This window comes from Populus nigra, chromosome 7 (genome assembly GCF_951802175.1).
Source record: "Populus nigra chromosome 7, ddPopNigr1.1, whole genome shotgun sequence".
NCBI classification, from domain to species: domain Eukaryota; kingdom Viridiplantae; phylum Streptophyta; class Magnoliopsida; order Malpighiales; family Salicaceae; genus Populus; species Populus nigra.
In genome coordinates, this window is record NC_084858.1 from 8,153,184 (window position 1) to 8,225,272 (window position 72,089).

At 32.9% G+C, this 72,089-nt stretch overlaps 4 protein-coding genes, 1 long non-coding RNA gene and 1 pseudogene across 6 annotated transcripts in view; 3 read left to right on the forward strand and 3 right to left on the reverse strand.

Annotated features, from left to right (window-relative positions):
• The first annotated feature begins 16,262 nt into the window (after positions 1-16,262).
• LOC133698626 (myb-related protein 308-like) lies at positions 16,263-17,836 on the forward strand. The gene is made up of 3 exons (XM_062121618.1): positions 16,263-16,564; positions 16,680-16,809; positions 17,010-17,836. Exons 1-3 carry the CDS (start codon positions 16,432-16,434, stop codon positions 17,692-17,694), a joined length of 948 nt encoding a protein of 315 aa, XP_061977602.1. The 5' UTR covers positions 16,263-16,431; the 3' UTR covers positions 17,695-17,836.
• An 8,491-nt stretch (positions 17,837-26,327) lies between these two features.
• LOC133698789 (uncharacterized) lies at positions 26,328-34,870 on the reverse strand. The gene is made up of 15 exons (XM_062121855.1): positions 34,588-34,870; positions 33,668-33,818; positions 33,018-33,115; positions 32,429-32,487; positions 32,236-32,327; positions 32,021-32,144; positions 31,209-31,295; positions 30,666-30,759; positions 29,528-29,635; positions 29,117-29,217; positions 27,662-27,727; positions 27,490-27,577; positions 27,086-27,146; positions 26,707-26,770; positions 26,328-26,603 (listed from the first exon to the last, which is right to left on the reverse strand). Exons 1-15 carry the CDS (start codon positions 34,652-34,654, stop codon positions 26,472-26,474), a joined length of 1,392 nt encoding a protein of 463 aa, XP_061977839.1. The 5' UTR covers positions 34,655-34,870; the 3' UTR covers positions 26,328-26,471.
• A 2,518-nt stretch (positions 34,871-37,388) lies between these two features.
• Positions 37,389-41,028, forward strand: LOC133699459 (uncharacterized; annotated as a pseudogene).
• Positions 41,029-52,159: 11,131 nt separating this feature from the next.
• On the reverse strand, positions 52,160-56,692 carry LOC133699899 (uncharacterized). Of its 2 annotated transcripts, XM_062123413.1 has the most exons (4): positions 56,243-56,692; positions 55,638-55,709; positions 55,036-55,107; positions 52,160-54,517 (listed from the first exon to the last, which is right to left on the reverse strand). In XM_062123413.1, exons 1-4 carry the CDS (start codon positions 56,253-56,255, stop codon positions 52,371-52,373), a joined length of 2,304 nt encoding a protein of 767 aa, XP_061979397.1. In that variant the 5' UTR covers positions 56,256-56,692; the 3' UTR covers positions 52,160-52,370. The 2 variants fall into 2 exon arrangements, with proteins under 2 accessions (XP_061979397.1, XP_061979398.1); XM_062123414.1 differs by lacking the exons at positions 55,638-55,709; positions 56,243-56,692 and having other exon boundaries at positions 52,160-54,568; positions 55,036-55,113.
• Positions 56,693-63,150: 6,458 nt separating this feature from the next.
• On the forward strand, positions 63,151-65,524 carry LOC133698970 (uncharacterized). Its single transcript, XR_009843218.1, has 2 exons — positions 63,151-64,201; positions 64,377-65,524. It is a non-coding gene; the product is annotated as an uncharacterized LOC133698970 (long non-coding RNA).
• Positions 65,525-68,259: 2,735 nt separating this feature from the next.
• The window catches only part of LOC133699216 (uncharacterized), a 4,301-nt gene continuing 471 nt past the window's right edge, over positions 68,260-72,089 (reverse strand). The window contains exons 1-4 of the mRNA XM_062122379.1: positions 71,674-72,089; positions 71,059-71,106; positions 70,758-70,830; positions 68,260-68,598 (exon numbers count right to left, since the gene is read on the reverse strand). The exon at positions 71,674-72,089 is cut by the window's right edge and continues 471 nt beyond it. Of these exons, the coding sequence (XP_061978363.1) occupies positions 68,407-68,598; positions 70,758-70,830; positions 71,059-71,106; positions 71,674-72,089 (729 nt within the window). The 3' untranslated portion in view covers positions 68,260-68,406. The remainder of the gene's footprint in view (positions 68,599-70,757; positions 70,831-71,058; positions 71,107-71,673) is intronic.

Genomic DNA, 72,089 nt, shown 5'->3' on the forward strand with positions numbered 1-72,089 from the left:
TCATCAGAACTTTCATCTGCAACAACAGCTATGGTATCAAGAGTGATATCATCCGTGAGTGAGAATAAGGATTCTACTTCATCATCGTTAGGATTGAACTTTGTATTTTGGGCTAGAAATCAATTAACTTCAATGACTGGGTCTTCTTTTGTGGACAGGTCTTTGCAAAGTGACCTTACGCTTACAAATGAAACATCTGTTGGAGCTGGGAGTGAAGTTCTTGGGGTGTCTAGTGTGGCAGTGTCTTAAGAACTTCCATTTCTTCTTGTGACCATTAAAAAAAGATTTATGAATTTTCTTGAAATGCTTCTGTTTTTTCATGGAACAATTGCAATCAGCATTGTTTGAATATTTAATCAGCAAATTTGGTCATTTGCAAGCCCGGAGCATAGTTTTATCAGGCTATAATATCTTGGTGACATATTTGTGTTGATCACATATTTTGTTGAGTGCTTCCAACACCTGATGAAATATGGTGCCAAGAGATTGGTTATCAATAACCTTTTTTTGGTTTTGAATAATCTGAAAGTTTCATTAGCCAGATCTCTAGGTATGGATGCCAATAAGGCATGCTTGAGGCTTGGATCATCGGGACCAGAGAGAATATGGTATCGATGACACATGTCTTTAAAATGTCTTTCAAGATCAGATCTCAAATAGGAACAACGCTTGATTTTAAAGTACTCATATCGTGCTATTTCTTTATCATTTAAAGCTTCTCCAAGGAATTCATAATGGAGCCAGCCCAAAGCTTTAGAAAAAGACGCACTATTCACAAATTGCATTTGATTGTAATCACCTATGGCATGGAACCAATCCCATAAGGTGCCAGAGAACTTTGTAGAGAATTGTTGTAATGCATCCCTGAGGGTTGTGCCATCTTTGAGCATATAGCTAGTTAGTCATGAATAAAATTCAAGGATTTTATCTCGCCATTTTACTCGTGGGATATCATCCAGAGTAAAATAACCACCTGTACTTGGAGAATGGATGTGGGGTTGATAATGACGAGGATTGAGATTTACTTCATCATTACTGCTAACTGGTTCATCCATACTAACTCTTATGGTAGAGGTCGGAGTAGGCTCTTGCCGAGTCCATGATGAATGACGATCTGATGTCTGTGCTGGAAGAGGATCAGCCATCAACAGTGGTGGCACAGAATAAGTGTAAAAAGAATCATCTTCAGTGAAAGATTCTTCAGAAGTTACAAGAGTTTCGTCATCAAGAGTCTCTTCTTCAGATGTATTGTCAAGAGGTTTATGGGTAAGGATTTTAGGAATAGTCTGTTGGGAGTAGGTAGTAAGAAAAGACTGGATAGGGTTGAAAGGTTGGTTTGACTAGATCATAAGTTGATAAGCATCCTGGGAGCTTGGAAGGGATCATTAGGTTCATTCTTTTTAGATTCAAAAGAATCAGTGGATGAAGAGATGATAGAGGCTGGTGATCTGGGTTTTTTGGAAGTGGGTGGTACTTGGGTTTTACCTTTATCTATTTTGGAGAGAGGTTAAAATTTTTTTTCGATGTCTGGGTTTCTAAATAGTTGAGGTGTGGTAGGTGGAGGTTATGGTTTATAGGAAAGGGAATATTTAGCCCAATAAGGGTCTGGATAATAGGAGGTCATCCTAGTCTGTGGAGATTCAATAAATGGTAAAAGCTTAGATTTGGATCTGGCTAATTCAGCCTGAAGAGACTTGAGTTGGATTTTGAGAGACTGAATCTCGTGTTCCTTCTGAGGGTCTACATATCTGCCATTAGAAGCTTGAATGAGTAAATAGTCATGGATGGTAAAGATCCTTTGTTGAATTTTAGTACATAGTTGTTCGAGATGAAGAATTCGAGAATCAACAGAGACGATAATCTTTTTCAGATTAGTCTGGACAAAGTCAACCTTAGATTTAATTATATGAAGAACATAATTTTGGGCAATGACATTTTGACTTTGCCAATTGAGAACTGCTTCGGCTTGGGTGAATTGTTTAGGGTGGCCATCAACATCTACGCCTTCAGAGCTGTGAACTTGTGGAAGAGTGTGAGCCCTATCTTTTTATGTAAAGCAGGAAAATCATCATCATAAGGTCTTGTAGGTTGATACATGGAGACTGTGGGGACTTGTTCTGGAGGTGCCCTAGAAGGGAGGAGTATTTTTGACAAGATAGTCAAATTTTCCAGAGGGTTATCCCAAAGTGTCAACTGTTCTGTCTCCTTGATTGTATTTGTCCTTCAGTTTCTTATCGAAAGATTTCCTTTTTTGCTTGGAGGAGCCATCTTCCACGTCTGGATTACGACAACTTTTATAATTACAAGTGTCCCAAAAAACATGGTTTTCCTGAGCAAAAGAGTAGATAGGGAGACCGTCCTTAGAGAAGCATTCTACAGGTACTGGGAGAGGATCTTAAGCTGGTTGCATCATCGAGATGGAGGAGGAAAAGATTCCTGGTGGAGAAGTGGAAGATTCTCCCTTATTGAAGATGATTTCAACAGTACCATCAGCTTTTTTGGTGAACTCAGGTTCTGAGGATTGTATAGGGACAGAGCTTTGAAGTAGCTTTTCATAATTGGTAATCCAAGAAGATGGGAGTAACTTTTGTAAGTCCTTTTTCGGGATTTGTAAGTACATGTGGCTCTTTGATTGATATCAACAGTAATAAGCAAAACATTATTTGTAACAGGAAGTACTAAATCAAAGGCATGATTTTGGACCCTATAAGTCATTTGATAATGAAGAGTGGCTTTGATAGGTGTCTATAACTTGATCATCACCAGTGATTTGCAATTGGACTTTCAAAAAGTGATGGAGTTGAGGGTCACCCAAAGCCATATTGAAGTTGGGATAGAAAGTAATAACTACTGTGCTATAATTGAGCGTGGTTTCAAGAGATCCAATGCATGCATATTGATACTCTAGATATCTGGTATCTAGAAGAGCTAATCTTGCTGCGACAGATAAACCTCTATAGCCATGATAAGACAAGGCTAGTCGAATAGCACCAAAAGAAATATGTGTATATCCTTGAGAATTCCATTGGCCTGGAATTTCAAGAGTAACAAATTATTTGCGAGAAGTAGCAGGAATTTTATGTTGGTCAAAAGAGGAAGCTTGAATATATTCTTTGGCCACATGAGAAGGTTGTTTGATGAGAGTTTTAATACTATGGATAACAGAAAGAGACTTTTTGGCAAAAACATGATAAGGATTGACAAGAGAAAGATCTGTTTCAGAGATTTTTTGTGTATCATCTAAGAGGCTAACCTCATAGAGATAGTCAAGTTTAGTAAACATAGATTGGCGAATGGAAGGGGAAGGGGGAAGATGAAAGGAGGAAAAAGAAGTCAAGAGAAAAGAAGGAGGAGGTGAAGATGGAGAAAAAGAGGTCATGGTCACACACAAACTAGAAGAGCTCTGATACCACAATTGTGAGACATATACTTTGACAGAGTATAAAGGAAATATAAGTCGATGGAATAAAGTGTAAAATAAAGGAAATATAAAAATAAAATAGGTGTATGCAAGTGGAGCTACGTGCCAAGTGGACCTACGTGCTTGACAAGAGGCTTTGCAGAAGTGTCAAGTCTCGTTAATATTTTTTTATAATAAAAGGCAGATGTCTTTATTGTGAAAATCAAATAGCCCAAGCAACGTGTTATATGTGTTAGTAAATGACGTGTTGCCTGAGCTAATTTATGATGGTTGTTAGGAAAATTGGATCATGAATTATTTTGATTTTCAACTTGTTATTTTATTCAAAGCTCCAAGAAAACATTGTATACCTTAATAAAACCATTCATAGCTTAAAATAACACCAAAAAGGGCCTAAAAAACCAAAATCAATCAAAAATTAAAACAATTCTTTCCATGATTAGTTCTACCACATTAGGCAATGAGAAGGAGAAACCATACCGAAGTAGAACTCTTCTCATTGAAAAGAAATCATTGACATCAAAATCAATTTTTTTCATAATCGGAATCAATATCAACCAAGACTCACTACAGCTGAAATCCAATTATTCTCCCTCCTTTCTAAAACTAGAAAATAAAAAATAAAAAAAATAAAGTTTCATACCAAAATTGATTTTTCAAAATATTAAGAGACCAAAACTTTATTTTTAAAAAGTAGGATCAAAGTGAACTTTTTATACCAATTTTGAAATTGACATCTGTTTTCTCTATCTTTTTCACTTTAGTCTTCTGACTTTGACTTTCTATCTTTTTTTTTCTTAACAAATTTATTGAAATTAGCCATCAATTTAGCTTTAAAAAGGATAAAAAAATAAAGTATTGCGGCGAATCAAAGAAAATAGTGAAATGCATCAAAGAAAAATGCACTACTACCTATTAAAAGAACTTAAAATACCTTGAGAAATCATTGCAGAAGCACACTAAAAATACTATTCACTAGAGTAGTGTAATTGTGTTTTTGCCTCTTCACCAAAAAAACTTAACACATGCTTTTCATGGTCATTTCATATGGCCTATTTATCACTACCAAATAGATTAGTAACAAATAAGTATTTTCCGATATTGATTGCACAATGAAAAAACCTAAATACTATTGGAAGAAAAAAAAATTACGTCAAAGGGTATTTTAGTATTTTCATAATAGTTTTTTGGCTATTATAATTTACATTAAGTGACACATTGGTATTTGCACAAATATAAAAAATAAGAAAAAATTAAAATGCATAGTAAAACTATAAAAATAAAAACTTTAAGCTTGAGGTCAAGGTTATTTTATGGCTTTTCACAGTGTTTTTTTGTTTTTATATATAATTACAAAGTTAGCTCATGAACAATTTTGTATTTAGCTAAATAAAACAAAAAAAGATGGATGCATTTGTAAGGCTACTCGAGGGTTTTTGGAGGCGCCCGTGCTTTTTGGGCAACACGTAAGGCACCTCCCGACATCCAAAGATGCATTTTCATTGTGTAGTTAGAAGCATTGTTGTGTCATCTTCCTGTTGGTGTAGATTGTGTCTCTATTTGTGGTCCAGTTTGATGCTAGTGAGCTTTTGTTTTTTTTTTTGCTCTCTCATCCCCAAAAATTATAACTTGACCCTATTGGTATTTCAACTTTAGTTCTTTTTTAAAAAAAAAATATTGTTATTTATTTTCAATTTCATCATTCAATCTCAATTCACTAAATATTATATTCTTCAATGTGGTCTTCATTATTTGATTTATAATTTTCTTTCTTTGCCTTTATGTAAAGGTTTTAGTGGTTTTCATTTTAATCTTTAAATTCAAATTGATGGTACTATATTTTTCAATTTGATCATTGTTTTGATTTTTAATTTTTTTTCTTGATTTTTTTGTAAAATTTATTATTCTTTTCAATTTTACCATTTAATTACATTATTATTATTATTTTTATGTCAATGTTGATCCTCATTATTTTTAAATTTTTTTTATCCTTTTACTAAATTGATTTCTTTTTTCAATTTGACCCATTAAATATAAAATTTATTTTATATTTCAATTTTGATCCTTATTCTTTTAATTACTATTTTTTAAAATTCTTTTATATAATTTGTTTTTTCAATTTCATAATTCAATTTTGTTTGATTGGGAATTGGACTTTGGTTCGGGTATAATAACTTAGGTCATAAGTTTGAAAAGTTAATACATTTTTTTTTAAAGAAAGAGCTTTATAATCCTCTTTGTTTGTTTATCAAGTTATTTGAATTTCATGATCTGAGTCATAGGTTTAACAGGGTATCCTGAGTTAACTTGACCCTAATTAATAAAGTTATAAGTTTATCATAACTTGTTTTTATGTTATTTTTTAACCTCATTTTGACAATTAAACATTTTATATATATATAAAAGAATAGTCTAGTCTAACTTACCAAGGGTGTGTTTGGGAACGCGGTGCAAAAATTTTGATTTTTTTTTTGCTTAAAATAAAATATTTCATTTCTTTTTACAAATATTGGTAATGTTATTTCAGTCCTTAAATTCAATATATTTTTAGAAATAAGTTCCATGGAATTTCTCAGTACTCGCAGGTTCTGGAAAAGAAAAAATATTTCATTCCTTTTGTTAAATCAATTTTCAATTATATGCCAACATGTCAAAATATTGTTTTAGAGAGCATGAGTTAGGTTGAGTGGATGGATATATGCTTTATCGGTCAATTATCATCATACGACCTCTACCTAATCAATTTTCTCTCTTTTTCTTCTTCTGAGGCAATTTTTTTTGTCTTGGTGACTTTGTCATCTTGACATCTACTTAATTAGTATTTCAATTCTCATTTAATAAAGCGCATTATTGTAAAAGGTGTTGCAAAATTAGGCCCTTCATATAAGGTATGGTATGGATGACAAAGGAAAGATTAAACAAGTCAAACCTAAAATTTGAAACACCAGAGTTGAGAATTTGATGACCAACAAAAAAACATTTCTCAGTGAAATTAAATGGGTTGACTTCTGAGATTGATAATGAGCAGTATCTAATATGACTTAATCAACCTTTCAAAGATCAAGGAAACATGAAAGCTACGCTGGACTGACCACGGTAAACAGATATAGGCCCCAGATAGGCTTACAATCTGTTTGAGGCCTAAAACATGACCCTTTCACCTCTTCATTTGTTCTGAGAATGAGGCCCAAATGTGACGAGACACCAGGTATTTTAAGCAAGGCATGGTGTTGCTTGCATTGAGCTTAGGATTTGTATTTCTTCAAATCCAAGATACATGTAAAAGCATATACTGTAAAAGATACTTGATTAGATGTTTATTATCGTCCAAATAATTAAGTTCAATTCTCTAATTCGATCCGAGGTAGGCTATCCATGACGACACTTTACAAGTAATTAACGAAAGCTCTATTTCTCATGTAGAACAAATTGCTGTAAAGCCACTTTAATTAGTTGGCATAATTGATGGGATTTGAGTGAGAGATGAGTTGTAATTGGTGGAGTGTGAGTGGAGGATGAGTTGGTATAATTGGTGGAGTATGAGTGGAGGATGAGTTGTTAGGCATATATTCCTCCTAAATTTATGACCATTATACCCTCACTCTTGCCTATAAATAGGCAATGCATTCAAGCCTATATGCACACCAAGATAGAGAAGAGAAGAGTAGAGTGAAGAGAGAGTAATCCCACAAAATTGTGAGGTATTTGTAAGAGAGTAAGTGAGGTGTTTTCTCCTAATAATAAAGAGATTCTTAGTTGTTCTCCTATTATTTGAGAGAGGTTGTAATTCCCACATTACTTAGTAAAATCCTTCTATACTTGCCTGTGGACGTAGCCCAATTGGGTGAACCACGTAAATTCTTGTGTGTCTCATTTCTCATTTTATCTTATTCCTTGCCTTTTGTCTTGTCGGGTTTGCATGACAGTATCCTAACAGTGGTATCAGAGCCTTCTTGGTTGGTGTTGTTAATACATAAAAGTTATTCGTGTATACGGTTACTATTCACCTATACGGTACTATTCACCTATATGGTACTATTCACCCGTACGGTACTGTTCACATAAGTTATTGTTGGCGTATATAGAAAGTCAGTACGGTGATTAAATACAGTCTAGGAAGTTCTGTCTAAGGAGATTGGGTTTTAAGCGGGACCGTTTGTGACCCCTCCAATCTTTCCTGGGAACTTAGTGAAGTATTATTCACACGATACTATTTCTGTATACGTTACAGTTCTGTGAAACGGTGATAGCTGAATAGATCACGGTGAATAAAATGGCAGCAAAGTACGAGATTGAAAGGTTCAATGGGAGCAATTTCTCACTCTGGAAAATGAGAATCAAGGCAATCTTAAGGAAAGACAATTGCTTGGCAGCAATTGGGGATCGACCCGCGGAGATCACTGATAATGCAAAATGGAATGAGATGGATGGCAATGCTATTGCTAACATACATTTAGCATTAGCCGATGAAGTATTATCAAGTGTGGCGGAGAAGAAAACAGCTAAGGAGATATGGGAGACTCTAACAAAGCTATATGAGTCCAAGTCTTTGCACAATAAGATTTTCTTAAAGCGGAGACTTTATACCCTTCGAATGGCAGAAACCACAGCGGTGACTGACCACATCAACACAATAAGAACTCTATTTTCACAACTCACTACGTTGGGTCAACAAATAGAGGAAAGTGAACGTGCAGAGCTTCTACTTCAAAGTCTTCCAGATTCGTATGATCAGCTCAAGTATGTTGCAGCCACCATCTTGAAAGAAGAAAATAGGCGCAAAAATAAAGGAGACAGAAATAGTTCAAACCAAGCAGAGGCATTATTGGTGTCAAGAGAGAGATCAACGGAGCGTGGCTCCAGTGGGATTCAAAGACAAGGGAGGTCCAAATCAAGAAGTAAGAAGACTGTGAAATGCTACAACTGTGGCAAAAAAGGGCACTTCAAAAAGGATTGTTGGTTTAAAAAGGGTATAGAGAATACTACAGAGTCATCAAAACCTCAAAGATGTGTTGCAAGCACCTCAGAAGATGGAGAGGTTTTATATAGTGAAGCAGCGACAATCTCTACAAATAGAGAAGAGCTCACTGAGGTCTGGCTAATGGATTCAGGAGCAACATGGCATATGACTCCTAATCGAGATTGGTTCCATACATATGAACCCATCTCTGAAGGCTCAGTGTTCATGGGTGATAATCATGCTTTAGAGATTGTTGGCATTGACACCATCAAATTGAAGATGTATGATGGCTTAATTCGTACTATTTCAGGAGTGCGGCATGTGAAAGACTTGAAGAAGAATCTTTTGTCTATAGGACAATTTGATAGTCTTGGCTGTAAGATCCGAACAGACAATGGAATAATGAAAATTGTCAAAGGAGCGCTGGTGGTTTTAAAGGCAAGAAAGACAGTTGCAAACATGTTTGTATTAATGGGAGAAACACATCATGGGGCAGAAGCGTCAATCGCATCAGCCAGTCCTGCAGAAGAGAAGACGATGATGTGGCATCAAAAACTAGGCCACATGTCAGAGAAAGGTTTAAAGGTTCTCTCTGATCAGAAGTTACTCCCTGGGCTTACAAAGGTTACTTTACCTTTTTGTGAGCACTGTGTTACAAGTAAACAACATAGGTTGAATTTTGGCACATCAACAACTAAGAGCAAATGCATCTTAGACCTGATTCACTCTGATGTTTGGCAAGCACCGGTTGTATCCTTGGGAGGAGCAAGATACTTTGTATCATTCATAGATGACTTCTCCAGGAGATGTTGGGTGTATCCAATTAGAAGGAAATCAGATGTGCTTGCAATCTTTAAAACTTTCAAAGTGCGGGTGGAACTTGAATCTGAAAAGAAGGTCAAGTGTTTGAGGACTGACAATGGAGGAGAATATACCAGTGATGAATTTGATAACTTCTGTCAACATGAAGGTATCAAAAGGCAGTTCACAACGGCATACACTCCACAGCAAAATGGAGTGGCAGAGCGGATGAATAGAACTCTATTGGAAAGAACAAGAGCAATGTTAAAGACTGCAGGTCTAGGAAAGCCATTCTGGGCAGAAGCAGTCAATACCGCCTGTTATGTGATAAATTGATCTCCATCAACTGCAATTGAGCTGAAGACACCGATGGAGATGTGGACGGGAAAGCCAGCTGATTATTCTCGATTGCATATATTTGGAAGTCCTGTGTACGTGATGTACAATACACAAGAAGTTAGCAAACTGGATTCAAAATCCAGAAAATGTGTATTCTTGGGATATGCTGATGGAGTGAAGGGGTATCGCTTGTGGGATCCCACTACCCACAAGGTAGTCATCAGCAGAGATGTCATATTTGCAGAAGGTAAAATGCAAATGGAAGAACATAATAGCATTCTAAAGGAGACTACAGAAGTCCAGATGGAAAATACTCAGAATCATACTTCTTCTGAAGATGCACCAGAGCATGAAGAACAACAACAAATAGAGTCTGAAACTCCTGAAGTTCGACGGTCAACTCGTGAAAGAAGACCACCGGCTTGGCACTCAGAATATGTTACTGAGAGTAACATTGCATACTGTCTTCTAACAGAGGATGGAGAGCCTTCAACTTTCCACGAGGCTATCAAAAGCACAGATGTATCTATGTGGATGACAGCAATGCAAGAGGAGATTGAAGCTCTACACAAGAATAATACTTGGGATCTTGTTCCGCTTCCACAAGGAAGAAAAGCCATTGGCAACAAATGGGTTTACAAGATAAAATGTGATGGAAATGATCAAGTGGAGCGGTATCGTGCAAGATTGGTAGTGAAAGGATATGCTCAGAAAGAAGGAATAGACTTAAATGAGATATTTTCTCCGGTGGTACGACTTACTACAATCAGAGTAGTCTTGGCAATGTGTGCTATATTTGATCTTCACCTAGAGCAGTTAGATGTGAAAACTGCATTTCTTCATGGAGAACTTGAAGAAGAAATTTATATGCTCCAACCAGAGGGTTTTGCTGAAACAGGCAAGGAGAACTTGGTTTGCAGGTTGAACAAATCTCTATACGGTCTCAAACAGGCGCCGAGGTGTTGGTACAAGAGATTTGATTCCTTCATAATTAGCCTTGGGTACAACAGACTCAGTTCAGACCATTGTACGTATTACAAGAGGTTTGAAGAAAATGATGTTTTCATCATTCTGTTGTTGTACGTGGATGACATGTTGGTGATAGGCCCCAACAAAGATCGAGTCCAAGAATTGACAGCACAGTTGGCTAGGGAGTTTGATATGAAGGACTTGGGACCAGCAAACAAGATTCTAGGGATGCAAATTCACCGAGACAGAAGTAAGAGGAAGATTTGGCTTTCTCAGAAGAATTATTTGAAGAAGATCTTGCGACGCTTCAACATGCAAGATTGTAAGCCAATTTCCACCCCACTTCCTGTTAACTTCAAATTATCCTCAAGTATGTCTCCTAGCAATGAAGCAGAGAGGATGGAGATGTCTCGAGTACCGTATGCATCAGCAGTGGGAAGTTTAATGTTTGCCATGATATGTACAAGACCAGACATTGCACAAGCAGTGGGAGCAGCTAGTCGATACATGGCAAATCCTGGTAGAGAGCATTGGAATACTATTAAGAGGATCTTGAGATACATCAAGGGTACCTCAGATGTTGCATTATGATGGAGGATCAGAATTTACTGTCAGAGGCTATGTTGACTCAGATTTTGCTGGTGACCTTGAGAAAAGAAAATCCACTACAGGCTATGTGTTCATAATTGCAGGAGGAGCTGTGAGCTGGGTCTCTAAACTTCAGACTATTGTAGCATTGTCCACAACAGAAGCTGAGTACATGGCAGCTACACAAGCTTGTAAAGAAGCAATATGGATGAAGAAACTTATGGAGGAGCTCGGGCACAAACAAGAGAAGATTCTTTTGTATTGTGATAGTCAAAGTGCCTTGCATATTGCAAGGAATCCAGCATTTCATTCAAGAACAAAACACATAGATGTTCAATATCACTTTGTTCGCGAAGTGGTGGAAGATGGAAGTGTGGATTTTCAGAAGGTTCATACAAAGGAAAACCCAGCAGATGCTTTGACTAAACCGGTCAACACTGATAAGTATATATGGTGTAAATCCTCTTATGGCCTAGCAGAAACGTAAGCAGCATGAAGATGGCAAGTATAGAAAGGATAGAAGAAGAATCACAGATAATCAAGTGTGAAGACTTGATTAAATCATCAAAGTCTTCAAGTGGGAGAATGTAAAGCCACTTTAATTAGTTGGCATAATTGATGGGATTTGAGTGGGAGATGAGTTGTAATTGGTGGAGTGTGAGTGGAGGATGAGTTGGTATAATTGGTGGAGTATGAGTGGAGGATGAGTTGTTAGGCATATATTCCTCCTAAATTTATGACCATTATACCCTCACTCTTGCCTATAAATAGGCAATGCATTCAAGCCTATATGCACACCAAGATAGAGAAGAGAAGAGTAGAGTAGAGTGAAGAGAGAGTAATCCCACAAAATTGTGAGGTATTTGTAAGAGAGTAAGTGAGGTGTTTTCTCCTAATAATAGAGAGATTCTTAGTTGTTCTCCTATTATTTGAGAGAGGTTGTAATTCCCACATTACTTAGTAAAATCCTTCTATACTTGCCTGTGGATGTAGCCCAATTGGGTGAACCACGTAAATTCTTGTGTGTCTCATTTCTCATTTTATCTTATTCCTTGCCTTTTATCTTGTCGGGTTTGCATGACAGTATCCTAACAATTGCATTGTGATTATTGACAATATATGGAGTGTTCGTAATCAGAATGGAGCCTGGCAAGGCCAGACAACAACAGGCATGACTAGTCAAGTCTTGGATAAACATTTGACTCCTCATTTTGCTTAGGAGATATTTCCTTCAATCTAGGAGTATCTTAATTTGATCAGCATATAACAATGATTAACCAACTCAACGAACAAAAAGAAATATTAAGCATTTGGAGCCACACCAAGTCTTGCTATATATTCCATTAAAAAACAATTCTAGAAAACTTATCTCCACATAATGTTTACAATCATCTTTTGACTTGCATGTTAGCAATCCAATGTTGAATATTTTGATGCAAAGGAATGAGGCATGATGTAAGAAATAAACATGCTTGCTAGCCAGGCCAATCCAAGGGTAAGTACATAATGGAGGTGACGAGTTTAGGGTTCATGGTTCCCAGAAAAACTATAAATATATATATATTAGTCTTACTATGTCTAGCACTAACAAATAAAGTAATGATCAGTAGATATATATGCCAAAACATGACCTTTCTCTTTTCTTGGTACGCCTAATCTGAAATGCTGTGGACCCCTAATTGATATCTTCCTATGTTAATAACAAAAAAAAATGGTCAATAAGCAGAGATTGATATTTTTTCTTTTGTGTGTGCGAGTCGTCAAGAGAATCTTGGATAAGAATACAAAAGAAAAATTAAGAAAATGAGAGAATGGCATTAGCATTAGAGGAGCATACAAGAGAAAGGCCCACTTGCTCTCTTGTATAAGATGGGGTTGGCAGCGGGCGAGCAAACCATGGAGGAGGTGGGTCACCAACCTCCAAGATTCTTTAGTTTCTTCCCCCTTTCTTTCTCTGGAAATTATTTTTATTTATTAGTCTCTCATTCAATTCTTTCTAGAAGCTAGATTTTTATACAACATAGGAAGGTCTGTATAACCCACCTAGCCCTAGCTAGCCCCCATTAAAATTATCATGGCCGCCTAGGTGACATGCTCAAGAGTTTCTGGGAAATAAAATGGATGATGATCAGTATATTGCTAGGCAGGTTGGTTGGATTGTGAAAACGACGTTAATACTCAAGTGTGATAAGTAATTGTGTAATTAACCACTCCCTAATGTTTTATTTTATTTTATTTTTATAAAATTGAGACTCGAACACAACCTTTCAAGAGATGAGGATATAAATGTCAATTGAACCACAAGTTTATTGGCATCCATTTCATGCATGTTAATCATAGCTTTTTTATGCTGTGTGCGCTTTAGAAATCAAAATGGAATAAAAAAAAAGAAGAGGTTCAATAGGCTATACAATTAATCAAGAAATTGTAGTTGTAAGGACTCAAACTTGAATCCTAGTTACCGGTTAAACATGTAACGGTTAAGTTATTTATGCCATGTTTTTAAAATAAAGATTAGGTTGACTTGTAATATGGACCAGATTAAGTTGAAAGAAAAAAAACTTAGTTGGTTTAATTAAAAATCCAGATGGACTTGCTAACATGATTGACCTGGTCAAAACTTAATCTTTAACCAGTTAACTTATTTTTATAAAATAATTGTTCAAAACAACATCATTTTAATTTATTTTTTAATTAAAATTGACTAACTCTCTCTACCTGTAACTTGGGTTCTGATCTAAATTTGGTTTTACAACTATGATCATTTCTTATTATGTGGTTCAAAATTACTTGGCCCCGTTTGGTCATTATTTGCTGATTATATCAAATATGATCCTCAAACTTTTAATTACTATATATATTTTGTTTGGAATATTTATTTTTTAATTTCATCTCTTAAAATTTAATTTTTATATTAACTTTGGTTCTTATTTTTATAATTGCTATTTGTTTTTTCCCTATCATTTTTTTATTAAAATTTTTTATCTATCAAATTTGATCCTCATTCTTTTAATTGTTACTTATTTTATTAAAACTAATTTATGAAATGTTAATTATTATTATTTTAATTTCTTCATCTTTCAATTTTTTTATTTTTTATTTGATCCCTATTATTTTGATTATTATTTATTTTATTTGAGATAATTTATGAAATTATATTTTTTTTTCAATTTTATTCCCATTCAACTTTTTAATTTGTAAGATTTGTTCCTCATTATTTTAATAAACTTGAAAAAAATAAAACATTAATAAGTTATTTTCCAGCTCATTTTCCATAACATAACCAAAAATAGGAAAATGTTTTCCAACTTATTTTTCATTACACTACCAAACATCGAAAAATACTTTTCCGGAATTCACTTTCTAAAAAAAACTACTTTCCAGCAAACAAACGGGGTATAAATTTTTCACAACTTCTGAAAAGTGTTTTCCGCCCAAATTTTTCAGGAAAACACTTTCCTGAAAACCAAACCAAATTTTTCTTTGACTGGAAAGTGTTTTCCGTTGACCAACTTTTCTAATGGCAAATAAACACATGAAAGTTTGGAAAGTGATTTCCTGGAAACCACTTTCTGGAAAACAAACAAAGCCAAAAGAAAAAACACTTTCTTGAAAATCAAGTTAAATTTTTCTTTGATTGGAAAGTATTCTCCGTTGACCGGAAAATGTTTTCCGTTGACCGGAAAGTATTTTCCGTTGACCACCTTTTTTAATGGCAAACAAACACAGGAAAATTTGAAAAGTGGTTCCCCACAAACTACTTTTTGGAAAACAAACATAGCTTTAAAATGGTTTTTTTATTGATTCTTTGCTAAGCAACCCAAGGGGACAATTTTGATAAAGTGAGTGAAACTAGAGGACCAAACAGACTCATCCTTTGATATGAATGCATACTTGTGGTTGACAACAACAACAAAATTAGATGGGCATCATGGAAGGTAGGGGAAGTTAGTTACTTGTATCTTCGTAGGTCCTAAAATTGACAAGAGCGAGTGGAGTAAGTTTGTGTTTGTGTTTGCGTTTGTGGTGGTCTTCTAGAACCCTTTTTTGCATAAAATAATAAAGAAACATATAAAACAAAATTGTTCAAGTAAAAAAGAAAAGAGTGCGAAAGGAGGATGACCATATGATAGATAAATTGGAAGGAAGGGAATCAGAAGATGAGGGTGAAAGTGAGTTGGAAGTGTCCAAGAAAAATGTTTGGTGTGGCCCCTTTTCGTTCTGAAATAAATCCCTCAAAGACTTTTATTTCCTTGTGGTAGGTTTGTATCTTGTTTCTTGTACCCATGGTTTCGAAACTCGAGGGCACTCCAAATTTAAAATAAAAGGTATTAATATATTAATGGTCGGGTTTTAGCGTGTGAGCTAAACCAGATTTTTAATAAAGTTAATTGATTTTTTTTAAAATTTAAAACGACCATATGTTAATTGGGTTTCAAATTAACTCATTTAGATAATGTTTGGCATTGCAATTAAAAAATATTTTTTAAAAAAATTAAATTTATTTTTAAAATTAATGCTTTTTTGATATTTTCAAATTATTTTAATGTATTAATATTAAAAATAATTTAAATTTTTTTGTAATATATTTTAAAATAAAAAAACATCTTAAAAAATAATTATTATTATACTTCCAAATATCTTCATTCTCAATATGGTTAGGTTAAGCAAAATGTTATAGCCTAAAAAAGGAATGGACAAAAACTGAAGAAATGAAGGCCGGGGTATGGTTAGGTTATGTATAATTTTATATTTATATCTTATAATATTTTTAAATAGCATCAAGATTTAGAACACCATATATATATATATATATATATATATATATATATATATATATATATATATATATATATAAAATTATCTATTGGCCATGCATTTATGCCTCTAGCAGGTCAGGTAGAGCACCTCATAACCACAATTCCCTCTGGTTTATTAGATTAGGTGATCCTTAAAGGGAAATGAAAATAAATAAATGAAAAAGGGTACACAAATGCAAGATATGGAAGAGAAAAATAGCTCCAACAAATTAAATTGAAAATAAAATAAAATAGAGCTACCTACCAAATCCAGCAGTACTAACTTAATTGCAACCACTCATCTTGCTCACCAACATAGTCAAATACCATGCCAATACTTGAAAACAAAAAACGTTAAATAATTGTTAGCCAGGGGTCCCGAGTCAATTGCATTGCACCTTCACCACCTCCCATTTATATTCCCTTGCCTTGCATTTTTCTCCCAGCAATTTTCTTCCACTTTGTCTAACAAACACATCCTCTCTTTTTTGTCTCTTCATCACTTCTCTTCTCTCTTGATTTGCACACGCACCCACAAAAAGGAAAAAAAAATCATGGGCAGATCTCCTTGCTGTGAGAAAGAACACACCAACAAAGGTGCATGGACTAAAGAAGAAGATGAACGTCTTATTAATTATATCAAAGCTCATGGTGAAGGTTGTTGGAGATCTCTCCCTAAGGCTGCTGGTAAGTTCTTCTTTCTCTTTTCTTTTCTTCCAACTTCTTATGCCATGAAGAAGAAGAAGAAGAAGAAGATAACCCTTCGTAACTTTTATTTTGGTTCTTTTTTTTTTATGTTCAGGCTTGCTTAGATGTGGCAAGAGTTGTAGACTAAGGTGGATAAACTACCTAAGGCCTGATCTCAAGAGAGGAAACTTCAGTGATGAAGAAGATGAACTCATCATCAACCTTCACAGCTTACTTGGTAACAAGTAAGTACTTTGCCTTTGCTTAATTTATGCACTACTTTGCTATCCTTAGCGAAAGGCCAAGTAGTATTAGGTTCCAATATTCAACTTTTGATGAACTTAATTTTATGGTCATATCTCTGATGACTAGAACAAAATCGCAACTGGGTTATGATGATTTTTAGTGCAACTTTTTTTTATTTAATTTCTTGAAAATCTTTCAGGTGGTCTCTCATTGCTGCTAGGCTACCAGGAAGAACTGACAATGAGATAAAGAATTATTGGAATACTCATATCAAAAGGAAGCTTTTTAGCCGTGGAATTGATCCTCAAACTCACCGTCCACTCAAATCCACCACCACCACCACCTCCTCCTCCACCACCACTAACAGCACCAACAATAAAAATAGCAAACTGGATACCAATAGGAGTACTGATTTTCAACTAGAAGAACAAAACTATTCGTTTCTTCAAGTGCAGCCTGAGTTTACGATGAGCAACATGACCAAAACGGAAAACAATTCCAGTATTATCAAGGTAGGTGGCAGCAGTGACCCGGCTGAAGATTCCAATAGTAGCAGTGGAGTGACAACAGAACTAGAAGTGTATCCAGATCATAAACTGGTCAGTCTTGAGCTCTCTATTGGCCTTCCGTGTCAGTCTCTAGTCTCTTCTATCAACAATCTTAAGCAAGCAAAACAACAAGAACAAGAAGAAGTGGTCACACATCAATTGTTTGAGACATCTACTACTCCTACTTCTAGTGCTCCTGTTTCTGTTCATAAAGCAGCATGTTTGTGTTACAAACTAGGGTTCAAGAACAGTCAAGCATGTAGCAGTTGTAATGCCATGGAAAAAACAGTAACAGCTGATAATCTTCATAGATTTTACAGACCTTTGGATGCTTGATGCTGATCAGAGTTCAGTTTGATTATGAAGCTAGATCATCACATATGTGTAAAGTGTGGAGACTCTGCAAACATTAACTCCCAAAAGTTGTAAAATTATTCCAAATTTCTAGAAAAATATTCCATACTGAATTTTGTCTCCAGTTTTTGCTCTTATTTCATTCAGGTTTGAAGAAAATTAAAAAACAACATTATCTTCCATGAATCTTGTGAATGGTACAAGTTGTAATGTTATTGAGTATAGTAAATAGACTTTAAGGCGTGAAAATCATTATCTTTAAAGTATTAATTACCTCTATTGTATTTTCTATAAGGTTAAAGCAATATATTTTTAGGATATAGTAAAACCTTAAATTTATAAACAACTTCTATAAGTTTATTAAGAAATCTTGGTTTATTTCTGATAAATATAAACAAAGAGTTTATAAAGAAATATTAGAGAGAAAAGAAAATTATTTCAAATTAATTTCTATTAACATCAAACTGATATTTATAAAGAAAATGACATCATTCCAAACCAATACATCTGTAAAGTTTAGAGGTACATATCTTCAGATCAATGTGTCTATAAAATTTAAAAAGGCAACTCTTCATTCAAATTATTTCAATAACTTGGCGGGAAGTGTCATGTATAATTATTAGATTAATTAATTAACTTAAATTGATTAATTAATTCTAAAAATAAAAATAAAAATAAAAATCATTTATGCTACAAAATTCCAAATGCCATCAATTTTAGCTTTCCCATCAAATCTTCACTCCAACATCCAAATCTATTGATTTGGTGTCCCTCACATTATAAGGTACAACAAAACCTCTTATCTTTTCAATGTGGGATAAAGTCTTCTTTAACTACCTAATATGCAAGCTATATTTTAACAATAAAAGTATATATGGAAGAGAGAAGGCAATACGAATCATATCCTTGTCCATGATATTTGCTAAAATATATGTTAATAGTAATGACACAATCATCTCTAATCTAGACAACAAATAAGTTATTCTAGGCAACAATATAATTACATACATATTCAGAATATTTTTCTATACTCCCCTTCAAACTAGATCAATAGATCCAAGTTTGCTTAATAAACAATGAAATTGAGTAGATCAAAAAACTTTGGTGAACACATCAGCTAGCTGATCATAAGTACATACATATCGAGTCTGAATAAGCTTATATTGAACTAGGTAATGAATGTAATGACAATTAACTTCAATGTGTTTTGTTCTTTCATGAAACACCGAGTTAGAAGCAATATACACGGTCGTTTGATTATGACAAAAAAGTATCATTGGAGTAAAGCTCATAAAACCCAAATCAACAAGAAGACTCTTAATCCAAATTAATTCACATGTTGTAGAGGTCATAACATGATATTCTTCTTCAGCAATATAGCAATCTATCACACGTTGTTTTTAACTTTTCCAGGAAACTAAATTACCACCATAAAAAATATAATATTCAGTAGTAGATTGATAATCAAGTGTATTACCTGCCCAATTCAAATAAATGTAGCCCATAATATTAGTGTTATCATGACGAGTCATAACAATCTCACAACCAATGATGCCCTTGAGATACTGTAAAATATATTTTATCATACTAAGATGCTAAACAGTTGGAATGATAAAATGTTCCAAGATGATTGATACCAACAAATAGAGCGAATGTCTCTTTGTAGTTAACATCAAATTTTTTAGTAAAACATTAAGATACAAGAGGAGTTTTATGTCGATCAATTGATCCATCTGAGTTGAACTTCATTTTGAATATCCAATGACAACCAATTACTTATTTTCTTGCAAGGAGAAGAATTATACTTCATGTGTGACTTTTAGCAAGAGTTGTCAACTCTTCATTTATAACATGTTGTCATATAGCTTGGGATTAGGCTTCTAAGAAATCCTTTGGTTCATAAGTATTTGATATAGTTGTAAGGAAAGCAGATTAGTCAGGAGATAGTTGGTGATGAGATAAGAAATTTGTGACAGGATATTTAATAGTATATGTTATATAAACTTGTATTTTTATTAGAGGTTGACGAGTTTCATGAGAAATTCTTCTAAAAGATGGCAATTCATCATGTGAGCTAGAAAATTTCTATACATTAGTTTATGTGAACAGTGCTAGATAGTGGTGTTGTGATTGGATTTCCAAATGAGTTAAGAACAAGGTTAGCAGGCTGATGATAAAAAAAATAGGGCTGGCATGCTAGTAAATAGTATCAATACTAGGTGATGGAAATAACTCAAGTAGGATCTCCCATTGATTTAATGCGGAAAAGTAAAGGATATCTTTAACAAACCAGATATTTGTGGAGACATATAGTCTCTTAGAAACATAATCATAGCATTTGTACTCTTTTTATGTCTGAGAATATCCTAGAAAAATGCACTTAATGGCTCGAGAATCTAGCTTGTCACGGTGAGCAGCTGGTAAGTGCATAAAAAATATACAACCAAAAACCATAAGGTGAGACAAATCTAGTTGCAAAACATCAAGATGAGATTTAAAATTCAACACTCGACTAGGTAAACGATTGACATGATAATTAGCAGTAAGAACGCTATGAGACCAAAAAATTTTGAGAATATTCATTTGAAGCATTATTGCCCGAGTTTTTTAAAGTAAGTCATGATTTTTACATTCTGCTATCCCGTTTTGTTAGGTTGTGCCAATACAACTAGTTTGATGCAATATGTCATTAGAACTCAAATATTGTGTCATGTCTTTAGAAATATATTTTGTGTCTTTTTCAAATCAAAAGATTTTAATGCGAGCTAGAAGTTGATTAGTAATCAACAAGTGAAAATCTTTAAAACAATCAAATACTTCACTTTTACTTTTCAACAAGTACACCTAAGTAACCCTAGAGAAATAATCGATAAAGGTTACAAAATACTTAGAACTATAAAGAGAAGTAGAGAAGGATCCTCATACATCTGAATGTATAAGCTCAAATGCATGAGTAGTTTGAGATAACGATGAATTAAATAAATGTCTAAATGATTTAGAAAAATGATAAATCTCACAATTAAGAGCTTATTTAATTAGAACCAGATTTATTTTGTTAAGAACAAACTCTGAAGAATGTGTGCTAGACAATAATGCCATAAGGGGTGTGTTAGCCTTATGGCTATGATAATGATTTAATTATATGTTTTGATGATAACGTAAACATTGGATAATAAAACATTAATTTGATATAGTTTTGATATATGCATATCATATTGATTACTTGTGATGTCTTTCATAAAACTTTTAAATGCTATGTAATAATGCTTAAATGATTTAATAAAGAATATATCAATATGCTACATGTAACATGATTATGTCTCATGTACATTAATCTTGTTTTATGTTTTGACCATTTCTCAAAACGACTGGTCTATTTCTAGAAAAATTCCATAAACTCTTAGGGTTCTTCAAGAACAGTCTAACTGATTATAAAACGGTCTAATCAATTCTATTAACAGGCAGAAAATTGTGTTTAACAACTAGTTTTTTTCTAAGCTTATAAATAGTGTTTTAGTTGCCAAAAACATCTCGTGTGAAACTAGTTTGATTGTTCCCTTACCTTTTACTTGAGCACCTTTCCCATTAGCTATGGATACAAAAATAGAAATGAAAAATTATTCAAGGACATAAATGTTACTTAATTTATTAGACATATAATTTAATTTATTAGACATATAATTTGTGGCACCAAAATCAGTAACCCAAAGATCATGCAAATAACCATGTTCTAATATAGTCATAAAAGCAATCAGAATACTTTGGCTAGTTTTCAGGTCTGCATCAGCTAAAAAACTAGCAAAGTGACTAAGAACAGTAGTCGGCTGATTTTGTTCTTGACTGGAGACATCATCTTATATTCTCCATTAACCATGCGTATATTGTAGATAGTTTGCAAAGTCAATCAGCAATACAATAGGATTAGACGTAAAGTTTTCAATGGAATGGGTAGCAAGGTGAGCTTTATGATTAGTAACTCGTTTTTGGTATCCCCTCTAATCCTTCACAAACTTGGGCTTTATTTCTAGGTTAAGGAGCCAACGATGATCCATTAGATGTCCGATATTATGACAATATTAGCACTACAGGTTCAAACATTTTCCCTTATAAGGTCTTGAGTCAGAGGATGGATATGGTTAGGTAATATAAGCACGAGTATTTGGGAGGATAGGATTAATATCACGAGTCATAACTTTCCCACATATTTTTTTCACATTGAATGGTCAGACAAACAGTTTTCAAGATGATGGTTTTGGGTTCATTAAGATATGGCTCCATAAATCTTCAAAATTTGGGCTAAGACTAGCCAAAAGCTGAAAATTTTGATTTTCTTTTGTTTTTTTTTCACAAAACCATAGTATCAACAGTATGTGAGTGATACACCTCTAGTTCATTCCACAAGCTTTTCAAACTACCTAATAACTGGACAAATAGCTTTCCATCTTGATGTAGATTGGTGATATTGCGATGAATCTGAAAAGTCCTAGCAGAGTTGTTTTGGTACATGTCACGAATAGCATTCTAAAGATCCAAAAAGGATTCAAAATAACTAAAAATTTCAACAAGGTTATGCTCCAATGAGTTGAGAATCCAGGACATAACTAACTGATCTTTGGACAACCATGTCTCATATTTTGGAGCATCCACTTCTAAAAAGGTTATGGAACTGTTGATATATCCTAATTTTGATCTCCCACTAAGAGCAATAGTGATTGCCCTCGATCAAGAAAGGAAATTGAATTTATTTAGCAATACTAAACTTAATCTTTGAGATGTATTGATTTCACCATCAGAAAAATTAGTTAGAAGATGAACCATCTTTGAGCCTCCATCTATAAAATATTTTGTTTTGTCTTTCAAAGCAAGGAAAGGAAGAAATAAACAACAAAAACAAGCAGAAAGAAGAGAATCAATGCTCTGATACCATGAAGAAAATTAAAGAACAATATTGTCTTATATGAATCTTGTGAATGGTACATGTATATATTAAAAGAAAAGGGAAATATGAATCCTATCTTTATCTATAATATTTGCCAAAATATATATTGATAGGAATAACGCAATCATCTCTAATCTAGGCAACAAATAAGCTATTTCAGGCAACAAAATAATTACATAGATATTCATAATATTCTCTATTAAGGTTTTAGTATGAAATTCATTACCCATCTAATTAATTAGAATATGTTTTTAGGGTAATTTTAAGGTTTAGAGGTTTTGGTATGTAGCTTGTTTACTTTGAAGCCATATTTTCTAAATTAATCCAATAGTTCTTAATATTTTATGTTGGATTGAAATATTGAAACTTTAGGGTTTTTCTCATTATATTTGACAACATTTGTTTTTAATTACAAAATTAAAATATAACTGAATTACATGATTTTTAAATAATTCATTTATTATTTTTTAAAATATTATGTACCAAGTAATTTATATATATGACATGGAATCAAAATTGAATCTCAACCTTAATATAGGATTGATTTCTATCAACATGTTTGAAATTGTACAATCTCAATTAGAGGATGAGATGCCACGGAAAAAACAAATAAATTAACTACCCAATAATTAAGTTAGGATCATTGTTTTAAATTTGGACCAGCGCAGACAGATGACTTGAGATAGCCAATTCTAAAATTAGACTAGTTCGAATTAAAAAAAAAAATTGATTCATCCAGATGAAAAATTCAAGAATTTGGTCAAAATTTTATCATTAACTTATTGATTTTTTTAAAAAAAATGTTAAAATAACATTATTTTATTAAAAAAATAGGTCAATTTTCTCAACTTGTAACTAGGTTGATCTCAAATAAGGTTTTAAGAATGATTAAGATATAAAAAAATATTATTAAAGTTAATTGATGTGTGTATATATATAAGTATGTTTATTGTGGTGGGTCTCATTGATAAATCATGTGTAATGTTAGATAATAACATGAAAGGGGATTTTTGGTAGGTAGATGGGCTATGTCAGATATACAACTACCCTGTCTCTCTTCTCATAAATCCCTGGTCCTGCTGCTTCATGTCCCTTTTTAATGTTGTCTATTCCTTAAATTACTTTATCTCTTAGTTTATTTACGTTATATTAGTAAGTCTTATTATATGATAAGTTGCATTCATAATACAATAATTCTGTCCTATTTAATTAAATTTGAGGATTTAGACTTGCCCTCTAGAAGGTTTGGAAGGAAAAGAGCATACCTTACCCTTACCTAACGCCCTTCTTTTCTTCTCTCCGTCACATTTTTCAGCCTTTCTAATTTCTATGTAAGAAGATGCTATGGATGGTCTGTGCAATGCTGCATTCTGAAAATGAAAAAAAAAAATGAGAGGAAAAGTTTTTTTTTTTTTTTGGGTTATTGCTTCTTTAATTTCTCTCTTGAATAGAGTTTTTGCTCTTTGTTTTGATTGCCACTATGTCTGGTAAAACAAATATTGAATAATAGAACAAATATAATTACCGTCGAATCATTTTTCAAGAATGTTTCTGAAAAAATTTGAATTTATTTTATTTTTTTATTTGCTTCAAATTAATATTTTGTTAGTGTTTTTAGATTATTTTGATGTGCTGATATCAAAAATAATTTTTAAAAAATAAAAAAAATTATTTTGATACATTTCTAAATGAAAAACACTTTGAAAAGTAACCGCAACCACACTCAGATATCCGCAATAACAAACAAGATGTTTAGAGAAAGAAATATATATATTTTTTTGGTTATTGCTTCTTTAATTTCTCTCTTGAACAGAGTTTTTGCTCTTTGTTTTGATTGCACTATGTTTGGTAAAACAAACATTGAATAATAGAACAAATTATGAAAAGAGGGGGATTATGTGATTCCGACATGAGACCAATCTCACTAGAAAAGGGTGATGAATTTTTATAATTAACATGAATTATTTATGCACAACATAGAAAGTGAACCTTGTCTGTCTTTCAAGATTCAACATTTAGGTTCAGGAAAACATGATTCAACTCTTATTGTTCAAAACGCGTTCAAGAAATTGAAAGTCAAAAAAAAAAAAAAGGACAATAGCATGTCAAATAATTCACCATTCCTGTTTATTTTTGTGTTTCAAAAACATTTTCGAAAAAATTTAATTTTTTTTTATTTTTTTTTCTTTGTTTCAATTTAATATTTTATTAGTGTTTTTAGATCATTTTGATGTGATGGTATCAAAAATAATTTTTAAAAAATAAAAAAAATATTATTTTTATATATTTCTAAATAAAAAACAGTTTAAAAAGCAATTCCAACTACATTCTCAAACAGGTACGCAATAACAAACAAGATGTTTAGATAAATGTGCTAGTTTGATCTAGAACATGCAAATAAAATATAAATAAATAAAGAATGTAATACGGAATATTATGAGTTTTGTTTCTCTCTTAAAAAAATAAAACTTAAGCAATTAGGTATATCAGAGAAGAAGTGGTGGTTGATGGACTCGGTATTATCTATGGAAAATTAGTTAATTTTCATGGAAACAAACCTAACTACCTTTTGATCGAACATGTTTGGGATGCTACAAATGGAAAACGTTTATAGGTAGATTAATTTACTACGGAAGGTCATCAACTGCTAGCTACTGATATCCAATAATAATAATAATAATAATAATAATAATAATAATAATAGTACAGATAATTTTGATAAAAGATGTAAAAATCATAAAAAAAAACATGAAATTAAAAAAAATATCTGAAGCACTTTTACAATAACAATAATCCTAGATTACCAAAATATAATAATTATGTGGACATGTTAATGACATTCCTGAACCAACTTTCATACACTAATCGAAACATGTGTAAAACATGTATTTAGCATTACAGTGCATCAGGTTTTTTAAAAAATATTTTCTATATAAAAAAAACATTAAAATAATTTTTTCAATTTTTTTATACCATTAACACATAAAAAAAATCAGAAAACATAGAAAAAAATTAATTTAATATTTTTCAAGTGAAATATACTTTTAAAACATAACAAAAAACAAAAAATTATCTCACTATCAAACCTATGTTTGATATTGTGATCATTTTATAATTAGTTTAATTAAAAAAATTAAAACAACCAAGGTTTTTTAATAAAAGATTTTTAGTAAAACTCGTACAGTACTATTAATTAACCAAATATTAACCAAATCTTACCAAACAAGTCTTATAGAAGGGAGGCCAACCAAGCAAGGTACAAGGGATGCTGATACATGCATTTGGCATAAATTTTCAGCTTCATGCTTAGGCCTCCCACGAGAAAGTTGTCAATAAAAGACTTCAGGTTTTTTTTTATTTATTAACATAATATTCAGATTAATTTACACAAACCTCGACAAATTTTACAAATCTAAAATTTACAATTATATAAATCTCTATTAACTTTAAAATTTATAAAACTCGAACTAGTTACCTCTAAAAATCAAATCTAAAACTTAACCAATTAAATTATACTCCTCAAAGTTAAAAAGACTAAGTTATTAAAAACCACCCTTGTCACTTGGACATGGAAAGCAGTCTTGGACATGATATCCAAATTCAATTTTCAATCTTTTCTTCATCATTGATGGAGGGATTAGATCTGAATCTGGGCCATGGCTTGCTTGAAAATATGTTTCAAGGGTAAAGGACCGGTGAAAATTAGAATATCTCATAAGCAAAAAGTTCTTGATCACAAAATAATTTTGTTTTTGAAACTATATCCACTATACCATACAATTTCATGACTGCATTCATGAAGAGATTGTCTAGCTGCTCATTATGCATGATTACCCCTTGTAGGGCGGCAAACATGATTTCTTTTACGCGCATGGTCTTCATTATGGTGCTGTGTCCGGCAGGCATAACCATACCAGCAATCTTCCCTGTTAGCTGCTTCTGGCGGAAGGAGCTGCGATGATGCAAACACAAACACAGCATAGTTTCTAAAACTCGAAAATTGAAAAATATTCGTAGGCCACAAGTTTATACACTGCTTACTACTATATACTTACATATTTAGGCATTGAAATACGGAACCAGTATAGCAGAAAGGAGATCAACTTGTCATAACAATCACTGCATTCAGAAATAAACCAAACATTTAACATTTATGATTAACCTGCAAGAGTAAAGAACAACAATAACAGGCACAACCGCAATAATTAACCTTACATTTGTTTAAGAGGGTGTAGAGAGGAATCCACATTAAAAATTGTTCATAAAGATTATATCAATTCAAAACTTGTCAAATGATCTCATCACCATGAATTTTAGTACTAACTAATTCCTCCTCTTGGAAGACTGCGGAGTTTTTGTCACTACACAGTAATTTAAGTACTAACTAATTCCACATCAAATCTCCATATGAGAAAATAAAAGGTGAGTCCATACTTGCAAACATGGGTTCCAACAGTTATCATCTCAGCATGATTCAGTGGCATCCTTGTTCGATCTGCAGCAAGAGTTAAAAACCAACCAAAATTCAAATTCTAGTGACATTTTAGCTTGAAAACACACAAAAAATCCTTTCTTTCTGCAACAGAGACAACACATCATTACCCATTTCCAACCTTTGTCCTAAAATAACCATAAAAGTATCATGGAACATGAAGTACAAGATACATTCCAAAATACTCCAGAATTTTATTTCAAATTAACAGTACCACTAAAGATAAATATGTATGTTGTTGCATCCCCTTCAAAAAAAAAACCTTACACAAGGGTAACTGAATTTGGGACCTTACAAACTCAGTTTTTTTAACCATTAAGTTGGGGTAAAGAATCAACAAACACACCAATTTCTCTGTTGTTCAGCTTCCCAATCCAATCTGAAATAACATCCTGCAGTGTTTTTCCCATCTGTCCGATACACCTTTCTGTGATCTATAAAACAAAAAATGTGAGTCACTCTTGTCAAACTTTGTAACGTTGCTACCAATTAACATTTTGGAGAAGAGAAATTCATACATCTTGTTCATGCCGGTTTTTTTCATGTGCCAAAAATGGAATCCTAGAGACAGCATGCTCTGAGATCTGCAAAGCACAAGATTATGGAATATTAACAAAAGCATACAAAGCCTAAAATGTTCACAAACCTGATGCCCCCAGGAGAAAAGGCATCTTATTGTTACAAAAAAATCACAATAAAACTTTGAAATTATCATGGTTTCCATAGAACAACTAAGGCCAGGCAATTAAAGAAAGAGTAAATAAGGATCACGGAAACGAAATCAAATCACAAATCAAATCAGATTAAATAAAAATATGTGCTCAAATAATCTAGAAGAAAGAACATTTGTTTGCCAGAAGAGGCAAGAAATGTTGAATAGTAAAGAGAAGATACACACACAAGAAAAAAAAAATTCTGCAAGAAACTCCATATCTGGTGTAATAGATTAAGTCAACAGCATCATCCTCTGTAGCAGAAGGTAGGAACACCAATGAACTATTTAGAGACAGGTGCATTAAGTGAATGCCCAAAGTTTTTTAAAAAAATGAAAAAGAATAGTTAAAAGGTAAGATATATACATGTGAGAAACTGGGATTGTGAGATAGACAAACAATTAAAGGGCTAGGAATATACCATGCAGGTGGAGTAAAATTATATAGAAAGGGTTTAGACCAATAGAAATAAGAAACTGACAAACTAAGCAGTGGCTTCATTGTTATGGAGTCGTGTTAAGCAGTGGCTTCGTCTAAATCGTCTTATGTCTTCCCTATTTGGTGTGCTTCGAGGTCTCTCTGGAAGAAGTAAGGGGTTGCACCAAAGAATGAGATGAGTTGCTCTCCCTCTCCTTGTGCACTTAACTTGGAATGAAAGGAATAAACATCTATTTGAGCATGTTTCAAGTCAGTTGATGCTGTTTTCTGAAAATTTCAAGTTCAGTTCTTCATGGTTCTTCATTTCCATGAGAATTGTGTTTCTTCTGCTTCATAAATGCATGGCGGTGGCTTGGCCATGCAAGCTTTGCATGAGAGCTATTTACTGTTGTTCCCGCCGGTTTGGTCTTGGGGGCTTGTCACTATCTGGTTTCTCTTTGAGTAAAGCTTGTATTTTCTATGTTTTTTCTAATGGTTTCTTTAGTTGTATTTATTTGGTTAGGCTGGGCAACCCCCCTAGGATCGGGTTCCTACCCTAACCATCTGTTGTTCTATACCTGGTTTTTTCTTTTGTTTAGGGAGCCTGTTCCCTTTGTTTCATTTTTTGTTTTATATTCTGGTTTCCTATGGGTTCCAGAGTTGTAATTTTTGATCTCTTATATATACTTACATTTGATCAAAAAAAAAGAAACTGGCAAATTAAAGACACTTCTCAAAGAAACATACAGGGAGAGTTGTCCACGTGATAGCAATCCTATTGCAAGTGAGAACTGTTTAGAAAGGACTGCAACTAGAAAAGACTAAGAATAAAAGAGCACATACTGGTTTAAAATTCTCATGGCTGCAAATAGAGTGAGTGTCACTTCTGGAAACACCTTGAGCATGCCAATAGGCACCACAAAATACTCTATCACATCCCAAACCTGCAAGAAAGGAGGAATTAAAAAGGAAATATATCTACTTTCAGTAAGCTCACAGTTGATAAAATAGTGTTAATCCAATATTATTTCTCCTCAAAATTAAAGCTATGACTCCAAAGTAAACCTAACAATTCATTAATAATTTGAAGCTTTCTCTTAGCTTCAACACCAACTTTAACAGACTTTATTCAAAGGATTGATGACCATAAAATATGGAAAAAAAGGCCTGAATTAGAAAAATAAATAAGAGAAACGCAAACCCAACACTTCATCCAAGAATAATTAAGAAGCACAGGCAAATCATGACACATACAGTGCTGTGGTACTCCAATATCAGCTCGAGAAGGCATCATCCCTCCACAGGCTTGGCACTGTAAGTGAACTGTATTCTGATTGCAGTGGAAGCCACTGTACTCAGTACCTGATTGGTATTATTGAACAATTAGATAAATAATGGATCTACAACAAAAAGACTGCATATTAGAAACACATCCAAGGCTAACATTCTTATAACCAGTTATTTAAAGTTCAAAATGCAAAAGCATTTATTCACATGATTGATCGCTCTCAAGAATGAAAACTTGCATAAGATTATGTAAAAAGCACCACGGTCAAATTAAACAAAGAAAACAAAGAAAAAGAAAAACAATGATGAATAAAATTTCTAACTGAAACTATTTTCCTGCTCTTTGATTAGCAGCACTAGCATCTCATATGCAACATAGAATTCTGTCAAAAATTAAAGATAGAAAAGTAAGTTTTTGTTGTACAAGAAGCTCCAAGCACCATTCATTTAGTATGGAAGCTAACTTTTTCATTTAGACTCCCACAGCTGATGATATTCCTGTTTGTGAGCACGTTTAATACATCCATGGAAAAGGAACAAGAACAAGAATATCAAGGTGGCTACCACTACATATGACAGTCGCATCATTGTTACACTAGCATAAATATCAACACCCATCACCATCTTGTGTCAGTTGGTTTCAATTCAGTAGAATGTAACAAACTCAGACGTGAAAACAACGGAGCTTTAGTTTTACCTAGGGTTTCTTCCCATGTTCAAGAACCCTATGGAGACTCTGTCTAAATTCTCATAACAGATCAGTAAAATAGATGCATTTGGAAGGAACTCAGCACAAATTATCTAGAACACAATGGAGAAGAAGTTGAGAATGATATCAAAATGACCATGACCATGACACAAGGAATGATCTTTGATAGATTGATCTACATGAGGATCCAAGCTTCAGCAGTAGTGTGTATGGAACACCATTATAAAATACCAAACCCACAACAATGTGTACGCCAGAAATTAGCTCATAGTTTTCTTCTTTAAGAATAGAACACACTATTTTCCTTCGAAGGGTTCCAGTATTGCCAAACAATCATATTCCAGAAAACGATGTGATTTATAAACATGTAATTGTAAGAGAAATTAAAACTATTACCACATTGAGGACATGGGAAATCTGCAATTTCATTTTCAGCATCCAAAATTGAGTGTGGCCTCTTTCGACGACGCTTTTTTCCAGTTTGAATGATCTAATGTGCATCAGAAGTTAAAAAACTGTGATGATCTGATACTCGTCAGAACTTAAGTTAACTAGTTATAAGCACCATTCTATATACAGAAGATATGCAGACCAAAGACAAACAAATAGTGTCCCAACAATTTGAAATAACCACAAAAGAAGCTGCAATGGAAATGGAAATCTATCAATTGAAGACACGAGAAAAAACTATTTGTAATGTGTATTACAAAAATAAATATTACTAAGCATCCATTATCTCAATTAATCAGTAATATTTGGTTAGAAATCATTTTCAGGACAGATAAAGTTTGACGCAAGAATGCAACTAAGCATCGCATGTCTTGATCCTATATGAGATATATGACATATATTTGTCTCTCATAATTCAATCCCAGACATGACATCAACATTTCATATACTTGTATCAAGTATCATGGCTTCAGACATAAAATTACTTACAAGATTTGATTTTATTGATGCATAGGAATCCAAAAGAATTATTTCTTCATCTGACCGCTTTAGTGAAGAATCGGCTTGCAATACATCCTAAAAAAAGAACAATCAGCAACTTTGTTACTATTACAGTTAAAAGTAATATCCATAAACCTTGAGCATGCTATAAAAAGAAAGGGGCATGCCCTTGAAATTTTAAACTCTCAAACATGTATCAGAAAACAGGCATGAAATGAAGATCCAAGCATGAAGGGTTAAGAGTTTGCAGGATTGGCTAAAAATTGCAAGAACGCAATCAATAAATTTTAAATGATGATATATCAGTGTACAAAATTAAGAAAATAAGAGTATAATACATGAACTTGCACAAGAAATTAAATCCTCAAAGCAGTAATGCTTCGACTTACACTCAATTTTTATGTTATCTATGTTATTGGCATTCTTTCAGTTAATGCAATTATATCAGGTAACCATAATCATCATCCAGAATCACAGACAAGTAGAATAGCAGAATTATAAACAAAGTAATGCAGCATTAGCACTAACATTAGGCAATGAAACTAAGAACAAAGTATATAGCAGATATTTTGACAAATGTGAAAGAAAATCAATAAGAAAAGTTTTCTATATTTCAAGTAATTGCAAAATATGACGCTAAGGCAGCCTAAAACAAATAAGTTAATCTACCAACTACAAACAAAAGGGAAATAGACAAACAAAGGGAAATACATGTCTCATTGCATACAGGCAAATAAAATGGCTTGCACAGAGATGTAAAATGTTCGCCAAGGAATTGAGTAAAACTTAGGGTATATCACCTCTTCTATACTATGCAGAAAGTGGTTTCTACCAACAAACTGTACTACTGCTCTACACTGAGGACAGAGCACACTTGCATGTCTTTCTTGCGATCTCCTCAGCCATTCTGAAAAGCATCCATTGCTGAGTTGCATAGGACAAGTAGATTATAAATCAACAAGTTGAAAGTACAATTCTATTCTACTAAAAAGAAGCCATAAAATAAATCACAAACCAGAAGTTATGAAGACAAGGAGCAACAGTAACAACATCATGCCATACGTTTAAGCAAATGCTGCATTTTGCATGCTCAGCATCTATACTGACCTGGAGGAGAAAAAACAAAACCAAAGAACATCAGCACACTTGTGGTTGGCAATGGCACACCGGAAGAAATTTAAAGATTCCAAATATGATTAATCATTCACCTTTAACCATCTCGTGAAAGACTCTCGAGGCATTAGTTTAAATCTGTAGCTCAAATATCCTAGAGATGTAAGAAATAAAAAAAGCCTTTTTATAAGAGATAGTCAGTATCAAATGGGAAACAATTGCATTCCAGAAGCATATTCTCAACAAAACTCAGCCCCGGATGATTAAATATCCCAATTGGAAGTGCATCTCAAACCTATCCAATTGTCAATTATACCAAGTAAATTTATGCATCCCATAAAAAAAACATCAAGATAATGTTGTCACTAGAGGAAACAGAGATCAAATCACATTATAATGTGACCATATGGAAGAAACTAACCTTATCTCTAATTCTTTTTTAAACAAAAGTAGAATACAATGCTGGGAGGGCTGTTCCAGTTACCATCAAAATAAAAACAATAATACCCAAGTGAGGTTAAACAAAAGTACAGACATGCAATTGAAGTTGCTGTGTTTTCTGAAACTTAGCTCCAGATAAATTGACAATGAGTAAAAACAATTTTTATTGGCAGCAGTATCTATTCAAGTAAATTATTGTAAAGAAGAAATAATAAAATTAAAACAATGTAAAACATTTCTGACCTTCTCTGGCAGGGCCAGGAATAATTTCACTTCCGCAATTTATCACTACATCATCTTCATTTTGGACAGTGGCCTCATCAACAAGTATTGTATTTGAGCTGTATCAGAAACAACAGACAACAACCAAAGCAACAGAATTTGAGAATCTCTGATCAACTAAAAGATGCATGTATCGGTCAATAGTTATGAGTGATATGATTCATCATTCAGAAAACTAGCATTCAAAATCTCCTATCACCATGGTTGCTCCAATAAATTGATTGTCTTTTGGATAATGGAAAAATGATTTGCTAATCGATAGGGCCAAAAGTCATATCACCAGCCTTAATGGACTTAACTATGGTACTAAAGACAGAATGTTAGTAATAACTCAACAAAGACAATGAGCTTAACTCTATAATTGGCTTAAGAATATCTGCAATTAAAAAACAATGCTCGGATCAGTAAAGCAGCTCTTTGTCTCCTACAAGAAGACAACCTTTTGCCTGTGATTTAATCAATTGTCTGGTAATTCAGTCAATAGTATAGAAATTCATGTTTTAGATTCTCAGGTGGGTTATTACTTAATTATACCAATCTCTATAAATAAAATCAACGTATTCATGATATCAGAAAATAAATATAAGTTTTAACTAGTAAATACATATCACCTCTTATTTTGCATCATAGCAGAACTTTGATCTGAATTCCTTGTTATTTTGCACCATTCATGCTTCTCAAGAGAAGAAGATGTAATCTCTGAGCAGATTACCATCTCATTTGACCTTATCTCAACATCAGAATATCTCGAGTCAGATGGTACTGCAACAAAGAATAAATCAATTAATTTTCAAAATCCCAAATCAGAAAAGTTTGCTGTCAAACCCTGTAGTTTATTCTCTTTGCTTTAAAAGTTTGTGTTGCAAATGATTGAATGTAGCCTTTTCAATAAGAAAAGAACGCATATGATTCTCAGCATCCACATTATCGACCAGAATTGTCTACAAATTGGAGATGCGATGAAAATGCTATCATTTATTTAATTGAACAAATCTAAGGCTCCAGTATTGGCAGTTCAAACTTCTTAAGAACCCCAATTCAAAATGGGAACTCTATAGTATTTCATACTATGTTAATCACGAAAAGGCTAATGTTCATAACAAAAAGTGTTGAATTAACCAAAAGGGTTTCTTTTTATCATTCATGATTTAGGTTAAAAAAGACTCCCTACTTTCTAATTCCAATGTACTCGCACTACGATCATATTCACTCGCATTCAAGAAAAATACTTAAGAACAGTAACAATCCCTCCACAAACATGCAAGCACAAATACATTAACAGAAGCATTAAATTGAACTTCCAAAAAAAAAAATAGAATGCAACGATGAATTAAGAACCCAAACCCAAGAAAGTTTCTTTCTTTGTTAAATTTCCTGGTTTTCTCTCAATTCAATTTAACTTCCAAAAAAATGTCAGCTTCAACACTAAAATTCACTAAAAACAGTTTTTATAAACATTTTATAGGGAAACAAACAGAGGATAACATTTGAAACAACACTAAAACTGTAGAAATAAAGATGAGGAAAATACCAAGTTTGGCCCAGACTTCATTGGAGGAGGAGGAATTGGAACCAGAAGAGCATTCACCAAATTCCATTGATTGCTTTCGTTAAAGGGTTTGATTTGTAACTCAAAAGAATGAGTAAAGTTTGTGTCTTTGGAAGAATTTTGATTTCTGGGTTTGGAATTTTGATTTTCAGAATTTATAGAGACGGAAGAGAAGGGAAGAAGCGTGCATAGGAAGGAGATGTATCTATCAGGTTCGATGAGAAGTGTAGAAGAAGTATGTTAAACTGGCTTCATGAAGTGGCATGACAGGATGGTTTCTAGTTATTTTTTAAATTGTTTTTTTTATAATATATTAAAAGAATAATTTTTATTTTTAAAAATTTATTTTTATATTAATATATAAAAATAATTTTAAATAAAACATTTTAGAAATTCTTAAAAATATTTTTTTAACTAAAAACAAACACATCCCTTGTCTTAGTGACTCATTAAAGTCATGGTAGAGGTGATCCTTTTTTATTCTCGGTTTTTATTAAAAATAACCAAACTAAAATTAAAAAAAAAAACCGAAACCAGTTCAAACAGACCAGTTTCGGTTCGGTTTGGTTTTTTAAATAAAAACCAGTTCAAACCGATTTGACTCGATTTTTTCAGGTTTGCTCGGTTTTTTCTGGTTTTTTTGGTTTTTTCAGTTTTGCTTGGTTTTGGCTCGGTTTGCCTCAGTTTTTTTCAGGTTTTTTTTGTTTGGGTTTGATTCCGTTTAGTTTTTTCGATTTCAAACTTATAAAACTAAAACCGAACCGAACCGGTCGGTTTTTTCAAAATTTTAATCGGTTTTTTTCACGGTTCAGTTTTTTCAGTTATTTTTTTCTAATTTTCTCGAATTAATCGGTTTTTTAGTTTTTTTTGCTCACCCCTAAACCATAGTAAACAAATATTTTTTAGAATATTATATTTTTCATCTACTTAATTGAAAAATTCTTTACAATAAAAAATGATAATTAAAAAATTAAAAAAATTAAAAACTACCATAGATGTTGATTGAACCCATAAATAAATTTTTTTTAATATCTACTTAATTGAAAAAATATTTATAATATAAAATAATGATTAAACAATTTAAGATGAAAAATATTTTTTAAGAATAATTAAAAAGTACCATAGACACGTTGAAAAATTTTCTTTCATGGTTTGTATTTTTTAAAAAAATACAAAATAATATTTTTTTTATATTGATCTGTATTTAATCAGCCACGTCAACTTGTAGCTCAAATTATAAGTTAGGAGCAGTTAAATTATTATAATAAAAAGTTGATGCACAAGGATTTTTATTAATAGACTAGTTTTCTTAGTTATTATTATTTTCTATTAGTTTAGGAAAATATTTTATTTATGGTGTTTTTATTTTTTCTAATTTATTTAGGGTTTTTATTATTTCTCCTTTATTTTTTAGGTTTTCTAGTGTATTTAAATTGATTTTTTAACTTATTTAAGAAGTGGTGAACCTTTCATAGAAACAAACTACATCAGAGTTATTTATTCAATAATAAAAATGCAAATTAGGGTTCTATGTAACCACCCTATTCGACTTGAATTCTATTTTTCTAATTTGTTGTCTTCTAGCGTGTTATTTTCGTCTACATCAGTCGATATCAAAGTCTAATAGCTCTTAGTGGTTTTGGTTAGAGTATGTAGAGAACATGTTTCAAAGCTCAAAGATTCATGAAAGTTAGTTAGTATGTGCTGTTAAATAACCATAGCCGAAAGAGGTTGCAAAATAGTATGTTGTATAGGAAAGGATAAGGAGGTTCCTTTCTAAAAGAAAACGTTCAATAACTAGTGTATTGTGTCCTATCTATGTCATTTGTTGATATTAGAAATACTAGTAGTGTGATCCACGATGAAGGGACCCGTACACAGATATTGTGTAAAGGACCCATAATGAGACGGCCCATATAAAGATGTTATGTTAGGGACTTATGATGGAGTGACTCATACATAAAGAATGTTTATGAAGGATGGTTGCTAACTCAAGTCTAAACTCAAGAAAAAGTTCTTTCCAATCTCGAGAGATTGATGCAAAAGTTTTTTTAGGAAAAAACATATTTTTCTTAGTTAATTTTATTTTTATATATATTTTTATTTTTCTATCCAATATTATTAGGCATTTCTAGTTTTACAATATGAATGGAATAATTTTTCTATTTTTATTTTCCTACTCAATATTAATAAGGTTTTTTTAGTTTTTTTTTATATAAAAAGTTGGAATAGCTTTTGGGAAGTGAAAATTTGAATGAATAAAAATCGAATATTTTGGATGTTTCCCATAATTATGGTTTTATTGGTCTTTAAAGGGTTTAACTCGTAACAAACCTCATTATCATTCGCTTTCGTGTATGTTAATTAATATCGGAGCTTTGCATCAATTGGTATCAAAGCTCAACGATCCTGATGATTATTTAGTTATTATGTACTTGAATAACTATAACTAGAAAAGGCAACAGAACATGATATGCTCATGTAGAAGGTTCATCCTTGAAAAAAAATATTTAAAAACTAATGATAGAAGACGTGCAAAAAAGATTGCAGAACTGAAAATAGGTGTTCAAGAACTAGTGATAAGATATGTGAAGATAAATTGTAAAATTAACTCGTAAATTGGAAAAGGTGAGGAGCCCTGAAATCATAAAGAGAGTAATCATGAATTCTTGGCTAATTTTAAAAACTCATTTAAGAGAAATATAAGTAGAAAAGGCTATTTGTTGATCCAGATGAATATAATATTAAAACTAAAAATGTTAAATGTAATGATTTTAGTTAGAATGGAATCAACCACAAAGAGAGGAGCATCACTGCCAAGCATTGCTAACACTGAAGTCAAAAGAAGATCATCATCAATGCCTAATTGGGGTCAGCTTCTTAGTGATGTTTTACTTCCAATTCTCAACCGTCAGTCTTTCGTTGATCAACGAGTCAAAACTGTTTGTTTGCACTTGAATTCTGTTGCGAAACAACTTAAACTCTACACCAAGTTCCATGGAATTCCTCGAGATGAAGAAGGTAATGCAAACAGCAAAACCAGTACCTGCAGGAAGCATATAAAATCAAACTGTTATTCAGTATTGAAGAAGGACAGATTTATAGCACCAAGTATGTTGCGTCGAAGGAGATTTGCGATCAGAGTTTTGGTGTTGGATCATCTCATGGATATTTGATCTCCATCAACTGTGAAAGAAAAACCCTTTTTGTTTTCAACTCTCTAACCGACAAACGAACAGAACTTCCTGCAAAGGACACTTTCTTGGGGAGAATAAGGGATGACATGGATAATGGAGGTGAATATATACATTATTGAATTTGCTCCTGAAGCTGCCTCAACTTCAAGATTTTATAGGGGGTGGACGTGTTCAAGACAGCTGAGAGAGCACTTTATTCAAAAGGCTATTTTGTCATGCGACCCATGTCATAATAAGAGCTATCGAGTGGTAGTCTTCTGTTGTCAAAATTCGAAATTCGCTTTCTGTCAGTGTGGAGATAGTGGGGCAACGTCATGGATGTATCTTGATGCTATGGATGCCCCGTTCCATGATATTATTAAGCACTCGCGAATTTTGGCACTCTTGCTGTTTGGGACTTGGGAGCTTGTAGTTTTCCTGCAAGCATGAAGACTATATCAAAGCCTTTCTTGAGTGCATCAACGTGGCCAATGCTAAATGTTACGAGTTATCTTTACACCTCCAGACTTTACTTGGTGGAACATCTGGTAGAGTTGTGCTCGTTGTGAGGCGCATAGGGGAATTTGTTGATGAGGAACGTAGAGTGTTGCATGAAGGAGGCTTGCTTACTGACAAGGCTGCTGAACCTTTGGTTTGTCCATACAGGACATTGCTATTTGGATTAAAATTTTTAGGGTCATTTAAAAAATGGCCAAAATTCTTTGGATTTTACAAAGTTGTTGTAAAATCCATGCAATATGTTTTTTTTTTAAATGCCAGAATATTTTAGATTTTGAAATAATGCTTAAATAATTTTTAGGATTTTTGGGCATAAGCAATTTAAAATAAAAATTGTATTTTTAAAATAATTTTTTTTGTGGAAGGGAAGTGATTTATTTAATACCAAAAAAGCACCTCGCGTGTAGGTCACAATTTCAAATATTAAATATTTAAAGGGAGAAAAAAGTGGGAAATTTAAAATTAATTGTAAAATGATTTTCCAACAATTAAAAATTTATTAAGAACTAGACAAAGACTATATTTGGCAAAACGTAAATAAGAAATGTTTTTATCAAGGCTATTTCAACTATGATATCACTTCAGAACAAATTATCATTCATCAACTCAAAAATAAACAACATCTAACATTCACACAAATCTTATTGATTTCACAAACTTATATTCCAATTTCATGCTAATTCAAATTATTCAACCCAAATCCAAAAATAAATGCACACATCAACATTTAATGTTTAAATAACAATCACAACCTAAAAGAAAACCAACAATCCAACACAAATTATATCAAATCGCAACACACATCAAACCAAATTAAGTGTCCAATAGTCCAAATATTATACAAAATAATAAATTTTGGTCCTAAAATTTCACAATCTTAACAAATTTGTCAAAAAAATAATTTGAAGTTGTAAATAGACCTATCAAGGACTGGGAATCAACTGGAGAGGCTGATGTAACCCGAGACCAATGCTGGTAGTAAGGAAACAGTGGCGATGTGTGGGTTTCATATGTCACTATCACTATCGGCTTGTGGAATTGCGCATCATTACCGGTGAGAAAGGAAAACTAGTGGATCTAAAAAATCTTCTTATGTTTCTTCCTGTGCCAACGGTGAGTATTGTCATCACCTGCAAAAACAAAATCACACCAACAATAATTGGCTTTCCTTTTCTTTAGATTTGTTTCCCTCTTTCACGGCTGGGTTGGTTTTATTTCTTCTTCTTTTTTACTACTAATAGGTCTAATTTTGATGGATTTCTGAGGTGCAAGATGAGGTGGGGGGGTTGTTGGTTTCAATCGATGATGAAGTCAGTAGTTGTTGACCGTAAGGGTGGAACAGGCATTGATGGGTATTTGTTGGTTTAGTTGTCTTAGGGAAACTCACCACCACTAGTGGTGTTAAGGTCTAGAGGAAAAGACAGGGTTATTGATTGGAAGGCGGGCTATGAAGGAGGGTTTATGAAAAAGGAAGCAGCATTAGGTAGAAAGGAAATTGTCATTGTGACCTATGGTTGTGATGCGAATCTCGTGATCACGTGATCACACAACCCACAATTAAGATTGAGATATGATCCAAGGCACCAACATTATTAGAATGAGTAGAATGACGTCACGAAGCCAGTTAATCTTAGGTCTGATAGGAATGTAACACAATGAAAACCTTCCCCAAGGCACCAACACTATTGGAATGAGTAGAATGACACCACGAAGCCAGTTAATCTTTAATAAGTCAGATTCAGTTCGTTCAAGAACTGAAGAATGCAAGAATCACTCTCACACGTTAAAACTGAAAAATTCAGAAGTAATAATCATCCAAAGCTGCCAAAATTTAGGTTATATGAATTTAAATAGCTCTTGAAAAATTAACCCTAATAGACCCCTTATGTGGACTTATATGAGATCCACCCAAAAACTAACCCAAAACCCTAAACTGAAAAGCCCATAACCTGATCAAAATAAGCCTTGGATCCTAGCTCAAAACAAAGTTTTAATTAAGCCCAAACATGAAATAAAATAATAAAAATAACTAATTTGTCAGTAAATACCACTAGTCCTTCTTTTCTTGTGTAGATAGGATGAATAAGGAATCCTTATAAGAAAAGGATTCTAAAATATTAATGAAACATTGCCACACTTGGAGATTATATTGCAGCTCATTAAAGATCTTTGTGGAACTAGGAAATTCTTAAAACCAGCTGTCACATCCTTGTAGAAAAAGAATCCTAACCAAATAAGAAGTCCACAGGTCAAAAGAAAGTAAATAACAAAATTTGTACAGCCTCTATTGACCAGTATTTCCATGCCTTTTCAAACTTCGATTGACCTAAAATTGTAACCCAAGGTAGGACAATATATCTGGAGAGTCCACGTAAAATTTTAGCCCGATCCAACAACTGGATTGAGAATTATGATTGTTGCTGTAAACTTGGATTGTTGTGTATTTTACACCAAAATCTGAATCTGACAGGCAGCTACTCATGATAGTTGAGGCTATGATGACTCACAGGTGGACAATGTAGGAATTGCTAGTTGTTCTTTGGAAGGGGTCATTGGTCCACAACCGAGCTGGAGAGGAAAGGATAGATGCGTGGGAAAGGAGTTGGTCATGGTAGTTTTCGGTCAAAGGCTTATTAGGAGGGCTTCCATTGAAGGTGGTCAGTCGATCTCAGTTGAAGAAGATGGTGGCATGTGGCCAGAGAAGGTTGGCCAAGAGATAGGAGGTTGAAGATGGGTATCCTTTTTTTGTTGTGTGCTTAATGACTTTTTTTGGAATAATGTGTCTAGGGTTTTTTTTGTGTTGTATGGGTCTTTTAGGGGAAAGTGTGTGCTAGAGAGAAGTATATGAATAAATTTTTGGCTTTTTTTTTTTTTTGCTCCTTCAAATTCATCTCTCCTTGTGTGTGTGTGTGTGTGTAACTACCTATATATAGGTAAAACCTTTTATCTTCCTCCCCTCAATTGTTTAGTCCTCAAGCAATCTAAATTTTCTTTGATCCCTCATTTTCTTCCTTTTCAGGTTTTGTCCCTTTGCCCATTTATTATATTTTGATTTTTCTTATTTTTTTGTATTTTATTTTTTTTAAAAAAAGAGCAACATCAACATGGACTCAAAAAACGTGTTAACAACTGAATGCGTTGAAAGTAGATTTTTTACATTTTATTTTTTTTGGAAAAGACACTGAAAATGATGTGGATACGTCAAAAACATTTTTTTTTAAGTTTTTGTTGTTTTTTACTATTTGTTGGTTTTTTCTAAAAATTGAGTAAAAAATTAAGTAGCAACAGATGCTCTCCTTTTACAATACTTACGGAGCAAAGACTTATCAAGGGTTTTATGTACTAAGTTTGCAAAGACAAACAAATTGTTCTTCAAACCTGATCTTTTTAAAACTTTAGCTCGGTTGACTTAGACTCTATCTTCGCAACAATCTCCTTCAACCAGAACTATGATTCAAATGTTTCCATCGTGAAATAAATCCTCTCATTTTGGTGACTTTTGTTTTCATTTCAGTTGACCTGAAATCCTACATCTCAGTGATTCTCTTCAACTAGAACTTTAATTTCACAGCTCAGTTAACCTAAAATCTCAATATGATAATTCTCTTTAACTAGAACTATGATTCAAATGTTTCCATCAGGAAATGAATCCTCTTATTTTGGTGACTTTTTTTTCTAGTTTAGTTGACCTAAAATCCTCTATCTTAGTGATTCCTTTCAACAAGACCTTTGTTTTACAACTCAGTTAACCTGAAATCTTAATCTAACAATTCCCTTTTAACTAGAATCTATTCTTTTTGTCTTTATCTTGGCCAACCAAAATCTCAATCTAGCGATCCTCTTTAACCCGAACAAAAATCTCTTTCTTTAGCTCTGTCAACCTAAGATCCTAATATAGCAATCTCCTTTAACCAGAACCAAGATCTTACCTTCAGCTCGGTCAACCTAAGATCTCAATCTGGCTATCCTTTTTAACCAAAACCAGAATTTATGTCTTCAACTCGATCAACTTGAGATCCTAATTTGGTTGTCTGGTGATCCACCCATCTTAGAATTCTAAAAAGTTTTTTTTTTAAAAAAAAATGGTCTCATTATCACGGGTGACTTGCCCCTTTTAGAATTAAAAAATTAGGCTATTTTCACGGGCAATCTACCCCTTTTGACTTTCAAAAATTTGGTTTATTTTCATGGGTGATCTGCTCCTTTTTAAATTCCAAAAAGGGTTTTAGCAAGCCTCCATGCTTTCCTGAAATTGGTCTATTTTCACGAGCAACCTATCATTTTTTAAATTCCAAAAATAATTTCAACAAGCCTCTATGCTTCCCTAAAATTGGTTTATTTTCACGAGTAACCTGTCTTTTTTCAAACTCTAAACAAAATTTTAGCAAGTCTTCATGCTTCCTTAAAATTGATTTATCTTCACAGGTGACCTGCCCATTTTGAAATTAAAATATTGGTATATTTTCATGGGCGACCTGTCCTTTTTCAAATTCCAAAAATAACTTCAGCAAGCCTCTATACTTCCCTGAAATTGGTCTATTTTCAGGTGACCTACCCATTTTGAAAATTCCAAATACTAGGATCTACATTGGATCCTTCCAAAACTTTTATAAAACAAAATTCAAAACAAAAAAATACCCTCCCAGGGTAAACTCTTAAAACGAGTGTCTTATCTTATGACCTTAGTTATTCGTACCTTATGGATAGGATGTCTTTGGCATTTCTCGGCTTCCATTCACCCATGCATATTTCACCAACTTTCCACTTGATTAGCGAATCTTATACCAACACTATTTCAAAGTTAAAGTTAAACCATATGCAATGCATGCTTTTTGAAATATAGGCCCTCTGTGTTCAATACTCTATCATCATATGGTGTCTTGGTTTGCCATCCAAAGCCTTCTTAATCCTTTGATTCACCAGCTCATTCGAGTATATCATATCTCAATCTTCTGCTTGAATGTAAGTGCTTATCATGGACTATCCAACAACCATTATTGCTCTCATTGTTTATCAAGTCTAACCAAGGCCTCCAAGTGTGGTGTTGCTTGTTTCATCATGAAAGAGTTTAACAAATCTAAACTTCTTGGATTATTTCAAAAACTACCATCTGATTATCTGTGTGCATCCTGCCAACAATTATCAAAAGGGTTTTTTGGTGTCAACCTTATCTTAGATTGTTAGTTAGCTGCAAGGTTGCCTATAATTGAAGTCACGACCCTTATAGAAAATCTCTTCATGTTTTGAGAGCATCATTTATTAATTCAAATCGCTTATTTGATTAAAAAGGGATTTTAAAAGCACGTAATACAAGCTATAGTTCTTAGTCAAAAAAAAAAATTCAGAGGCTCAAAATATGTTTGAGGGTTTCAAAGACCTAAGATCATCATTAACTATTCACTTCACTCTCTTTCATTTGCTATCTTTGTAATGACATATAACCATGCCATAAATTTCATCAAAAAGTCTTGTTTTCTAATACTGGACAGGAAACTTCATTTCCATTAATCATAATCAAACAATGACATATAACCATACTTCACCTTTTCTAAGGAATCTCCATTAATTAAAATCAAGTAGTGGCATATAATCATGCCTCACCTCTTTATAGGATTTTTTATCAATAAAAAACTTTTAATGTTATTAATCAAGGTCAAACATTAGCATATAACCATGTCATTCTTTTCAACAGGAATTTTCATCTCATTCAATCAATGGTTCAAGAAGTTTCATTCTTATAAATCATTAGCATATAACCATGTCATTCATTTCATTATTAATCTCAAACTTAAGGAGAATATTAAAGTTTATTGTCCATCATTTATCTCATGATACTCCTTCATCTTTTTGTTGTCTTAAATTTCAATTTGAAGGAAGGGTCAAGGTTCACTACCAATCATTAGCCTCATTATTTGCTCATTTTTCTTTTGTTATCTTTGTAAAAGAAAGGCATATAACCATGCTACATATTTTATTTTCACCTAAAAGATCAATATTCTCTTAACAGAGGTCATAATGCAACTCCAACTTTTCATTTTATGGATAACCAATATAATTATTTAAAGACATTGGAGGCTTTATCACAGATACCAAAAGACATGTTCACAGTCTAATATTTTTTTCTTCTTATGTTTTTTACTATTTTTTACTCTTGCCTTCGACATCAACTTTTAGCATTTATTGTGTCTTTTCTCAATTAAAACCTTTCTTGCCCCTCCTAGACATGATAAGCATTTTTCTACCTTTAACATTTTCATGGCATTCCACCAATCATCAAAACTTGATTTGTCTTTAAGTTTAGACAATTTCTACTTTTGGCTTTCTCACAGTCTTTCTCAAAGTTTTCCTAGATGCCCCTTAGTTTAGGGTTTTTTCTATTTTTAGTCATTTCTCAATCATTGGGCTTTTATTCTTAGCATTCCATTTACCATTGATTATATTAGTGTTATCATCTTTTCAACCAAAAGATCTTTCATTTGCCCCTAGTGGGGGTGTGATCCAGGTTAAGGTTTTTTTTCTAAAGAAAGATTCCAATCAAACTCAAATTGGGATTGTAAGGAATATATATATTTTTAAGAATTGTGAAAAGAAAAAAATGGTTTTTTCATTTCAAGAAAGGTTGGTTAGAACCAATAAATTTTGACTTTATCTAGTGTAATAATTTGGACTTGCAAAGAACCATGATTCGTGAGTTCATAACTATCAAATCTACTACATGTCATTATGTATATTGCTAAGACTTAGCTCCATGATGTGTGGTTTAATTTCATATGTGAGCTCAATATTATTTGTTCATCCCATATTATTTGTCATGATATTTTAACAAACATTGAATCATTTATGCAAATAAAACACTTTTAATCTTTCAGAATTGATTAGTTTTAATTTCACATGTTGGAGTTTGATCAAAATATCATAACCAATAATAAAATGCTAAACATCTCATAACAAAAATAAAAACAAAAGGCATATTTCATTAAAAAAAGATGACTTAATCCTAAAATAAAGTGTTGAATAGCAAAATTCCATAACAAAATTGTTGATAATGCACACCTTAATTAGGTCAGCTTCTCCAACAATCACTCATGTCTCGTCATTCTTTATCAATCTTTGTTATGCTCATGATGATCCAGTGATAATATGACAGATGACGTCATCCTCAACTTGCCTCTTGCTCATTAACTTCTGGACTCGATACTTGAAATTCTGGAAATTACTCACATCTATCATTTGGATTATACCACCTAGGGAATAGTGGTTTGGGGCAATTGTTCTTGAGAGTATGGTAATTCCATTGTTGTGTCCAGTTGTGCTCCTTCCTAGGCAATAAAAGTGGATCAAAATGGAAAGCATCCACAAAGTAAACTCTTTTCTAATTATAGCATATCAATGCTTTTGGTCTTGAAGTTGAAAAATATCATATCAGAAAAATATTTTCCCATTAGCACAATGTCAGCATTGCAAAAAACCAAAGGACTTGCATGAGGTTTTTTTCTCATTAAAACCCCTATGGTTATTGAGTGTTTTTTGTTTCATTATCTTCCATTATAACTCTCCATAGTCCATACTTTCATGAAATCACTCTCCTTATTAATATAGGTCATGGCAAGTTTTCCTTCGTATTCTATAAGCCCAATATCATAGCTATCATTACCCCTAGAAGCTGGTGGAGGAAGTAGAAGCAAGTAATAGCTCTCCCTTTTTCACATCAAATGCAAATATGTTTCTTTTCCAAGTAAGCCAATGAAGTGAATCATTCACTAATATTTTTTGTCATACAACAAAGGGACTCATTTTGTGGCAATTTTACCTCATCCAACAGCTTCCACCTCCAAGTCTTTGAGTCATATAACTTGACTCTAATACAATGGTACATATATAATTCTTTATCATACGAACAGAATTTGGGCTTCAAGAATCCCACAATCTTATAGTATAAAGGATTTGATATTTCAACCATCATGTCAAATTCTATAGTGTCATATCGTGTCTTCGGATTCGAGATCTTTTGTCATTCTTTGCTAGTAGGGTTGCCCATATAATAGCATGGCCCATGATATGCATGGTAGAGTAACACTTCTTGATTTGTTGATGCCACAATCTTCACATAGGCAAGAAGGAAATTAAATGACATTTTAGGATGAGGCTCGTAGTGTTAATTGAAACAAAGAATATATGATATTCATTCCTGATCATACTTTGTATAAAAAACCAAGAGACAATGTTGGTTCTTTTGTTGTGTGGTTTCGTGAATATGGATTTGTAAGTGAACTTGTTGCACTCCTTGAAAAAAAGCATACATTTCCCCACAGTCTCCATTAATGAATGCATTAAAACTTCATAGATGACATCCAGGTATAGGTCATGAGATGATTTCATGGTAAAGTAGAGGTTCTTGTTACTAGCTTAAAGAAAACCACAACAATGCTTCTGGATTGGAAGTTAAGCAAACCCTCTTTAACACTGTCAAACGTTGTCAACTCTTGACTCTTTAAGGGAAAACCAAATTTGAAGGACCTGTATTTCAACCTATGAGCATGTATAAGCATGTTTTATGTGATGAACTCGTCCTTCAAAGGGTGACACATGGTCGTTACTACTACATGATGAACAAGAATTTTGATTCTTGCTCAACCTCCACAACAACAAAAATTTAAGTGACGGTCATTGTGTCACTCATAAATCCTGAACTCAAGATGTTACATGAAAGGCTTGACTTGATATAAAACATGTGTAGGCATCATACACCCTAAAGGTAAGTTCTAACCCTATTACTTGAGACAGAAGGTAAGTTTACTACTTGATATCTAAAAATGATCTCTTAGTGTCCTAATGATCACCCTCATAAAGGTAATATAGGTGCTTAGTAGGTAATGAGATGACACGTATATCAATCATTATTATTTTAAGCACTCGGGAAAGAGTCAGATGGTTTCACAAACTTAAACCATGACTAAAGTCATACGATAAGTCATTACTCCCCCACCTAACCTAAATTTTCCATGTATGTGCATTCTGAAATGTTATATCATAAATAGACTAGTGATGCATGAAGACATTCATCTATATCCAACGTACATGTATGAACAGAATAAAACAAACTAAGGTGTAAATAAGTAAACAAAGAAGTAAGCTAAATGCGAAAATTTAAACACATCAAATCACATAAACCACATAAAACACGCAAAGCCTAGTCCAATGCTGTGAAAAACAGAAATTCATCGGTCAAGTCGTCATTCTATCGACATGGTGGAACGTCAGGGTCAATGAGTCGTCACCTAGTTGTTTAGTTTAGGGTTACTAAGAGACCCGGGTGGACTAGTCTTGTATAAAGTTCTAGCGTGAAGGACTGGTTGTGGTTAGGAAATGTATTAGCACCCCAAGTGCACTGTACCTAAGGTACGTTGCACTGTGTGGTCTGGATATGGTTTAAAGGTGTTGATAGGTTCCTTACCAGTGGTCCATCTATGGCTCAGAACAAAAATTTAAACTCATGAATAAATCTGGCATTTTGAATTTATTATTGGCTCATATACCCAGATAAATTCTTATAGGAAGAATCCATGTAGCTACCCTGACAAAGTTCGCCTATCATAGAAGGCAAAAGTGTTTTTCACAATTTATACATTGTGGTAAAAAATAATCTCAATTAAAATTAGTGACTAGCCAAATTAATTTTAAAAAATTTTAGTCCACTCCTGATATTTAAATATCAGTCTTCTTGTAAGTCTAGTATTTATACCAGAATGTTGACAATTTATTTTCAAGAATTAAAATTTTTAGGGTTATTGAAATATTGGCCAAAATCCTTTGGAATTTTACAAACGTGTTGTAAAATCCATACAATATTTTTTTTAAAAAAATGATAGAATATTTTAGATATTGAAATAATACTCAAATAATTTTTAGGATTTATGCAATTTAAAATAAAAATTTTATTTTAAAAAAAAAATTTATTTGTTGTTTTTATAGAAATTAACCGATTCGTTTAATATTAAAAAAGCATCTCGCGTGTAAATTATAATTCCAAATATTAACATGTGAGAGTAGAAAAAAATAAAAAATTCAAAATTAATTACAAAATAATTTTTTAATAATTAAAAATTTATTAAGAATCAAATTAAAACTATATTTAACAAAACACAAATAAAAATATTTTTATCAAGACTATTTTATCCACAATTAGAACATACTCTAAATGGTGTGGGGGAATCACTGTTCCCCCACACACATTTCACTGTGGATTACAACAGTAATCCACAATGATTCTTCTCCCAGTTTTTGTTTTTGTTTTTTTTTTTTTGCTAACTTTTCCCCCTTTTTTTTCATTTTTTTTTCAACTTTCCTATTTTTTCATTGTTTTCATTTATTTTTTTTTTCAATTTTTTTTTCAACTTTCCTATTTTTTCTTTTTTTTCTTTTTTTTTTCAAAATTATTTTTGTTGATTTTACCTTTTAAATATTGACCTGGTTAATTTTTTTACTTTATAATTTTTTTTCTTTAAAATACTGTGAATTGCTGCGATGTTTTTCCACATAGTTTTTCTATTTTATTTCTTTATTTTTCAAGATTATATTTGTCAATTTTTTTTCATATTGAGCTGATTGAGAATTTGGTTTTGTAATTTTTTTTCTTTAAAACATTGTTGATTGCTACAGTGTTTCTCCGCATGGTTTTTTTTCTTCAAAATTATCTTTTTTATTTTATTTTTTTAATATTGAGTTGGTTAAAAATTACAGTTACAATATGTTAGGAAAGCACTGTAACTTTTTTTGAAAATTACTGTTGATTGCTACAATGTTTTTTCCCACATGGTTTTTTTCTGTTTTTATAATGTTTTTTCCTAAAATTATCTTTGTCAATTTTATTTTTTAAATATTAAGCTGGTTAAGAATACAAGTTTTTTCTCACAAAACACTATGGATTGATACAGTTTTTCCTCACATGGTTTTCTTCCAGTTTCTTTTGTGTTTTCTTTTTTTGTGATATTTTTTTCCAAAATTATCTTTGTCGATTTATTTTTTTAATATTGAGTTGGTTAGAATTTAACTTTGTAATAAAGCTTAATCATGTGGGGAAAACATTGTAGCTTTGCTCATAAAACATTGTGGATTGCTACAGTGTCTCTCTGCATGGTTTTTTTTTATAATTTTTTTCAAATTATCTTTTTTTATTTTATTTTTTTAATATTGAGTTGTTTGTAAATTATAATTACAAGTCATTACAAATAAAGCTAAATCATGTAGGGAAGCACTGTAACTTTCATCACAAAACACTGTGAATTGCTACAGTGTTTCCAACATAATTTTTTTTCTTTTTTTTGGTGTTTGTTTTTTTTTTCTAAAATTGTCTCTGTCGATTTTTTTTTAATATTGAGCTGATTAAGAATTTAGCTTTGTAATTTCTTTCTTTAAAATACTGTGAATTGTTGCAGTGTTTTCCCATGTGATTTTTTTTTATGATTTTTTCTAAAATTATCTTTGTCGATTTTTTTTTAATATTGAGTTGGTTAAGAATTATAATTACAATAAAACTAAATCATATGAGGAAAGCGTTGTAGTTTTTCTCATAAAACACTGTGGATTGCTACAATATTTCTCTAAATGGTTTTTTATTTTATTTTATTGGGAAAAGCGCTATAGTTTTCCTCACAAAACATTGTCAATTGCTACAACATTTTTTCTCATGGGTTTTTTTCCTTCCAAAATTATCTTTGTTTTTTTTTTAATATTAAGTTGGTAGAGAATTTAGCTTTGTAATTTTTTTTTCTTTTTATTAACTGAAAAATTAAATCATGTAGCGAAAGCACTGTATTTTTCCTCACAAAACACGGTAAATTGCTACAAATCATTTTGTTCAGTCTTTAAGTTTTTGATCACCAACACAACTTCTTTTTTTCGTCATGAAATATTTGCTCCATCATATCTTTAATTTCTATTACTTATCTAGCGCTGGTTCATAATTATAATGCTATCAAGTATATTTGTTTTATAAGCCCGCGGCAGCCCGCGAGCATGTCATCTCGTATCATCTATATTGGCTTGGTCTCTTGCTTTCTTGTTTTCTTGCCTTCTTCTCCTTCTTTCTGCCCTAAAGGAGTCTGCCAGTTTCTTGCAAAGCAATGGCTATCAGTACATATGGTTTCCACATCTCAAGAAGGAGACGGTCATCCTCTTCAAGTTTGGTTAATACGGATTCCAAAAGAAGAAGATCGTCATCAATACATGATCGGGTTCAGCTTGATAGTGATATGTTGCTTGCAATATTTAACGGTTTGTCTTTCATTGATGTTCGTCAAGTCAAAGTTGTTTGCTCTCATCGGCATTCAGTTGCAAAAGAACTTAAATCGTACATGAAGGTCCATCAGATTCCTTGGCTCTTGATTCCTCCCCAAGAAGAAGATAATGAAGCAAGCAAAAGCACCAGGTTATTCAGTATTGAAGAAGGAAAATTTTATGGTATCAAGAATGCTGTGTTGGATCATCTCATGGATGTATGATCTTCATCAACTGTGAAAGTAACACCGTTTTTCTTAGAAACCTTTTAACCAGCACTCGAATAGAACTTCCTCCAATACATACTTTCTTGGGCAGCATACGAATCCCTGCAGGTGGCAGATGCATCATTGAATGGGTTTGTGCTTCTCAAGAGCAAGATTCAGAACAGCAGAGAATGAGAGAGCACTTGATTCAAAAGGCTATTTTGTCATCAGATTCGTGCCATAGTGACAGCTTTGGAGTGGTACTAAGCTGTCGCAAAAGTTGGAAACTTGCATTCTGTCAGTGCGGAGGTAAAAGGAAAAGCTCTTGGATGTATCTTGATGGTAAAAATGATCCGTACCATGACATCATGCGCTCCGAAAGTAAGCTGCATGCATTAGGAAACTGTGGTTCTCTTGAGGTTTGGGACTTGGCAGCTGATTGCTTTCCTCTTAAAACAATGACTGTAAAGCCTCCTTTACTGACCTGAATATCCCCAGAGATCTTTGTACCTCCACATTTTATTTGATGGAATCAGCTGGCACAGTTCTTCTCGTTGCAAGGTGCGTAGGGGAATTTGTTCTTGGAGGTGCCAGCCCCGTGCTTGAAGAAGACTTGCTTATTGATGAGGACATTCAGCCTTTGGTTTGTCCGTATTGGACATTACAATTTCGCTTGTTCAGAATGGACTTTGAGCAGAAACCATGGGTGGACATGGAATCCTTGGAGGATAGAGCGCTTTTTATTGGTGCAAATCACTCAGCATCAGTCTCGGTTTCAAACTGTGGAGGACGTGAACAGAACTCCATCTACTTTACTGACGATTACTGGGGACAAATGACGATTGCTCATATGGTGGTCATGATATGGGTGTTTATAACTTGGAAGACAGAAGTGTCAAACAGTTCTATGAATGTAATGCATAGAAGATTCAACCACCGCCCTGTTGGATCCTTCCTAATCCATGGTAGACATATCAGGAGCTTTCTTGATAACTTCAAATAGCCAGTTTCTGCTTGCTTCTCAACTTTCCATTTGCTGCTGTGAAGCTCTGCTTGCCACTGCTCCTACCTTACCTCTGCTGCAGATGCTACTCCGGCTTGGGCTGTATTGCAGCTGGAATGAAGTTACAGTTGTGTTGTATCTGATTCTAGTTTTAGCCTCTGTTACTTGTTTCTTGTCAGCAAAATCTGATGATTTTCGCTTGTGCTTCTTTTGTTTATGGTTTCATCCCAATTTTCAATTGTACATCATTCTCTTGTTAATAAAATTGTCTTGGAATTCCAAAGGCTTATTTCAACATGTTTGTACCAAAAGTCTCAGACAAGAAAAAGTTTGTGCTGGTTTCTGTTGCTTACTAATGACAATGGAATTGACAATTGCAATAAAGAAACATTTACATTGAATCCACTTCAAAATTGGCCAACAGAATTTGTGCCAGTAAGAATCAACTCTTAACAATTTAATGTATGAGAAGGATAGCAGGCTGTGGATACAAGAATCCAAGAGCCTCTGGAAAAAAAAAATTGGCTGTTATCACTCAGATAGAGTTACAAAAACAAACCCTGCCAAAAACCTCCATGGACATGATTAAATGCCACCTCCAGAAGTTCCTGAAGATTCAGCAACATCTTCCAATCTTAATTTCGTTGCTACTACTTCAATCATTTTACCTCTATCTGCTGAGCCATCCACAGCCCTGTTTAGTCTTTTCAACCATATATCATAGTCAACTGGGTATGGAGTTCCACAAAGGCTATCAATATAATCAGCAAATGCCTTCAAAAGAGCTGAAATTTCACCAAGCTGTTGCTGAATCAAACGCTTTGCCCAGCTTCTTTCCCTCCATTGCAAGGCAGACTCGATGGAATCTTGTTGCTGCATAGGCCCCCCACATACAAAAAAGAGGAGGTAAATTAGGCTCTCAGCATCAGATGATGGACAAAGTTTACCATGCTGAAGTGCATGTGATGAGGAGAACTGTAGATTTATTGCTGGGCTATCCCTGTCTTCTAGAACTGCACGTCCCCATGAAATCGGAACATGCAAGAACATCTTCCCAGACCCTTTGGGGTCAATGACACGAATTATGTTCTCAGGACAAAGATCACCATGTTGGACGTTGGCAATTGATGCACTTCTTAGAGCAGCTAGGCAGTCTCGGCAGCAGTGAAGTGCTTCCTCTGAGGAAAATGGGCCATCTCGAGCAACTGTGAAAGAGAGTGGCTCCCCGACTGGAGACATCACAAGTATCGGAGTTCCACACCATAGGTGATCACAACGCCCTCCAGGACTCTGCTTTTTACATGGACCAGGATGCAAAATCCGGCCAGAGGCAACTATTCTTGGCAAATATTTACATGAAATTCCTTGTTGCTTCAAGATGTTTAACACTTTTGTTTGCCTCTGTACTTGGTACCACAAACTCATGTCTTCCCAGGATGGCTCTAGTCTGGATGGGTGAGCACCCACATATAAAGTGAATAACTCTGCGGGAAAATCTGGAGAAACAGCACTATACATAAAGTAGTTCCCTCCAACCAAAGAATCCTGTATTTGAAAACTTTTATTTCCCTGCTGCTGGTCATCCAACATCAATACATCACCTTGTCTAAGCTTCATATTTGATGCTCGCTTTTTCAAAGAAGGATTGTCACTTTGGTCAAGTTCTTCAATCTCTCCTTGATGTACTATTTTTTGGAAGGAGACCATTGCATTTTCATTTTCAATTAGGCGACACTCCATCCTACGCTTCTGAAGACGGAGACCATGATCTGAAGCCAGTGAGGTTATTGACTTTCTTGGCAACCCCATCCACTGGACTATAGAATGGAATGTTGCCAGAAGTACTTGAAGAGTTCCTAGGTCTCTCCAATTTGCATTACCTAGCTTGTTCCATACCTGGTCAACTGGGGAAACTGCGACTTCAGCATGACACTTGATCCATTCAGTCACAGATTGGTATGGATCAGCTGAGTTCACTTCAAGTTTGCCAATATCACCCCCAAGCTTCACTACCCCACCAAATTTAGAATCAAAAACCAAAATAAATACAGAATCATTGCCAACTGCACTGAACTTGCTCAAACTCTGTGTGATAAGTATATGAACACCATAAAACAGGGCTTCACATATACTGCCAGGAGATAATCTTAACTCGTTTTCTGACAGTATGTCTGGTCTAAACAAGGCAAACTCCATAACATGATCCCAACGAACTTGCATATCACTCCCAGTTCTTTGTACCAAAGCTAAACCACAGAGCTCTTCAAGCCTTCCCCTTGACACTGCCTTCTCCACGGTATAAAATTTTGATCCAGGATGACGAGGACAGGATAAAAAGAATGGTAGTGGCCCACTTCTGCGCCAAAATGTACGCCACAGGCCATTTACAATAGCATGAAGGAAATCTTCTATTGCAAAATACTTGTCTTCTTTTGAATCATCAGAAGCATATGCTGAGCACGGCATACGATACAGTTGCTGAAATAGGACCCCCTCCAATGCTAAATCAAGCTTGCACAATTCATCAATCGAGAAGGGAGACCTGAAAAACTGCCCCTTGTTGGACAAATCTCCTACTGAATTTTCCAAAACCCAGTCCTCGAGACCCTGTGTGAATAATTCCAGGCTGACAAGTTTCCTTGCATAGTCTTTAAGTGCCTTAAATGCTCTTCTGGAAGCAGGAACAGACTTGCTTGAGGTGGAAATGCCAGATAAACTCCGGGCAGACATCACTATATCCATAGAAATCCATGTGTTAGTTACTCATCATTATCGAGAGAAATCTGAAATAAAGCAGGTTAATACTTGGTTAGAGGACAGAACATCTCCATGGGCTATTTAAGAGAATGACAGTAAACTGTGAGCATGCAATGAGCTGCTTAGTACTTTCCATGCACGTGTACTTGAGAATAATAGGTCCAAAACATCTCTTTTCTATATTTCTCCTTCCTGGCTCATCATCCATATTTCAAATTTCATTGTCAAGCATTGATCTCTCCTATGCAAGATGGAAAGTATGTGTGCCAAGTCTGCATCATCTGTATTCATTAGGTGATGATTCATTTTTTAAAAAGTAATAAATCTTAATATTCAAAACCTCAATGATCTTACAGTGAAAACAATGCATTCAATCTCGTTCTAATATACTTTGAAACATTTAATTTATAAGTTCTGAGATGAAATTTAGGAACCAACTGAAAGTACTTAAGAGACAAAGATGAAGGAAAAAGGACCAGCCATCATTACAAACCAGAGCTAGATTTCCTGAAACTTCCACTCAAACTGTTTCCTGGAGGTGAGTCCAAATCATTCTGCGAAATACCTGATCCAAAATCATCACTCTTGTAAAACATGGAAAGCAATCAAGTATGGACATAATTATTAATAATTCATTAACCAAGAAAGGTGGTTTGCAAATTTAAAGCTAGAATAACAAGCTTAGATCAACTGACAATGTTGTTATCATGAAAAATGGCATATGAAAGAACATAAAATCCGGGCTAAACAAGAAGTAAGGTGGCAGAAAAATCAAACATAGCTTTTGCTTGTCCAAGTAAGAGAAAGCCACAACCCAAATAGTCAAGTACGTCAGATTATTGAAAGTACAGCAAGTAACTGAAGTCAGAGGCCTAAGACAATGTTAAGGACATCCAAACTGACTAGATCAGACAGGTGTTTAGCACCACTGCAGGTAATCAAAGTGAGAGACATTAGACAAGTTTTTAGAGCAATCAAAAGCAAACCAAGTTCAAAAACCCACTTGAACTATACCGTAAAAACACAATTATAGTTATAAACGAGAAGGTAAATGCACAGCTCGCAAGAATTGCATTCCATAATCCAAATACCAACCTGATCTTGTCTTCCTAAAACTCCCATTCAAACTTTGCCCAGGGGATGAGTCCACATCATTTTCTTGAGATCCTGAATCAACATTGACCATTAATTGAGTGCATAAATTATATTTCAATCTTGTTAATGCCAACACTTTGAAAAAATAGAGAAACGAGCATCCTTCTAATAAGGCAAATGCAGATTGTAATGCTAAAGAAACTCAGCAAAAAAGGGTAAAGCCCATCTCTCTATGCAACACTATTATAGCCTTGGACCAGGATAAATGCTGGAAGAAAACACAAACAAAACCATGGCGGCAAAAAAGCATTATTCTTGACATATAAACATGAAAAAAAGTTGTTTTCCTTTGGGAATTTGATTAATTCTGCAATAAAGTAAATATTTTTTACATAAAACACAAGCTATCTATATGACAGATAGCGGAGGTTAAAGCACATAATGTAATCTACATATCCTTGCAAGATTCCAAATTCCCAACATATCTAAATACTATATATTTGCACATCTGGCTTAATTAACTACACAACAAAAAAATGCCAACAAGGAGAGTCAGAGAAAGAATAATGCCATTCAATCACATTATCTGCCAAAAATGAACTCACCTAATAATTCCATGGCTACAACTCAAACTCAAGCCAAAATGCAAGCTTCAACAATGTTAATCTGCAGATCTTTGGAGTATCTAAAACCAAGCATTGTTCAACATAACCACTGCATTGTGAAAAGAAAAACAGTTTCTTGTGTAGAGGGAGAGTGTGGAACAGTAAAGGAAAGGAAAAGGAGAGATCTTGAACTGTACATCGGAGAAGAAGAGACCCAAATGGGAGACATTATCAGAAAAACGAAAAGAAAAAACAAAAACAGAAGCAGAAGAAGCAATGGTTCTTGCCAGATGGGTTCTTTCTTGTTTTGAAAAGAAGAGACAGTAAGACAGCAGCAACTAAAAAAAACAACAGATGAATATCAAGAAAGAAATGAAGGACAAGAAGCAAAACAAAAGCTCTTTCACTGCTCTTTAAAAGCTGAAGAAAAGAAACTACAGCCTCTAATCTAACAATGTTCCTTCTTCTTTCTTTGTTTTTGTCTTGTCCCCACAAGTCTTCTTTGGCAGTTGGTCCCACTGACATATGATGTTTTTTATTTTCCTCTTCAAGCTTGTCTCTCGAAGCTGCTGCTGTTTTTCCATGCGTGTTCACCACACACACACGCCCCTTGTTCACTTTCTCCTGTTCTTATTTTTTAGCAAGAAAAGAAATCCATAAATACCCTATTTTGGTCATTCTTTGGCCATGGAGCCCTGGTCGTACTCAGATAGGACTTCAATCCTATTGCTTTTGCTCTTTTTGTGCTTGATGGATGTTCAATCCTTGTACTGGTTTCCTTAAAACAACTCAGTCTGATGTAATTAAAAACTCGAATCGACCTCATAATTTAGTTAAAATTCGTTGTAATCAATTCAGGGATGGAACAATGGGAAGGTGAGGGAGTGATGAACACGCTCCATTGATTAGAGAGTGGGTTGATGGGGTATACTCTAATGGGAGTAATGTCAGGTTCACCTTCACTTTTGCTGGAATTCTTATATAATATTTGATTTATATAGCTTCTGGTCCAGTCAGTAGTTTTCACCAATCACCATCCCACCCTGCTGCTGGTCCCAAATGGTCCACTACTCTCCCTAAACTGGCACTGGATTAACCTTGAGTCATCATAGTTCATCGAGCAAGTTATGGGATAATTTTCTTTTTTCTTTATTTTTTTGTTCTTATTTTCCATGTTTTTGTAATTAAATCTGGGAAACATCCACAAGCTGCTTCCAACCAAAAACATGCCATGCAGATAGAAACTATCCACCGATAATTGCCATGGAAAAATTAGAAATTGATGGCCAACTATACAAAGATTTAAGTAGCCTAGATATCATCAAACATAATAAATGCACAAAACTTCCACCCAAATATTCCATGTTGATTATAGAGAACTGAAGAAACTACCACCCAAGCACTGGCGATTCCAGCAATTAATGTCATTAATTGAAAGGGACAAGCATCACATCAATAATATTATCTTAATTGATGCTGAGTGATTTCACTAATTAATCACTTAGACTTTGTCATTTCCAAAAATAGTCCACGGTTCTTGAAATTTTATATTTAATTAGTGTTCTAATATACAAGTAATGTTTTTTTTTCTCTATTTTATGTGGATAAAGTAATCCAAACAATACCCTTTTTTTTCTCATGATATTTCTTGATTGTAGCATGGCATCCATGGTTCCCGTGGTTCAGACCATACCTTGAAGAAATTCATAAAAAAAACCACAGGCGTGGGGGCTAAGGCATGAGGCATGACCATCCGAAATTGTATAGCACTAAACACAATGATTAGGCAAACCTATTGTTTATGTTTTTCCATAATGCGAAGACCGCATGAGTGTCATGAAGACATTAATTACTTGTAGATGTCGCCATATATTAATTATTATCATCATCATCTCTTATGAGGTTGGCTAAGAATGCATGGGTGGCCGCACCCTTCATTTACATTCCAAACTGGTCCGGAGGCCTGAGCTAGCTATGCCAGGGGGTGTTGATAGTCCAAAGGCCGATGCCGGGGAAGGGAGGTCGGCCCATGGACGGGTGTACGGCCTAGCCTATCCTCACAGTGAAAACATGTATAGAGGGACAGCTTCCCGAGCGCACATCACCCTTCTTAGGTACGGGGTTCACCTCATGGGCTCGGGGTGTCTATTACCAGGGTCGTATGGATTTATATAGCCTGGTGCAGTAACCATTATTTTTTAAAATATTTTTTATTTATAAATATATTAAAATAATATTTTTAAATTTATTATTATTATAACATGTTAAAATAATTTAAAAATTTTAATTTTAAATAAAAAACAAAATTTAAATTTTAGGTAAGCTTGTTTTGACCGCGATGTTATTTTTATAATTTTTCTTAAAATATGGCAATTCTAAATAGTAATAAATTATAACTATTGTATTTAAATCAAAATAGTATTCAGCCTTATATATCAACCTTCACTTGTACAGTTGTACTAGTTCAAATATAGGGTAAAATATCTCTTCATTGCATATTTTCTCATAAAAGAACACATCAGATCAACTAATAAAGCCATGGCAAGGCAGGTCTGATACAGTTGAGTCACCTAAAACTAAAAGTTTTTAGTTGTAGGGTAAGGATCTAACACGGTTAGATAGGGATTTATTACACAGAGGCTTGTAGCTCAGTGGTCTTGACAGATTTTGCCCTGCCTGAGTGCTCTGGTTCGAGCTCTCATGTATACCCAGCACATGAAGGTTTAACTGCTGTGGTAAATTCGTGTGACTTGTTTCGCCCTCGTCCCGGGTTCGACCCTCTATGTGTACGTCTGTCACCCCCGCGGTGCCTTACATGCTCCTGGGCTTGCAGGATGTCCAGCGGGCCGTGGGGAATAGTCGTGATGCGCGTAAGCTGGCCCGGACACCCCACGTAAATCAAAAAAAAAAAAAAAGATAGGGATTTATTGAAAATAGACTACATGGATGATGCAATGTATATATTTTTATAGAGTAATAGGATATATTTAGGTTTAATTTGAAGTTTGATCATATTAAACTAGTATAATAGTTAAAATAAAAATTATAATGTTTGATTTAATTGTTGGATTAAATTTAAATTTTTACATGAGAGATTCTCCATGTCTAATCATGTAGGAAAGTATCTTCTTGGTTTTTTTTTCATGTAGATAATCTGAAATGAGGCTTGAAAGATTATGCTTGACTAAAAAAAGTTTTAATTTTGTTTGGATTTCTTGTGTTATCTTGGATTTTATGTTATTTTTCTTTTATATTTTAAGATTTTAATTCTATTATCTAGGCATTATAAATTTTTTTAAGAAAGAGACTTTATTTGTTTTATTTTCAAAAAAGTAAATTTAAAATTTAAAATTCAAGCTTGCAACTCTTTTTTATCATCAAGTATTTTCAGTGCTTTATTGTTTTTGTGCCTTCGCCTACATCAAGGTCCCTATACGATGGGAAGGGAAAAAAACACCAACTGTAAGGATACAGAGAAATGTAGAGAAGAAGATTTTTTTTATATAAAAAAACACAGTAATATAGAAGATGAAAAGCCCATGACCTGTGTGAAAAAAAAAAAACAAAAACCTTGAAAAATATATTTTTACTATGAATCACCTTATAAAGTATTATTTATTGGAATAAGTTTTTGTTTTTTTTTCTTTTATTTATTGAAAATTAAATTGTATGATTTATTTTGGCTTTCTTTTAAAATGGTTATTCTACTTTTATAAACTAGATTATAAGCTTGGTGACTTAATCTAATTGACTTAATTTTTTTTATTGCCTTTTTTTTTCACAATTACAACCTTTAATATTGAATTAATTAGGAATTAGACTTCATGATTATTTCAGTTTGATTTCTTTAAGGTTATCTTAATCTTATAAACTAAGTCATGGATTTTACGACTTGATCCGTAATTTTTTATTGCATTCTTTTTTAAATTGATTTCATTTTTTTATCCCTTGATATGACTTAATTGTTAATTGAGTTTCATAATTTGTTTTGATTTGTTTTCAATAGGGTTATTTTCATTTCATGACCAAGTCGCGGCTTGGAAGGTTAACCTGGGTTGACTCAAATTATTTTTTTAGTTTTTTAATGAAATTATCTCGGTTTTATGACTTACGTTATGAGTTTAGTGGGTTAACTCGAGTTTTTTTATTGTTTTTTTAATTTCATCTTTAAACATTGAGTTTATTGGAATTGAACTTCATAATTTATTTCGGTTTGCTTTCTATAAGGTTATCTCCATCTCATAAATATAGGTCGTGAGTTTGAGATATTAACCTAAGTCGTAGATTTGATAAATTAACTTGGGTTGACTTATGTTTTTTTTTATTTTATTTTAAATAGATTTTTTTTTAAATTCATCATTCAATATTGAATTGATTGAAAAATAAGTTTTAATTAATTTTTTAATTTGTTTTTTATGAGATTATAATAGTCTCATGACTTGAGTCGATCTAATATATTATTATCTTAATATTTTAAAAAATGATATTATCTTGAAGTTTTATAGTCAAATAATATTTTTACTAGTCATCTAAATTATCTTTAAATTCATAAAATTAATCAGATCACATCATATTAACCATCACATAATTTATTTATTTATTTACCAAAAAAAATTGTTAGCAATAACTGATAAATTTTCTACTTCAAACAAATTTCATCCGCCCATCCAGTGATGACCTAAACTATAGTAGGCTGAACGCTATGCAAGCAAAAATAAATAAATAAATAAAAATATTCAGAAAACAAAACAAAATAAAATTCAACGAATGAGAAAAGAGAAGGATGGCAAAAAAGAATAGGTTGGAAAAAGGTAATATAGTAGAGAATAAAAAGGAAGAGAAAGTAGCATAAGAAACCTATGCAAGCAGCGACAGATCAAAGGCAAATAAAAAAATGGAGCAAAAATTCCTTCAGAAACCAGATAAAAAAAATTGGTTTTTTTTTTCCCAAAATGAATTTTTTCTAAATCTTTAAACAAACAAAAATTTAAACATTTTAAACGATGGGTAATTCATGTAATTACCCAAATTGTTTTCAGATAATTTGGATAAAACAATTCTGGTTATCTTTTTTTTTTAATAAATTTTTAAAATTAATGGGCTTGTTCTTGAACCTAATTTGGCCACTAAAAACTTTCCTTGGTCCTAATTTTAGGTACTTAATTGTAATTGCATTTCAGTTCTTTAGGTAAAAAAAATTAATAGGGATTAATGGGTAAAAAAGAGGACAAGTTATAAAAAACAAAACCCTAAACTTAATATTTTTTGAGTTTTCCATTTTATTTAGGATTTCATTGAAAATTAATGGAAACGCGGTAAAAATTCTCTCAATTCCTCTCATTTGTCTATTAGTACACATGTTTTTCTAAGTTAGTAGAGAAAAACATAAAAAACGAGAGAATATTTATGGTAATTTCTATAAAATTCTTAATGGAACCCTAAGGGATACAATCAAAAATTCATATTGCTTGGGGTAAGATTAGATATTTTTGGTTCATGGATATTTGTTTTTTCTTTTAATTTTAGGTATTATTTTTTATATATAATTTTAAAAAAAATTAGCATGATAAATTAAAAATAATAGTGGAATAGTATGGTTAAATTGTTTCGGTGAAATAACATAATTTATATATGTTACTGTTGGAAAACATGACATTTTATAACTTGTTATTCGGATTAAATGACTTTCAATAAAAATATATTAAATGAATAAAAAAAAAAAAACTCTAGAGACAAATCACATATTTGATTATGAAAATATAGTATCATTGAAAAGATTTGTTAGAAATCTATCAATACTAAAAAAAATCATCAACAATAACTCAAGTGAGATATATTTACCGATAAAACAAATGAGTCACCTACTAACTTTAGATGGAAATATAATCTTCATGGATATTTGTTTTTTCTTTTAATTTTAGTTATTATTTTTTTATAATTTTAAAAAAAAATTAGCACGGTAAATTAAAAATATTAGAAAAATAGTATGGTTAATTTTTTTTAATGAAAGAACACAATTTATATATATCACAATTAAAAAACACAATTTTTATAACATATTGCTATTCAGAATAACAACTTCTAAAAAAAATTATGAAATAGATCAGAGAGAAAAAAACTTTAAAGACAAATCAAATATTTAATTATGATAATATTAATATTATTAAAAAAATCTTAATAAAAAAATTTTATTAACACTAAAAAAATTATCAATAATAATTCGAGCAAGACTATCAAAAATAAATAAATCATTTGGTAACTTTGAACGATAAATATAACTCTAGTCAAGTCACCGTTATTAATTTATTTTTGGTAGGAGGTGGATTGGTCTCTATTGTTTTTTCCTCTCTTCATTCATAAATTAACTAGACACCAACTTGCTATAAATGGCTCTGTCATTCCCCACCTTTCTCAGAAGGTGGGTCTTCGACTTCACAACTGTAACCCAATTCATTCTCATCATTTTTGCGTGCAATGATCCTCCCTTCAGGTTTTATGGGGTCTTCTTTTTCTTTCTTATATGGTATAATTTCTTCTTTTTTTTTTGGTGTAGTGTTTAGTACTTAAATAAACATGATAATTTGACCAGAAAGTTTAACTTCTGTTTTAAAATTTTGGTTTGTTGATTTTTGCTAATTTGTATTGATGGGTTCTGAATGTTTTGTTTGATTAGCTCTTCAGTGATAGTTATATTATCTGGGTTTGATTTTTGTTAAATAAAAACAAGAAAGATGGGATTTTTTTGTTAAATTCTGACTGGTTTTGGAGGTTATGGGAGAGTAGTTCGAGGATCATTCACGCAAAAATGATTGAATAATGGGTTATTATGTGAAAAAATGATCTCGTTATTGAAGGATAACCAGAGCTCAAGAGGGTCCTTGTTGCAAAAGCTTCTTGTTATAGTCCTTTTATCCTCTCAGAAAGTATACCCTTTTCATATAAAATTTCATTTCCTTTTGGATTTTTAATGATAGTTACCTTTTATTAGATTCTGGCGCGCAAAGTTGTCTGTACTGTTTTTCTTTTTGTTTAAACACACTTAGCTAACAAGCATGAGTTCTGTGTTTTGTATGTAATGCTTTTTGTAAAAACATTTCTGTGTCTGGCTATTCCTCTGTTGTGTGTTTCTGTTTTCTTTTCTGGCAACAATATGCTTGTTGTCTACATAGGGAGGTGTAAGTTGGGATCCTTACAATTCATTTTAAAGGCTATCCATATTTGGAGCACTGTTATATGGAGCAAATTCTTTCTGGATCTTAATAACAGTTATACAGGTGTAGGGATGGGGCACACCCTACATTTCTGATTGCATTCTGTATGTTGATTTGATTCTTTCTTCATCTTCAGTCTCTCTGGCTGTCGATTGAAATTTTGCATTATAGAATTAATCGGATGAGACCGAGTCTTGATATTGAAAATATTTATGGATTATTGGTCATTATTACCTCGGTATCTTATAAGAATTGGGTGCTTCATATATAGCATCTATAAAAATCTGTGGCTTGTAGCTATTGCCCCATGTAAGTTAAATGGGGAACCAGGATTCATGTAATTCAAATGGCTATTTGGCTGTGGATCTTCTGTTATGAGCAGTTTTTCTGTTTGCTTCTGCTTTTGGAGGTCGTTTGCTGGCTGTTTTGGAGGAAAAATGAAGGTGTTTAACAGTTGTCTTCTTTTCCTTATCATAATGTGGTAATAGACTAATAGTTGCTTTATAAGAACACGTTTCTTATCTTTATGATGTTAACACATTAGAATTGCCAAGAAGGTGTTTATTTCTTCACCACAAAAATGATGCATTAGTTATGATTTTGACATGTGGCATTTAGTTGTGTTCACTTGGCTAAAGGAAATTCCAAACACTGTTTTAGTTTATTTTTTCATTTTCCAGATAGTTTTTTCCTCCAATTCCAAAGATCCCGCATGGCTACGTTTCACAGCTTAGCTGCACTACTTGAGGTTTCTCTCAGCAAGCTAGTTATCTTCCATAGTAGATTTATAGTTTTTGTTATGCCTGTTTATTTGGTGGTTCTTTCATAGGACTGCCATAATTTATTATATTTTGTTTGATTTTTCTATGCCTCTTTTATGTCACACAAGATTGTAAAAGCTAAAAGGTTTCTTGTGTGCTTAGCTGAATTAGGTGTGCATTATCTCTCAGACATGTCAGTGGTCAAAATATCTCATTAAGTACTACACTGGTAAACTCTATTCTTCAATGCTTGCATTCAATTTTAGGACTCAGTTGTTAATTTTCCATACTGTTTCGTTGTGACAGGGCCATTGTCAGTTGCAGTTTTAAGATCTAGTTAGTAGCTTTGGATTGGAACATTTTCTATTTACCACACAGTTAATTTACTTTTGACACATCAGAGGTTCCATGAAGAATTGTGCGCCCGCGTGCATGCAAGTGTTGTGTTTCTAGGAAATTTTATGCAACTCTCATTAAATTTTATGCATAGACGATGGATCATTTAATTTAAAAAAGAGACTAAATAATAGCGAAAATAGTCTCAATTGGATGTCTGATCCTTCCAAAGAGAGGGAATTTCATTTATGCCAAATCCTTGATTTTGATCAGTCAATCAATCAATGCCTTACCACATTTGTTTTGTCATTTTTTTCATGGTTTTTGCTTGTTTATCTGGCTTTGGAGATGCAAAGGACAATAGCAAATTAAACTGATCAGATGCAGAAGTATAGAGATGACAAGATCAAAGATAGAAAGACGACTACTGGTGAAGAATAACGAAGAAGTCCAGAGTTTTTGGAGAGATTTGCTAAGTAGGTTTATATGTTAGTTTTTGCATGCAGGCCAGGCTCCAAGCTTCTCTCCTTGAGTGGTTTTATGTGTTTGATCTACGTCCGAAGGCGTTCAGCAGAGGCCAATCTTGCCAACTTTCTAGTTTGGCAATTGTTTTAAGCGGTGGCTGTAGATTTCGAGCCATGAACACGTTTCTTTTTCCGGGTGGTGTTTATGGCGGGGCAGCTCAATGTGCTCCCCAATGGCCAGGATGCCTTAGGCACACTTTCCCCAACGACATTCTTCTTTGGGCCATTTTATGTGAATGGAATTGCAAATCATTTTCAGTGAATGAAACACTGTTAGGTTTGCTTGCTGTTTTGCCACAATCCTCATTCAAACACGCGCATTGGATTGAATTCATGTCCTTGTCAACCCTTTTTGAGTAGGCTTTGATCATAGCCAGCGAAAACTGTGATTCACTATGTAAATCTTCTGTTTTCTTTATTTTTAATAATTTGACTTTCACTGATTTTGAATGCTTCATATCTTATTTTGTTAGCCCCTCCAAAAAATAATGCATTTTCGAATTTTTAAATTGTAATGATAACACAAGCTGAAAAATAATACTACCATTGAACACTAAATTAACTAGTGTTTTTAATTCTTTTTAAATTTTTTTAGTTTTAAATTAATAGATTTTTAGTTTTTTTTTTTATTGTTATGATGTGTTGATATCAAAAATAAAAAATATATATTATTTAAAACATTTTCAAGTGAATAATATTTTGAAAAATAACATTTATCATATTTACAATTTATATCTCGGATAATTAGTTAATCTCTTAATTTTAGTAATTTGATCTATTCTTCCTAGCCAATATAACTATTGTATGATAAGCCAAGGTGGTTGGTGGTGGTACTTACAAAAGATTTTTTTTTGTGTGAATTTAGAGACTTTTCGATACTTAAATAAATATTTGTTTCTAGAGAAAATATCATAATATTTTTTAAAAAAACTCTAAAAATAAATATGCAATCGATAATAGAGACTAAGAACCCTTTTATTTGAAGGATTTATAGTTTTTTTTTTTTATAGCATGTGAATCTTGTCATTTTTTTTATAAGAGAGGCTATAATATCTTCTAGCTTTGATAGCATTGAAAATAAATAAAATATTCTTTATTTATTATTAATAGATTTTTAATGTTTTTTTATTATTTTGATGTTTTGATATCAAAAATTAAAAAAATATATTATTTTAAAACATTTTCAAGTGAATAATATTTTGAAAAATAACCTTTATCATATTTACAATTTATATTTCGGATAATTAGTTAATCTCTTAATTTTAATAATTTGATCTATTCTTCTTAGCCAGTATAATAGTGTATGATAAGCCAAAGTGGTTGGTGGATTTATAGTTTTTTTTTTTGAACCCTCTTATTTGAAGGATTTATAGTTTTTTTTTTATAGCATGTGAATCTTGTTATTTTTTTTTAGAAGAGAGGCTGTAATATCTTCTTGCTTTGATAGCATTGAAAATAAATAAAATATTCTTTATACATTATTAATGAAGGATATATATCTTTTACATATCATAATGAAAAATAAATATCTAGTTCTTTTAAAGACTTCTTATACATTTAGGGATATAAAAACATGAGTGTTTTTTACCTTAATTTTCGATGTTAAATGTCATGATAAAAAAAAAATGTTGTCCAATTAAGGGTAAAGAAAGATCATCAGTTTTATATCTATTTGGGCTTAGCAAGATATTGAGTATAGAAATATTGAGTATGCCAATTTTTCAGATCCATATTTATTTGGATTCAGCATGTAACTGAATCAAATAATGTTGGGTCCGATGAATTGTCAAATCAATGTACTCCTAAAGATATTAAGTCTTCGTTTCACATTGCAGTTTAATCATGTTTTTAAAAATTCTTGATTTTTTTAGCTTTTAATTGATTGTTTTTAGATTATTTTAATATGTTGATATCAGAATCTAATTAAAAAAATAAAAAAATATTATTTTAATATATTTTCAAATAAAAACACTTCATAAAACAACCTCTACTATATTTTAAAAACAAGCTCTTAAAATGTGTTTAGTATTGTAGTAGTTTTTAAAATTACAAAGATAAGTTTTTTAAAAAGCTATATATAAATTGTAGCTTTTTCATATCCAGAATTTCAAGAGATACTTTAGAGTGGTACTTATGTAAAATTATGGTAAACTAATGAAACACTTTCAAAACTATAATTAATGCAACATATAGTTTCAACCATATTTCACTATATTACCAAATGAACCTATAAAGCCTTAGCTATTTGATAAGCAATACATTAGCAAACCTGCAGAAGATGATATATTTTATATTATATCCATGAATGATGTTTATTTATGTTGTTTATTATTATAGTGCATGGTGCTTTTTAAAAATATTTTTTGATTGAAAATATATTAAAATAATTTATTTATATACTTTTTTTTTATTTTTAACATCAATACTTTAAATTATTAAAAAAACACTAAAACAACTTTATTTAATAACTTTTCAAGACATATATTTTTATAAAACACACTCTAATGCTAAAGCTACAGGAATCCCAAACAGTTTATTTAATTAACAGAGTTGTAATGTCATCTATGATTGGATGGTATTCATCACTGGAGATGGGACTGCATTAGCTACCACGTATGATTCTTAAAAAGGCTAATTTTCAGTGGCTTTCCATTGCTAAATGAGGGGATCAAAGTTTCCAGAATTTCGATGTCCAATGAATAATTACTTTATCGAGGCAATCATATGGAGGGCTATACATGACTTTATGGTATGTTATATAAATAAAAAAAACCCCGTAAAAACAATCCAAAATTAACTTAAAAAATCAATTGAAGAATAAACCAACTAAATTTTTTTATATAAAACATAGAAATTAAAAAACCCAGAGAAATTTAAAAAAAAAACACCTTGGCTGTATATATATATATATAAAATCAAATTAAATCAAACTATAATTTTTTATCTCATAAAAATAATGAAAACTTAATTTGATGGGAATAATTCAAATTTTTTTCCATATGAACTTCTTTGATTATAACATAAATAAAATCAATTAGATCCTCTTTTTTTTTTTTTTTCCATATGAACTTCTAGTTTTCTTTCGAAGAACAATTCTTTCATCTCCCTTTTTTTTGTTTTTTTATGATCATGAAGATCAAATAATATTATTACCACGTTCAAAGACAAAATCAAACTGTAGTATATATAAGATAACAACACAATATTATTGTCATTAATGGTTCAAGTGCAGAATATGCATTTTAGATTACACATGTTGTCGTAATTTTATACATCTTGGTGGATCCCGAGGAGAGATCAATACATGTTAGGCATTTAATGAAACCCTAGCACTAGACATCACATGGTACATGATATTGCAAAGACAACAATTGATGCAAAATCGAGCCATTGATCAGTGAGTTTTCAAGTGATATGGTTGTTGAATTTACAGAATCAACAAGTCCAGGCAGCCAAATAGCATCTCTCACTTGCTTCAATGTCTGTGCATGCATCAGTTTCTGCCCCATGCATGATATTTCAATCTGCGTTGTACATAATTGCATGGTAAAAGAACTTATGTAGGCATATTCTGCTTACACAAAATGTATTTTTCATGTAACATGTAGATTACAAGCAAGGATTCTCATGGAAATGAGAGAAAAATTCTAACTCCTCCCATGATTCGGAATCATTAATTCATTTGCAGGAAAATAATGTTCGAAATGAGAAGGCTGTAGTAATCAACCATTAATGACTTCTGCTAATTGTCTATAAATAGCCACTTACTGATCATCTCCTCTTATAAAACATGCATGAAGACCCTTGATTATCTTAGCTAAGAAATCATTTGCAAATTGCAACACTTAAAGGTTTGACTGCTGAATGACGCTTGCTTGACTTCTAGATGCATTATGCTCTTCCCAACTCATTATCCTACTAGTTTAACTGAATTTTACAGCAATATGATGTGCAGATATCTAGAGGTTGACTACCCTACAGGCTGGTTAACTTTTCAAAAGGGCCTTTAGCCCTTTATACAGAGAGATTTGAATCTACAACAAGCATCATCTGCACCAGATTTTTGGTCTGCGGATTTTTCTGTGACCGAGTACTGATCTTTGATCTTTACATAGACTTCCCTATATCGTTGCTATCTAGGATCATTTTTATCGCTTCATCAGTTTCTCAACCAACGATTTTATACAGCCCTCCACAGAACAATCAAATTCATCTTCGTAATTCAAAACCATTTTAAACATCCTTAAATGACATCACTATCACATTGATAATGTTACAGAAGTAAGAAATTTAGCAACATGTGTGCAGCAATACTGAATGATTCTTAAATTACGAAATGAAATGGAAACCGTGGATTAGCAAGAAAAATAGAACTCGAATGACAAATTTTTTTAATTTCTAAACATAACCATAACTATGACAAATGTCTATTCCCTGTACAAACGTAATCTATGGACCAAGTATCCTAGCCTCAGTTGTGGTCGGGGCGAGGGATGACGAGAAAGACTTATAAGAGGGTTTCAAGAGACTGTAAGGCAATATTGGAGAGAATGAAGCTCAAAATACTTTGACAATGCCATCTTATCTCACTATTAGATTAAAATGAGAATTAAATCTTTTATATCTATTAGTATATGATATTAGTATTTCGTAGTGCAATTAAGCATGTCAGAATTTCTGATTCAAAAACTGTCAAAAAAAATTTACGTTATCATCATGAAACTCACCACAGATTTGAGATCACGGGGGGTGGGGGGGTTTATTTGGATCAGCTGTTAATTACAAATTAATCAATTTAATAGACAAATTTACCTCGAGTCCAAGTATAGTCTCAGTGAATTTGACACGGACATGTCTACCATCACATATAACAAATTTTAACAGTATAGTTCAGTGAAGATTGAAGAACATGCCAAGGAATGAAAAGATGCAAGGGTTTGTCTCTTTCCAAAGAAGGTATGAAGAAAAATCAAGCGCAAAAGAATTTACATTCTAAAGATTCATCGATGACACTTTCTTCCTAGTAGAGACATGACACCAAAATTTAGTGTTACAGAAAAGAAATTAATGTTGGATTACATATACCCTTTGTGCACTTCTGCTTTTCAATAAAGTTATTTCTCTGCATGATGTTGTTTTTGACTCAAGCAAAAGGCTTTAGGATAAAGATTGAACACAGTGAAAAAGATGTGTACAGGGCTTGAAAGCTAGCCCTATACATTTATCTGATCTTACTCAGATGATTTATCTACTTCCACACCTTATTAATTATCACGTCCAACTAGCTTTTCTGACGTTCACTTCTCAAATTATGTAAAAGATCTTGTAGTCTATTATAGAGGTGCTTCTTTATCTCATAGGTGGAACCAAAGGAACATGGTTTAGGGTTATTCCATGCTCCTGGCTTTCAATCTCTCCCCCTCTCTCTATACCATGCAAATGAACCAAGAGATGAAACCTTGACAGAATCCATGCACCATCAAGAGGTCTATAACTAAAGGCCATCAAAACCCTAAAACTTTCAAATCAAAAGGCTAGCTAAATCTACCAGGTGCATGCGAATAAACATGGGCAATACAGACAGGCATTATGTAGTGTTGGTTTTTCTACATCATGACCCACATAATAAGAGCTTCTCATCTCACTAAAAGAATGATTAGAGTGAGAAAGAGAAATAAATTACCTCATCTTCGTTAGAGAGACCAAGCTTTCTAACCAGGTACTTCTTAACCATGAAAACAGTCACGCTCTCGTCTCTTTATTTTATTACAAGACGACCCCATTAGAAAAAAGCGGTGAAAGAGAGCACCAAAACCCAAAAACAAAAGCAACTTTGTCAGCTTTTCACTCATTTTCTCCAAGCATCATCATTAGATAGAAGAAAGAATAAGCATGAATGACACTTCTGATGAACTGATATATTATGCATGATACGATCATGTGTGTAAATACTCGAACGTGCACTACTTTCTATGACTACTTACTTCACTCTTATGTACGCTTTTGGTATTTGAGGTAGTGCTTCTCCTTCCCTGTCAATCCATAAACACAACCCAATTAACCCTAGATTTTATATACAATGAGGATTAAAAGATGTAGTAAGCTGGATGAATTTCTTAGTGGATGGGGTTTTAAAATAGAGAAATCTGGCGGAAGAAGAAGAAGAAGAAGATTTACTCCATTAATCAGCTAATGAACTAAGACATATGCGCGCAACACTACTGTTCAAGTCATGAACTAGCTACACAAAATAAAAATATATGCAAGAGAGATACATGTCATAGAATGAGAGGGTGAGGTGAAAATACCTAAGAAAGCCATGAAAAAAAGTGTGTAAAGAGGCAACTAGAGAGAAGAATATTTGGAGAAAGGGAGTACACATCTTGGCTAGTGAGCATTGTTGGACTCATAAGCAATGATTAACAACAGAAAGGGAGGATCAAAAGAGAAAGTGCAAAGAGAACCAGTCACTCCTTTTAATGATTGCAAATTGAGAAAAGGGCGCTGATCGAAGTCCTCAAAATTTCAAGGTGCAAAATTGAAATAGAACCACTAGAGGAAGAGAGGCAGCTAATGATTTTGTTTTTGAAAACACTCACCGGTTGATAGAGGAGCTGAGGGTAAACCACAATCCAGCAAAGTGCGGTCTTGTAGTTATGGTTGTTGTGGGAGAAAAAAGAGGCGGTGGTGGTGGTAGCAATGAAGAGCAATTATGGGAAACATTGGAAACCGGCATTTTCCAGCCAAGGAAGCCAGTACTACTACTTGAAATCATGTGCAATGGGCATGATGGTGATGATAACCTTGCTGTTAAATCAAGATTATAATCATGATCTTCTTGACCTTGGTTGTCTTGGCACAGGCTGCTTTTGTGACAGTAATTACTAAGCGGCGCCACATCTTTGTCCCTCCTGACACCACCACTACCACCATTGAGCCCTACAACTCCTAACCCTAACTCTAATCCTAAGGAGTGGCCTATTTGCTGGTGAGCTTGAAAATGTACCGAAGAAGA

Excerpts from the sequence above, each read along its gene's own strand:
- LOC133698626 (XM_062121618.1), top strand. The coding sequence starts at position 16,432 with ATGGGCAGATCTCCTTGCTGTGAGAAAGAACACACCAACAAAGGTGCA. Across the intron at positions 16,565-16,679 it reads ATCTCTCCCTAAGGCTGCTG|GCTTGCTTAGATGTGGCAAG; the intron begins GTAAGTTCTTCT and ends TTTTATGTTCAG. Across the intron at positions 16,810-17,009 it reads CACAGCTTACTTGGTAACAA|GTGGTCTCTCATTGCTGCTA; the intron begins GTAAGTACTTTG and ends AAAATCTTTCAG.
- LOC133698789 (XM_062121855.1), bottom strand. The coding sequence starts at position 34,654 with ATGGAATTTGGTGAATGCTCTTCTGGTTCCAATTCCTCCTCCTCCAAT. Across the intron at positions 32,145-32,235 it reads CCTTGTCTTCATAACTTCTG|CAATGGATGCTTTTCAGAAT; the intron begins GTTTGTGATTTA and ends TATGCAACTCAG. Across the intron at positions 27,728-29,116 it reads GCCATGAGAATTTTAAACCA|ATCTCAGAGCATGCTGTCTC; the intron begins GTATGTGCTCTT and ends TGTGCTTTGCAG.
- LOC133699899 (XM_062123413.1), bottom strand. Across the intron at positions 55,108-55,637 it reads TTTTAGGAAGACAAGATCAG|GTATTTCGCAGAATGATTTG; the intron begins GTTGGTATTTGG and ends ATTTTGGATCAG. Across the intron at positions 54,518-55,035 it reads TTTCAGGAAATCTAGCTCTG|TGATGTCTGCCCGGAGTTTA; the intron begins GTTTGTAATGAT and ends CTATGGATATAG.